At 39.1% G+C, this 72,089-nt stretch overlaps 2 protein-coding genes and 1 long non-coding RNA gene across 8 annotated transcripts; 2 read left to right on the forward strand and 1 right to left on the reverse strand.

Moving 5' to 3' along the window:
* Nucleotides 1-2,939: 2,939 nt before the first annotated feature.
* On the forward strand, nt 2,940-45,271 carry LOC139135101 (leucine-rich repeats and immunoglobulin-like domains protein 2). 6 transcript variants are annotated; one of them, XM_070702338.1, is made up of 19 exons: nt 2,940-3,381; nt 12,638-12,899; nt 14,049-14,120; nt 29,018-29,089; nt 29,823-29,897; nt 34,844-34,981; nt 35,509-35,652; nt 35,908-36,339; nt 36,695-36,847; nt 37,325-37,396; nt 37,678-37,841; nt 38,121-38,257; nt 38,520-38,703; nt 38,992-39,273; nt 39,493-39,936; nt 40,336-40,464; nt 40,819-41,001; nt 41,623-42,069; nt 42,587-45,271. In XM_070702338.1, the coding sequence occupies exons 2-19, from the start codon at nt 12,715-12,717 to the stop codon at nt 42,835-42,837; spliced, it is 3,564 nt and encodes a 1,187-aa protein (XP_070558439.1). In that variant the 5' UTR covers nt 2,940-3,381; nt 12,638-12,714; the 3' UTR covers nt 42,838-45,271. The 6 variants fall into 6 exon arrangements, with proteins under 6 accessions (XP_070558439.1, XP_070558438.1, XP_070558441.1 ...); XM_070702337.1 differs by lacking the exon at nt 2,940-3,381 and adding an exon at nt 8,108-8,559; XM_070702340.1 differs by lacking the exon at nt 2,940-3,381 and adding an exon at nt 8,108-8,239.
* A 5,449-nt stretch (nt 45,272-50,720) lies between these two features.
* Nucleotides 50,721-56,449, forward strand: LOC139135103 (uncharacterized). The gene is made up of 3 exons (XM_070702342.1): nt 50,721-51,571; nt 52,499-52,653; nt 55,938-56,449. Exons 1-3 carry the CDS (start codon nt 51,427-51,429, stop codon nt 56,334-56,336), a joined length of 699 nt encoding a protein of 232 aa, XP_070558443.1. The 5' UTR covers nt 50,721-51,426; the 3' UTR covers nt 56,337-56,449.
* A 10,588-nt stretch (nt 56,450-67,037) lies between these two features.
* LOC139135104 (uncharacterized) lies at nt 67,038-69,474 on the reverse strand. Its single transcript, XR_011552932.1, has 2 exons — nt 69,155-69,474; nt 67,038-67,708 (listed from the first exon to the last, which is right to left on the reverse strand). It is a non-coding gene; the product is annotated as an uncharacterized lncRNA (long non-coding RNA).
* Between the last annotated feature and the right edge of the window lie 2,615 nt (nt 69,475-72,089).

A 72,089-nucleotide genomic window follows, 5' to 3' on the forward strand; every position in this document is an offset into this window, starting at 1 on the left:
TCCGAGTATAATCCTACGCTTATATTAACAAAGGAAATTTTCCTGAAATCAACATTCAAAATGTGCTATCTTGCCATTGTAATGTGTTATACAACCTACAACCGCATGTACCCCAGACCCCTATACGCACACCCAACTTACCAGCGTGTTTGTCACGTGACATAAGTTAACTTTGCGATACCAGGCCGATGGAAGTTTCAGGTTTGTCCTTCCTATTGAATGCAGTTATTTAATTCTGACAAACTTTTCCTTATTTTCTTTATTGGTGAGCTGCACACCTTTTAAATATAATATCTGAATTTACTCTTGAAATTTCGAGGTTTTGGGTCACTTCTACTGTTTTCTCGACAACAGCAGAGTCGGTGTGACCCTGGGCCATCCTGAGGAGTTACAGTGAAGACTTTCAATTCTCAATGGTCAAAACTAACTACAAATGTGAAAGTTTGGTTAGAGTGACGTGATCGCTGTCGTAGACGTCATGTGTTTCTTATATCCACATCATTACAAAACGAGAAAGTGACGTTTCATTTTGATTTCAGCACTGTGAATGCCGTGAAGTGCCTGTTTTGCCTTGTAAATATCTAACAGACAGCTAGATTAAACTTTGTGCCAACAGCTTCATCTAACTTCACTGTCATCTTAATGTTCAGCATTAAAGTCACGGACACCATCATCCGTTCACGGGGAGAAATTAGGCGAGTACTGTTCACGCAAATGACTTTCATCAAATCTAAATGATCCGCGCACGTTCTGTCTAAATGGATGACAGCTGGCAATTTGAAATGCGAACGAGATGCTCGCTCTGTTTCTTGTCGCAACACGCCTAAATATGGACAATCATAAAACGTAACTTCTATTAAGATGCTAACGTAACTTTTGATTATTATCCCTCTTCTAATATGACATCTGAACGGAAAACTCACCTGTTCTAAAGAACTATATTCTGTAAAGAAGCCGTGTTCGCCGTAAAATTGCAATACTTGCCATCATGAACTGATAAACTTTTTGTGTGTACCCTTAAATCATTGATCTAGCGACGCAAACTACGCCATCAAAAGTTGTAGCCTGATATCGATTTGCCTTTGGGCGATGATATAACTTAGTGTGAGAAAGCTCCTGCAAAACATAAAAACGTTCCCTGATTGCATGATAAAAAACTGAATCCCTCATACTCCTCTCAAAAATCTGCTAATAATGGTCTGATTTTACTTTCACAGATCATGAGATAATCATTTTTGACGGATGGGGAGCGAAACCCCCACCTCTAAATCCAGTCAAACTCAAGCCAAGGGGTTTGTTCTGAGCTGATCATCCTCAAAATGGGGTTAACTGCATGACTTTGCGTCCGTGCCAGATGATCATAATCGTGTGTGACATCGGAAGGAAGGAGATTTAAAAAAAGAGAAGAAATCTCACTCTTGTTGAAACACGAAAATCATTTAAAAATGAATAAGAACATTGTGTGCATAACTTCCGTACACTTTTGAGTGCGCATTTTTTGCTATTATCCAGAAACTTTTGTCTGAACACTAAGTTGTAGATGCCATTCATCAGGAATTGCTCCCAGGCATTTCATTGAGCATACATACTAAGATTTTAATTTCCGATGAATTTCAAATGTCGTTATTTTTTTTTATGGAGGGGGTGTGTTCAATGGGTGAAGGGGGGCTCTGAAGAGAGATAGTTGTAAACCCTGAATGGTCCGTTTCTAAGACTATCGAAAACCAAATGTGTACTGTGTGCCCTTTTGAGACTTCAACATGAGATTTTGAAACTCCTGGTATCGGACACGTCGCCCGATGTAAATGAAATACACAGTAAGAATCCGAGGCCGTTCTGAAGTTACCGTCATCAATACTGCAATTTAATTTATCCCTTCATCATCTACTTTGGGGCGAAGGAAAAGTGTAGAAAGGGACATAGCCACAGATTGAAATGGTTTGCAGTGGTTTGATGGCTCGCACGTGTTACTGATTGTCTCACTTTTCCCGTCGGACTGAAACTTTGGCAAAGCGCGTGGTGTTCCTCTCTACATGTTTAACAGATTGTCCGCCTTCTTCGGTTTCTGTTTTCTACTTACATGCGATCGAAATAGCGGACAGCTCCGTGCCTTTTTAGGGAGGAAAACTCAGTGATCCAGACATCTTCGTGCCATTCTTGTGAGTGAACATAAAAAGGGATGGGATTTTTTTACCAGTGTGGGTCAGTTATACTCTCAACTTCTGTATTCAAATTCCAAAATATCACATTGCTTTGCTACATGCAATGGACTATACATCATGATCGCGGTTGAACTTGGTGTACATGATTGGGAGAAGTATTGTATTTCACACTCAAAACTATCTTTTTCTAGGGTCTATGACCAAGTCCACTATCATGTCTGACCAGGCAAGTTGAGACTCTTTATTCTTACGTCTAATCCCTGGTGGTCATTGCTTAAGCGATGCCTGGGGTAGAAAAAGTTTTCACAGCAATCGATACCGAGTATAAGAGAGTTATTTTGGCCATGAGAAACGTGTAGTCATTCCTTGTCAACAAGCGCGACTCTGCGGGGAATTTTTAGCTTCGTCCTTAACCGTCCTGCTTGCCCCGGTCTCTTCCAGATCGCGCGGGGCTTGTTTAAGTGGATTATATTTGTGGGCTGTGCCATCATCGGGATGGGGCTGTTGAAATTATGGCGGAGGGACGGCCAGCGAATTAATATGCCCGGTTTCATGGGTGACTGGACTTGCATAAGACACGACTAGTCCAGCCCACTTAGTTGTTCGCGCACCTCAAAACTTTCTTTTGAAAAGGGTGTTCTAAATAGGCGGTGATAAACACTACCGGACAATCAGAGCAGATCCGCACCGCTGCATCTGATGGAAAGGTCTTTTCTTATTTTCGGCAGCACAGAAACGCGTTGCTTATGAAGTGACGTTGTGCGATTTCACCTGACTTTTTTTTTGCTTGGTGGGAAACAACCACGGCGGCAACAATTAGCGGAGGGGTCCTAATTGCAGCGTCTGCGGCCGATTTCCCCCATCGTTCGGTTGTTTATTGCCCACCTTCTTACATTGGGTAATTGGTATCGGCAGACAAATTATCTCAGCCATCAATCACTGCACACCACGATTGGTGGGATCGAATTCACTCGTGGAATTCGCTACATCGTTCTGGCAGTCAATCAAAACATTTGAACCGACGTTTTGAGATCAGGCCATCAGATAAGGTCTGGCCTCTGAGGGGACTCGTCCTCTTGCCTTGTATAAGGGGGAACCCCAATTCACCTGTCCGCTACCCAAGATCCTTTATTTGTGGAAGACTTTTTTTTACGACTACTATAAAATTGTCTGGAACTTCCAAAGTCGAACTAGTGCGTAACTGACTTCGGTCCTCGAGGTAAGTTGAGCGCCATTGGTGCTCATCCTTGCTTTCTTTCTGTTTCTCTCTGTATGTACACAGATTCATTCACACCAGTGCAGTTCAAATCATCCACCCAGACTGAGGACACTCTACCCGACTGACCACGGCCTGATGGCAGATTGCTGAATTGGAATCACGGATCGAAGGATGTTTTCCCCCGTATAACTTCGCTAAACTTTACAACTCTTTGCCCGCTCTATTTATTCACTCCCCGTTCTTCGTGCATGTTTGGCTTCTCGTACCCATCGGCTCTATACTGTCCAACCAACAACAGCTTGAACCGTCAAAGTTTTGATACTATAGCTCCACGAATTCCGCGTATTAGCACGTTAGCCATTGGCCTTATAGATGTGTCGTCCCGAGCGAGAAGATTGAGTGAATGGCAACTTCATAGTAAACTAACTCTTGATAAGGTTTTAAGTGTAAATGATTGAACATGGAGAATACCAAGCTGTAGGCTATATAAGAAAGTGATAATGTTGATTGTAAGATAGGGATATCTTAAGGCCAGGGGAAAGCAGAAAGGCAAGTCGTACACCATACTTTTATATCGTTGAAGCCATATGAGGACATTTACAGCGTGTCCCTAACCCCACCAACTTATCATGTTCCAATCGAACCCACGTCGTAACGTCCGACCCACTGTGATTAATACCAGCTAACTTTCATGGTGTTTCCGTCACAATCCCTGAAGTCAGACCAAGGACATGTTCCCAACGAGACGAATCTTCAGCGTGCGTTTTTTTATCTGTGTAGATAGTTCACGGACTCTTTTTCGAAAACTGGGACAGCTAGGAGTGTCTGATCCTACAAGATGTAATTATAATATGTGTATGTCATCACGGTAATTTCTGACGAACACTTCCCAAGGGAACGTAAGGTTTGAAATGTGACATCGTATGAATAGTAATGAACAGCGCATTGCTACACTTTCTCGCCCGGGCCCTGCGACCGTTCCGATGTCTTCTTCTATCCATGTTGTGTAGTTTGTAATGACTTTGTAACCAGCATTTCATCGGAACTTTTCGATGCGGAGAAAAATAATTTTCAAAGTTTCGCCACAGTGTGACACGGCACGTTGTTAATGTAAATGGTCGTCGCGCTGCGCGTGCGTGATTTTTTTGTTGATAAACATAAATTTTGTAAATATAAGTCTTCTCAACTTCAATAGGAGTGAGATGGGAGCAGTCCCCCACTTTGTTAAGGCCTTTGTAAGACTCAACATCATGCAATAGTAAAATATTAAGATCGGAAACGAACTTCAGTGGTGTATTTCTATCTATAAACTCATGTAAGGGTACGAACATTGAGACACTACACTCGGCACATAATGTCGCTGAGTTTACTGCACGCAGGCACAGTGAACAAAAAGGTTTGATCGCGCGCGATCACGCTGGTTGTACACAATGCTATGTACAGTACAGTGAAAATACATAACTAAAATGATCGATATGTAGACTAGCAACAAGCACAATGCCTACCACAAAAATTACACTCAAGACCATGATCGGCAAGCCAGAGCAGGACACGGGAGATGTTGTTGGGAGACGGTCACCGCGTTGACGTACACGGATATAGAGAATCCGGTCCCACAACGTACCGGCCCGCGACGACTTGGCCCACAACCAACTGTTGATCACCATGTCTTACTTCTCCTAGTATTACGTGGTAAGAAATAGTAAAATGACAGGAAACAATAGACAAAACGAGCGGGTTTTCGCGGCATTTGGCAGGAAAATTGCACGGCTACACCGTGCATAGACGTATCGAGAGATCCTGTGCCCCGGTCCTGTGCACGGTCATGGCAGTGATCCAATGCTAGCTGGTGTAGGCATACCGGTGCTGGGCAAACTTCGTGTTGTACCTCCTGATTGCCGGGTAGGTCTGAATCCTCTTTCAAGTGAGATAACCCCCACATAACAAGAAGACCTATGAAAGGTCCTTCGCTTGACTTGATACCTGTACTCCGAATTCTCGTTTGCACCCCAAAACGGGGTAAACTTTGTAGTTGAGTTGGATTCTCCACAGCCGAGTGTAGCGCGCCATATACCGGTTTGACACGGACGTTCATACAGACCACGGAACGGAACAGATGCAGAGATGCTTCTTGCTGCAGCGGGTATTGCTCTGCGAGCTGTAGATTTCTGTAGTTTGGGTTGTTGTCTTTGTATAACTTGTTGTATTCCCGTCGGGCCTCTTGATTTGAAAGCTCTCGTCCTTGCTAGCGATGTCGAAAACTAGAGCCCGGTCGTTGATAGTCTGTTGGCGTATACATGCGTACATGCGTACGTCTAGCTCTATGGCTCGAGCGATAACAGCAGCCGAGCCCCATTCAACTGATTCAAGAAAATCATGAGCAAATGTGATCTCAATCCAGCGTGCAATTATTGTTCAATATTCAGCAGATATTTAACTTAGATTAATTGACCTTTTATTGCGTGTTACATTTGGTTTGTTGATATGCTTGTGACAGATCAGCCGCCATTTTAACAAGCGGCAATATAGCAAACATTACAATCAACCCGTAACATGTGCGGCGTTCTTGGATTTGTTTACAACAGAGGGGGACCCCTTAGGAGGGTGCGCAGCGCGACGACCACTGCGCTTTAATGTAAATGGTCTCGAAGCTGATGTCTGTCGATAAAACATGTTGGAAGTGTTTATGTGTTTACGCTGGGATAATTGATACTGTGTAATTTGCACTCGAGTACCCCCCCCCCCCCCTTCCATCGGAGTTGAGTGAGTCGACCAGCCAGCATTTTTTTACTGCATGGAAAGGGGCATTAATTCGAAAGGTATGGAGGTGAGACTGTGTGGATGGCCAATTAAGTCGAAGGTATTATGCTAGCAATCAGCAACAATTACTGGAGTGACCAGTGGTAAAGCGCCGGACATCAACAGCAGAAGGGTTGTACAGCTACAAGTGAAAAAAAAAGTAAATTATAGATTTACGGGTCGATTCTGTTTGGCCTTTCAACACCTAAGTGGAAATTTGCAAACATATGGCCTTGGGTGTGAATGGGGAGTGGCTAGGATTCAATGTGAAACTACGCATTTGCTTTTCTGAAAGAAGCGTCATTACTCAATGGACAGTTTGACAGTACAATAGCCGTGAGTGTGAAGGAAATCGAACGCTATTGAAAAGGGCGATTTTCTCCAAACTAATGCTCACTTTTGTCTTTCGTTGACCGGTATCTCCCAATCTACATTTTGCGCGATCTGTTTGCCCTATAATCCTATCAATCCACCAATTGAGGTGCTTTATACGCGATAAATGGTTGGATAATTAATTAATTATTAGTTTGGTTCGAGTCTTGCTGTTTCGTACATCCCCGGGGTATAGAGCAGAACTGCATCCACTCGTGCAGGCCACGGCCGCAACAAACGGTAGGCCACAGGAGCTCGGATCTTTAACGTCGTTTTGTAAAATTTCGTGTTCGGAGTTTATCGGCGTTAAGTCCGAGCCCGTTGGGTTTATAACCGTACGGAATCAGCGAGCGCGACTCCAGAATAAGCGAACAGATGTGCCGTTAACAGGCCACCAGAGTAGGTTTTTGTGAGTCAAGGCCCCCTGATCATTCATAAGCACCAGAAAGGTATACGGTTAAAAGTCTCTAATACGTAAGTTATAACTATGTACACCATTTGTGACGGCAGCCCAAAACTTAATGAAGGGAGAAGGGTTTCATGCCGTAAATTTCAAAATTGGCTCGTTCACTAGATAGGGTGGGAGACACCAGCGCTATAATACTCAATTAGCGCCGTTTCCTTCGACGTAATGCACGTCAGTAGAGGGAATTAGAACGATACTTTAATGAGCGGGGGCATTTGTCACTTTCGATTAACGCGGCGTTAATTGGCAGACCCGGACTTCTCAAGTGGATTCCCTTCCTCCAGTACTACTCGCAACTTCCACCAACGCGGAGCCCGTTTCTGTGTTGGTATCTCTTCCGGAACATCTTGAGAGATGCTCCCAAGGTTACCTAAAACGTCGAATTACAGGGAGGAATTTCGGGAAGGGGGAAATCTTCGCGAGTGTAGAAGACCGAATTACTCAAACTTGTTTATGTGCGAAGGATACTTGGTAAATGCAGCTAATCAAAAAGCGTTTGAATGGATATTCATCGAGATTCAAAGGCCCATTCATCGACAAATCTTGCTTATTGTCCGCTGTTTATTGTACTTATAGGGTTTTGGCGGGAAGGTGGTTGCAGCCTGCACGCCCAATTGCATAAAAGACTTCACACCGATATATTCATTAAAAGGCATGCATGTGGTCCCCGAACGGTCTCCACAAAGGGGATTAGGCTGGTTTGCTTTTACAATTCACGAATTTTATTGAACATCACGTTTTGGGGCAAATATAAGTGACACCGGCACACGGATAACTGTCAGCTTCAATAAATTCGATCGAACTCTAAATTCTTTTTAAAAAATGCATTTCTCAGAAAAAAAAAACGCGAATAGGAAGATGGTTACAGAAGTGTCTCTGTAATATATAATTATATTGATTTCACAACAACATTTTAATCAGCCTTCGAACGTGGACGTCGCAATAGACAGGAAAGACAATTGATTTTAGCATCGTTTATTGTATTGAGAACGGATTCCAACGATAGTCGGCGTTTTGTTCGGAGGTGTCGGACATCGCGATCCCCAAATGGTATCGTCCTTGTTACAATCCCCCATCCAAACCTTTGCTACATTCGATTCGCAAGGTGCGTAACGTGAAGCAGTGACAATGTTTTAGGGAATTTTTGATTATCGGGCGTGTGGCCGGGCACTCTTAGAGATCGCACTCACCTACCTCCGTGAAACCGACAAAGACAAATGGGTATGTTTGTTTGTGGATGTGAAAATTCAATACCGTAATATTTACTCTCAGCTCGATGGGATCAACAACGTTATTGAGCGAGTGACGCTTTCATTCCACGAGAAGTCGCCTTCCTGTGCGATCAACGTTTGGGGAGTTGTGAAGTTTCAGCTCGGCGTCATCGTCAGTACCTATATAAGATCAACTACACACGACCACTATACCGCGTGGAGAGAGACAGAGTTATACCGAGGTTTCATCGCTGTGATAGACATTCCGAGGTTTTCATTGTCGTGTACCTGCACGCTCTATCTTCACTGAAGATAGCGAGGCACACAGAGGTGAGGGTTTCAATTGTACAGGTGTCAGCTCACATATCAATGGGCAAGGAGAAAACAAACTCGTGAATATTACAAAGTTTGTTCGATAGGAATAGATTTTAATCTGTACAACAACGATCATAGCTGTTGTACACGTTGTCGACAGGACCATTTTAACGGAAGGCCGACTCGCAGTTGTCTGCCGATGTGCCTGAGCTGAAATCGCCGAGGCGAGGTAGTGTACAGTTATAACTGTTATGTCGATTTCATATGTGTCGATCACTTGAAATTTACAACAGATACGGACCGATACATGATGTAACAGAGATTTGCGATCTCCCCTTGGGCAAAGATGGCTTTGAGGGACGAGAGAGCTGGAGCTTAAACGAGTTCGGTGCCCTGGCTTTGCGAAAGGAACCGGTTTCCTCTCCGGGCTTTGCTTCGTTTCAGTCGCATCACCTTTAGTCGGGATTTAGTTCGAGTCAGACTGTCGTATCCCCATGCCGAATACATCTCTTGGGACTGTGTTTAAACATTTGGGCTTGACCCCTGCCGATTAAGGGGAATTTGAGAGGACGTTGGAAGGGCCAAGCCTTCTACCCGCTGTTTATACAGTCTGCCTGCCATCTGCATTTAGTTGGGGCTACATTTTACCTAGTGCTGTTGGCATCCACGGCTTATTCATCTTAATTGGGTCTTAGTCCGGTGCGTGATAGATGTGAACAAGTTTGAACTCTGACCGCAGAGAAGGCACAACAGTCAAAATTTAAACAGCTTCCGTTTACATCGCGCAGCAGTACGTACGGGCCTTGTGAGGTCGAAAAATGGTATTTTTAAGGATTATTATGGTACCTCCTCCCCGCAAAACGCTCCTCTGCTGTTTTCAAACGGCCGGTACCATTCTGATACCCGACAGTTGCAAAAGAGGAGTCGCAGTAATGCTATAATGTCTCGTAGATCGGAGTCAGCTTTTTGCCATCGCGAATATGTAGCCAGTAAATTGAACAAAATCACTGATTATTAAAGCAGTCGGTTATTTCGAATGTAAACGTTGTATACGTGCAGGAGCTGTGTGATGGGTAATACCGTCCACGGACAGTTTATGTCAAGCTGTGCCCCACTATATACGCAACAGGTGAAAAGAACAGCACTATTCGACAGGCCTTCGCTTCGCTCCGAACAGGATATTGATAGTGGGAAACCCGTCTGCAGGGGGAAGCATCTCGATTGATATCATAAATCGCTCCAGTAAACGTGTCAATTATCGGCACATTTTGAACGGAAACGAATCACGTCGAAAAATACGACAAAAAGCCTCGTTTTTTGTCCCCGTTATCTTATTCTTTACTTGGGCCGATTTTTCCAGTCGATTTAACACACTGAAAATAGTGGCCACAAATCGAAACCTCACCCCTCTCATTGTCCGCAGATTTTTTCCCCATTCTCCTCCGATGACCCAGAATGATTTGTTTTTATGTGACATCAACAGTTTAGAAAAATTAAACGGTGCGTGCAAGTCGACTTTGAAGGCTAATATTGAAAACGTTTTACGTCAATGCTCTAAAATTTTGGTCACTTAAATTTTTGTAGGTTGGACTATAACTATCCATAGCAAAGTTGTCAGGCATTAGAAAATATGGGAAACGCAACGGGGAAAGATGTGAGAGTATGAGGACGGAAATACAAGCAAACCAGACAAGGGGAACATAAAAATCTGATATTATTATTTTCCAGGGGAAATTGAATATCTTTCATTCATTATCTTAACTCGCTACAGTTTTAATGGACATACTTCATGTACTTAGAAAACCTAATCGCAAAAGCGAACATTACGCATGGTCCGCATTGACAGAGCCTTGATCAACAGATAAATTAACTGGCAAACGTCGTTATGATGAATGTGTCATAATTGAAAAATCGTATATTTTTATGAAATTTAAATGTAATTAATTTTAAATAGGACGCGCGGTTATTATCTGCCTTCGGCTGTACGTTATAAATGAGCGATATGAATGTGGATAATGTGTCTCATTATTTCGATTATGTAGATTGATACAAGTATGTTTCCATTGAAATATACCAAAGTTTCGTCCGAGTACAGCGCTTTTCATTGCTTTTGTCATTATGTCTCGGGATACTTGGTAGTCACTTCTATAGCTGTGCACATAGTAACTTGATATTTGTTGATTTGATGTAACTGTTTTGTATTTGACAGTGCCGCGGTAGTCGCCTGTCTTTGGTACACAGACAGGTAATGTCGCATTCATTTTATATCCCCCACGCAGTTTATGCTACATCTATTGATGTCATGTTCGCTATCTGACAGATTCAACTGCAACTCTCCTTTTGAAAGTTGGTCGTTTTTAGTCCGACGGCCACGCGCATCCAGCAAAGTTACGAACGCAGAGCAATTGTCGATAGCGCAGACTATCTGAAAAAAAAGTCGAGTAGACTACTTCAAAAATGTTACATGTTAATGTTAGCTTAAAAGGCCTGGCACGAGGTCTTCAAATAACTGATCTTTTTTCAGATTTTCTAATGTGTCCACAACAGTGGAAAGGTGCTCAGCCTTTCAATAAAAATAATCAAAATATTCATCTTTTTGCAGTAAGCAAGGCTGTGACTGATCACCGACGAACATATGGCGTTACGCATTTTTAAAACTCTGCGTATATTTCAATCAATAAGTACACATCCACTTCCCGCGTGATCGATCTCCAAATTCGCGTCCATTTACGATGTGCTTAATGACTACTCTAAAAACAGTTTTAATGAATTCTCATCACCACCCGGTTAAAGAAAAAACGTCATTTAAACCGGTCTGAACTCAAAATCACTCGCTCGATTTAGTAGAAGAACAACAACAACACCCCCTAGCTCAAAATGGTTTTATTGGTTGGTTTACGTGATTTCATTATCTGTAACAGTCAGTCTGGACATAGTCGGTGTGAATAATGGGCATTGGGAATTTTCGCCGTCAACTTTTCGACCTGCAATAAGGAAATAACGTCTTGTTCCCGTTTTCGGGTAACCGTCCGTCGCCGTCTGTCCCATGGTAGGTCTCATCGTTCGGCACACGGTGGAGACATCAAATGACAGGGCGAATGCTCTCTTCTCTGCTACTCCAGCCAGGGAAAATGCGATCCTCTAATCAATCGGTCCGGATTCATTAAAGATAGGAGCCAGACATTAGTATTCATGTCACGTTCGGCTCAGCGCTGAAGATGCCGACAACTTTGGAAGACCCTCACAGAATCTGTTGATCTTTCTGCTCAACAGAGACATTTTCCGCGCGTGAAAGTGTTGTTTTCGCCTTCTTTTCGGTGATTTGATTGTCTAAAATTGTCGGAACAGATCAGCGAAATACAAGTTTATCTCCGAATCACGTGTCAAATTCCCTAATTGCCCATTTTGAACGTCTATTATATTCCAACAAAGTCAATGACGTCACTCACACTCGAAGAAATGAAATCGGACACCTGGAGGTTGTCAATCTCCACTATTTGCATAAGACCGCTGGACGGTTTCAAGTTCCCCAATCTTCACTTCTCCGGTAACGCATCTTCCATCCTTCCTCTTTCGAACGAGTAACAAAATATTTTTCAAGAAAGTCTCGAATTCAGATATTAACAGACGAAAACAAGGGTAATTTATCTACGCGCTTGTGTAATAGGCGTACTTTATGATATAAGTTGAAATTGCAAATATTTTCAATAGCAAGCAAATTTATTTTTCTACTTTCTCAGCAAAATGTTTCATAATCCAATGAAATTGATGTTAATTTGTAAAAATTCTATTGATACTAGGTGTACATTTTCAACACAACTGACAGCGGGCGCGTTCATAGATTTGTGTACTTTTCACAGCTATATGATCATGTGATCGTCTCATTGTCCAATCAGCACGGAGCATTGCCTTTGGAATTTTATGCTGTACGAAAACGTGGGTGGTGGGGTTCACATTTCGTGTGCAAAGAAAGCAAGCGACAGTAGCCAGTGTCCGTGTGCACGTTACATCGACGTGAGAGAGTAAGACCGAGACAGAACGAGAGTCGCAAAGAGCCTTACTGAGCAAAATGATTCTTTATTGGATTTTACAGCCGTGAAGACAACCCGATCAGCGGAGTGTGCGTGAGCTTCAACCCCGCTACAGCCTTCCTGGCTCGTTGAAACAAACATGGCGGCGGTGTTGTTGTATTTCTATGCGGCTTTTGTTATTTCGGGACTGCTTCTGTGTCCAGGATCCAAGGCCCAGAAGAGCCAGTGTCCGAAGATATGTTCCTGCCTTGGTAATCTAGTGGACTGTAGTGACAAACATCTTACAGGAGTACCCAGAGACATCCCGGCGTGGACCCAAATTCTGTAAGTCTTTTGAGAGGTCATCCGTTCGGTTTAGTGTGGTGAGATCTGAGCTCGGTACGTACGTAACCAGTCTCAGTGAAATGGCGAAGTTTACGTAGGCACTCGACCAGATTTCATTCAAACATTACGCCGATTTCTAACTTTGATTTTCCACTTTTAAGGTAAACTATCTACTGACATGATGCGTTTGTAAGTTAACACGCCTTTCTTTTGAGTCACGAGTTCCCCGATTTCGAGATTTCGCGGACAGTTTTTCGGTGTTTTCGTAGAGCTTGCATACTAATCACCGGGCCGTGACTGTCGATGTTTACAACGCGTTGCCTCACAAAGCCCCTTCTTTTACACTTTAGACTACAGTACTACAGGCCCGCGACAGAATCCAACACTTCTGTTGCATCACGTATGCGATTTTACACCACTCGGTCCTCACTAGGTCGAATGTCTTTTGTGATTTTAGTTGAATTTACAACAAATCACGACTTCGCCGAGAGAGTTTTGAGGTCAAGCGTTTTGATTGCCGATATCCCTGTCATTGCCGTTCAGACAGTGTTGGCACTGTTGCCATATTTCATGTTCCGTACACTTACGGTTGTATTGTTGTCAAATGATTTGAAAACGAAGTGTTGCTGCCATGCGTATGGCCGGCATTCGCATCGCCAAAGAATTCCCTGCGTGTACTCTTTCACCCCGTCGAATTTGACGTGGAAGTTTCTCGTCTGATACGCCGGTGAAGCAAAAATCATGTCTTCCGGGGTAGCGGTACGGTAACACCAATGAATAGCCGCCCTTGCCCATTTTAATAACCGTTGAATGAGTATGCTGTAATTAACAATAGATCCATTAGTTGGGCTTTTTAATTAATTTCTTGACACAAAATAACATTATAATGTAATAAGGCCTTCTGCTGAAAGGCGGGACCGATGTCATAAATTCTCGACAATTGCACACAGAAAGATACTACTGCCATAAATTTTAAGATTTGAAATTTCAAAGATATAACCATTAATTAGAGTGTGAATTATTGACTGTGTACACATACGAGTCACCAGTCTTAGGAAAATTTATGAGAGGATCTGAAATGATGTATTCTGGGTGGCTGCATTTTCATCGATTTTTCATTTTTTGTTGTTTGTCATGTTTTAATTTCAGGGATCTGCAGTCCAACCAAATCAGCACAATACCTCACAATGCCTTCAGCGACTTGGTCAACCTTCGAGAGCTGTAAGTACAATTTACTCTAAATCACCAGATTTTGTAGCATTATATACACTTACCTAAGTATTTTTTTTGCCACAAAACTAGAAGAAACACATTTTAGAGAAATGAAAGCTTTTTATTTCCAACTTTTAGAAAGAAGTTGACATCTTTTTGTGTGGTGTACTTTAAAACAAAATGACACAAGTGGATGTCTGAGAACACTTCCAGTGTCCAACAACAAGGTTCTCTCCACGTCCTCTGTCAGTATGTTTTCGGGGCGATGGATGTCTTTTCAAGATTCGCAAATCTTGGAGTGATGGCATGATGGCATTGTCCTTGTCAGATTCAGATTCGTTTTGCTTCGAAATCCCAAGATCTTGTCCCATTGATATGGGTCCATTGATGTGAAATGTACAACAATTCAGAGTTCACAGAGAAGATTGATGCCAAGACACTACTCACAGCCACATTTCCTAAAATTTTCTTCTATTTTTTTGACGCATCCAATCTAGTTCACAGTGACTTTGTAATTTTTTCGGTCATATAAATATGCACAGTACTATAAAACATCAAAAGTAAAATCACTCAAATTGGAATCTAGAGATGTAGAGAATATATTTAGGGGGATATATTTAATGCTATCCCTTGCAAGTATACCCCAAATGTAATTACCAAAGCTTTGCGGTCATGTTTGTGCAGTGAAAGGTCTTTTTTACATTTCTCCCCGATGTTTTTGTAAAAAGTTTCCAGCTGTAGAAACACATCATAGAACCTCTGGTTTTGTTTAAAAAAAACAGCAAGTATGTGCGAGTTAGCCTGTATTGAACACCCCTATGGAGGGCATAGAAACTATTGATGGCGGAATGTATGGCTCCAATAGGCAGCAAAATCAAACAGTGATAGGAGTCAATAAAAAATTCACATCCCCGGCACATCTGCGAAAAAAAGGAGAGAGCGAGTACAATGGGCAAGTGTGAAAAGGGAAGCCATAGATAAAAGCTGGATGGTTTGGCTCTGTAAAGAGTGGTATACATATGCATAGTTGGGCATTCATAATGTTTCTAGTTGTACAAGAATAGTAGCTGGCCTGTCAATACCTTAACAATGAGTGTACAGCGGTCTTTTGTCTCCGGCCAGTCCTCTCTTCAGTAGGACAAAAATAAGGCATTAAAATAGTGTGAAAATTGTTCTATTAATTCATGTCAAGGCATCGGAACGCCAGCTTAGCAAATACCGCACGTGTTCCGAGGGGAACAAAAGTTAGGTTCGAGAGGGGGCCTCCCTGCCAGTTAATTTCAAAATTTGATGCATTTCTAATCTGTACAATATGTCACCACACTGACCAAATTTCATCGCGTAATTTTAGATCTTCTAATGTGTAAGAGTTTTCTACTGATGGCCTCCATCCTCGGACCTTAGCAGTTTTTCAGATTTGTGTCTTGGCCTTAGCAAGTTGTCAGCTGTATTTGCAACCTTACACCATCCAGGACAAACTTCTATAATAGTAGATTGTTTGATAAGATATCAAAATATCTAAAATGACAGTTTTGCCAATATTTCGCAACTTGAGCGATTATGCACACCATAAAAAGATAGACAGTTGATATTGGATACATGTCCACAATGAAATTTTTTTTTACTAGGGTGCCTGTTTATTTCTGTGTGGTTATTATTTTTGACAAGCCTTGTAAGAGATAGGGCACAACTGGTTGTGTGTTCGGTAAACACTGCCGAGTTGTTGAGAGGAATTATTGATAAGAAGCTATTTTTATGAGTGCCAATTGGGTGTGAATAAGTCTTGGCCTGACTCTGATAGCAGGCAGTTAACTCTGAGCGGGCTATTTGTCTGTTTCTTATCTCTGTCTCAACATTCACTTGTGAACCAGAACAGCTGTAGCTACTGTGAAACGGGACAACTCTGAAATCGACAGAAACTGGGTGAAGGAAGGTTGGGTCATTCACAACCGCGCTGCTGCACACTGAAGTAGCCCTGTCTGCCAGCAGCAGAAATTTACAAAACTCGATGTAAATTTCTTGGCTCCTTTTACCCACTTGTAAACCCCACATTATGAAATGTCTCATGGTGGAATGTGTTCAAGTATAATTAGAGAAATTACAGCGGCTTGAGATTAACTGGCGTGGAGATAAATGTACTGGTAAATTTGCAGTTTCTAATTTCTCCGCGGATTTTGTCGACTGATATCTTCCAGTTAGGTGATTTATTGTTATTAAGGTTCGGTGTACTGGAGGTCATCTCATTCCCGTTTGCACATTGTTTTTCCTTGGAGCAGTGTCTGGTATATTACTCATAAAATGAGCTTCCAATATCTGTAATGGAATTGACCCGTTCTTAATTAACAGTGAAATTACCTTCCATGGTGTTTGTGTTCCCTGTTTTGGGCAGAAAGCAAGGTCATCCATGTTCTAGATAATTCTAGGCCAAAAAAAAAATGGTGCCTCACTTTTTCTGACTGTGATCTTGTCCACACAAGGTACAACAACATGCACTTTCCAGTAGCTCATTGTAAAGGGAAGGCAAACAAACTGCCTCTTAGATGTTAATTGAAGACATAGTGGTTGTTATTTGCAGTTCTGCCACCCTGACAGTCATGTTAGCACAGGAGAGCAGTACTGGGTTGTTCGCTCAGCAAACACGCTGATGTAATGGGTTAGTTATTTCATTGTGGCCAGCAATTCATGGTGGAAGTGATTCATGAGAGTTTTTTCGAAAATTTCAGGTTTTTTTTTTACTGTGTCAGGAGTGTGTTGTTGAGAATCTGATCCGTGTTTTGTTGTTTGCATGGCTGTTATGTTTCCTCAAACATTTCTTTGCTGGCAAGGTAGTCCTGTGAAGTTTTGACCTTTTCCAAAGGTAGAAGGACAGGTGGCTGTTTTTCCTGCCTTCTGATTCGATCATTGGAAAATTGGGTTGTGATACAAGGGTGGTCCGGTGGCAGGCTTCTTTTGCCAGTTTAATCTGTCAGTGTGTGATGCATGCGTTTGCTTTATTGTTAGTTCATTGAAAACCCGAACAAAAGCAACAAGCAGACAGGTAGCCAGCAGTTAGGCTGTGATCATTAGGGACCTACAGCTAACAGCTACTCTGACTCTGTGGCAGAGAAATAGAGAAATAGGTGGTAGGCAAGGACATTCAAAAGCTAAGTTTGATATGAAATCACACAGCAAGGATACCGGAAACGCAAAAGGCCAAAAGGAAATGATGGTCCTTTAAAAATACAGAAATTTTCCTGTCGGATGTCAGAGCAGTCAGTTGGTTATACAAACTGAGATGAGTATGCTCTTCTCTGTTTGTGTGTCTTTTGTCTTTGTCCCTCTGTGTACCTCTGCAAGTTTTGGCACCCAGCAGAAATGCAGCAGATTGTGGAATGGGTCTCAAGTGTGTGGGCCGTTACTGAAGCATGGCATGGTATTCTGGTGGTTCTATACTTGGAATTATTCTCCGTTGTCGTATGATACTAGATATTCATGCCTTATATTTGGCACGGTTTGGATCAGTCGTAATGGACACCCTATCCCCGCTCTCATAGCAGCTGACTGCAAAGGTGCTAATTAGCGGCCAGTGTACCACCCCTGAGATACCTAGAATTTCCACTGTCAATCATCCAGGACTGTTTAGCTACGGGATAAGTTCAGTCAACATTCAGCATATTGCAAGCACAGGATGTTTCCATCTCAATAAAAAGAGAAACTGTATTTGCACACTAACTTAGTGTTTTCTTTTTTTTTAAATTTTAAATTTTAGAGCTTAGAACTTCTTATTTTTGGTACACTTTCATACCAACTGTGCTCCGAACTTCTTATTTTTGGTACACTTTCATACCAACTGTGCTCCTGTCCCCAAAAAATGAATTTTTGAGTTGTGTGAACTGAAGTTGTCATACATGCCTGTGTTATGGTGGTGTGTTGTTTGATTGTCAAAGGTTAGCTTAGTCGTCCTGACTTGCGTCAGAAGCACAGTGTCCACTGTGATTGTTAGCAGCCTTCAGCCCAAACTTTAAACTTCCCTTGTATACTTACTGGCCAATAACTAGTTTATTTCTTTGAAAGCGCTTTCTGCTTGAGTAATCCAAGTTAGTCCGATGTTCATTGGTGTGGAAGGATCACTTGCTTGCAAATGTTGTAGTCAGTCGCATTGCTTTTGTCCGGCTCTCCTAATTGTCAATAATCGTAGGTGTAGCGCTGTGAAACGACCATTGTCTGTTCAGCATTCATTTGGGGTTTCCGCAGTAGCTCTTGTTTTGGGAGGGAGGTAGGGTAGGTCACTGTGGCTCCCATCACTTTGTTTGAGGCTGTTGGACTTGCTTGGGGGGAGGGGAAAAAAAAACTTCAAAAAAAAAAAATCTGGGGTTTTATGAAATGCCTACAACGTCTGCCTGGTTTCAAATAGCAACTGTGCATGAGGAATCGACAAATAAGCTGTCCTCGTTGGGAAATAAAAGCAAAGAACCTACATGGAGACGAATCTGACACCCAAAGAATATCAACCATGGGGGGATCAGCGTCTGCTAGGCCTCTGGAAAAGACGTTTTGTGGCTTACATGCACTGAACTGACGGCAATTTTATCACGTTGTGTAGTATTTGGTTGTACTGTAGAGCAGGTCAAATAGGCAATTGTGTTAAATGCTGGCAGTAGCTGTATGCAGCAGCAGTTTTTTTTTTGAAGTTTTCTGAGCCTGGACATGGCACTGCCAACTGTCATGCTTTTGGATTTTTTGAAATGGAAGAATTCATCAGAAGCTGTCTGTTGAGTCGAGGGAAATCCATCTTTTCTAACTGTCACGTCCAAATCACCACCTTACATATTCAAGAGTATGGCCCGCATACATTGTTTGTTAAGTTGACCAAATTTAATTAAAAGTGGGGAAAAGCAGAGCATGACGGTGACAAAAGAGTCCACTTTGGGGTTTCCAAAGGAGGGGAAAATGGAATGAGGGAGAATGCCGGGCAGAAACAAATGGCCAGGCTGGCACTGATGGAATTAACAGGAACTACTCTCAGAAGGTGTGAAATGGATCAAAATGAATAATATTCCAGGTGATGATAGCTCTTGCTCGCAGTATTTCTTTTTTTTTTTCTGAATAGTGTCTGGCAGCAAAGCATGGCTGTTGTGTATCGTCTTCAAGTGGTTCGTACACATTGTTGTATGTCGTTCATTGGTAGCAGTTGAGGCATGTGATATCACATCGGTTGGCAGTTTTTTAACCAGTGTAATTGACACATGTGTCTGCAGTTAGGTGTATTTTTCTGGTCCCATGGAATAAGTTGAACCGTGTGCGGCTACTTTGTAAGTACTGGTTACATCTCTTGTTACAAGGAGTACATCAACATAGTGGGGTCATCCCCTCTGTCTGCTTGTAAACCATGTTTACGCCGATCCGTGTACTGGCATCAACATTCCATCTCCTTGTATTCCCAGACCTCAAATATTGCCTGTGTGCATTTTAATATTCAAGAGAGTTTTGGAAAACTTTGAAAATTCATTCACTTGAAATAATTGTTTTTCAGTCTAGATTTTTTTCTTCAGGGATTTCCTATTATAGATGATCTTGTATGTTGATGTTTAGCCTAGATCCTTTCCGTCCGCTTGCCTCCGTACCTCCGTCCCCACTACCGTCCATAGTGGGGACGGAGGTACTGAGGCAAGCGGACGGAAAGGATCTAGGCTAGTTGATGTTGAACTCCTGTCGATTTGAGAAATTTTCTTATGATATATGATCATCTGTTGATTTCCCTCTTAATTGAATGAGTAATCAATGCATGATAAGTATATATATATATATATATATATATATATATATATATATATATATATATATATATATATATATATGTGTGTGTGTGTGTGTGTGTGTGTGTGTGTGCATGTATATGTGTGTGTATAACTGAATGTCTGTGTGTATGTATAGATGTGTGTGTGTGTGTATGTATATATATATATATATATATATATATATATTAATATATATATATATATATATATATATATATATATAAATACACACACACTCGCACGCACACACACACACACACACACACACACACATTCCATTATTATTTCATACTGATGTTTGTTCAGACAAAAAATGATCATAGTTCAAAACATCTTTCACCAAAGTTTGAACCAACCTGTTGTGCCTTCACAAATCATTACTTGCCATGGAATCACCAAGGCTTCCAATTTCTTTTTATTTAGAGTTGGATTATTGTTTTATTTCTTCCCACCAGGTGATTGGAAGTTTTCAGAAAAGGTGAAAAACAAATTTCTTAAGTTGACATTCTTAGCCAGTGATTATTAAAATACCAATGACTTAAGACGGGCCACTGCTGCTTAACATGTGGTGGGATCCACCAGGAATTTATTCCGCTCGGTCGTCGGAAATTAACAAAATGTAATATTGCCACAGAGCGGCTAGGCTTGTCTGGGTGTTTCGCCAGTTTCGATGTAGAGTGGCGTTCATTTTTCAGTTTCTTGGCGACCGCTTATTGTGAAATTTGAACACCTGTGGCATTTCAAAATCACTAAAAAAAAATTTCAGGCCAAATACAAAATGTACCTAGTTTCAGATATTTTGTAATCTGAAGGGTTCCCCCAGCATGCTCACAGTGTGACCTACATATTTCATTAAAAAATGTTGCACTTGCCCCGGTCAATTGGTTACCAGTAACCAGGGTGAATTTCAAGAGCTGAAAACAACACCTTGGCTGCCCGGTTGGCAGATTAATGGACTCAGGTGTTGTGAGTAAACATTTGATAATTCCGAGGAGATCGATGGTGCGATTGTAGTTTTGATAATTACCATTTTTTTTGGAACATCATCAATTTTTGGCGCTTTGTCAGGTAAACTAGACAAGGTGCAGTTCTCTCAGAGTTCAGGTAGTTTTGTGCCCAGTAATAAATGAGTTTCGGAGTACTGCAGGTGATAGGTTAGCCCGTGTGATGAAGTGACCCCGGCACAGGTGTTGGTCGTTCAGGTGTCACTCCGGCAGCTAATTCTGTATAATCAGTTGCACAGTTACTAGCGTCGGGTGCCAACGGCCAAAATAAATCAAAATGTCTCTGTATTTTTTATGGACACGGCAACGCAGTCCGGGGATAAGACCAGATCATGGAATTGATACCAGCCGAATGATTCTGATGTGTGGAGCCCAGGTCCCGGCCAAAGTTCACACCAAAACGCTGAAACCGGCTGAAGATCAGGTTACATTGTATAGTTTGGCTGGAGCCATGGCGCTTGTGTTTAGGTCCACAGTCATGAGTGTTTTCGCAATCCTCCATGTTCAGTTCAGCACCCCATTATGGGCGTCATTTACACTGCAGCTTCCATCTCGGAGCTGGTACCCGGACAATCAATAAACACTTGCATGTGGCCCAAATGCGATAAATTTCATTGTAAGGGTTTTCTGGGTACAAATTGCCCTGTCAGCCAATGTTAGGCTGCATTCTCAGTGATCCATATCAGATCTCAATATACTCGGTGTAAGGTATCCTGCGTATGTGCTGTTTTTAGTAAACATGTCTGCCGGTTGCACCCACTATCCATGCAAATCCCTGCCGCTATTCGCGTTCTGTTTGTCAGGCCTTTCAATAGGGGCCACATTAGCATGTTTATTGTCTGCAATCGGAGGCAACCACAACTGGCATTTATGTTGTGTTTTGTGATGCGACAGGGGCAATCGGTGTGAATATATGCCTCTATTCACCGCTGAATCACACACTTAAAGCTGTCACGGAAGATTTAAAAAGGCTCTGAGCGCTCGATCACTGCAATCTGTCAGAAGAACAACGCTCAACCAGTGTGCGCTAGAGTGGTGATTTGTCCGGGAGTGGGGGGGGGGGATGAGGCTTGCTCCTCATGCTTGTCCTTGTAATCAAGTTTACCCAATACCAACCAACTTATATATCAACTTGGTTGTTTTCATCGCCAAGTGTCAATAGGACATTTGCCAGCCAATAATTGTATCAGTTTTCCGCTGTGTTTATTTTAAAGCAACCAAAAGGTTGGGATTGGTTTCTATATGACCTACACAGCAGATTATTATGATCAGCCAGACAGCGAACAAGGACAAGTGCTTGACTTGATGGTTGCCAAGGCAATGAAATGACAATGCGTTTAATACAGCCACAGCAAAAGGGCATACTGACCATAAAGAAAATTCAAACTTAATTTTCTGACGACATTTTAAGGAGTTATAGATTAACCGACGCCAAAGACCACAGCGTGTTGTTGGTGATTATAACCATTTTAGATTTTAGTTTCTGTTTTTTACATGATTGTCAACAATTGTAATAAAAATAATCAGTAAAACTGGACAAAACTGCATGCCAAAGAAACACGGCCCATCACAGAATATCTGTATTGTGTGTAATACTCGGTCAACCCTTTGATTGTGTGTTGACCATGCATTTTGTTCGACTCTGCGGTCTTGCGTTCGTGTTTGAAATGAGCTTTGTGCATAATATTTGAGGTTAGGAGGGCAGGAATGTTGTGATTGGTGTCCGTCTTCACCTTTCAGTATTGTTATTAACCAAAACATGCATGTTCTGTTGCCGTTATTCCCAGAGCTATTGAACACTGACAGGACAATTTACAAGTATGCATGATCTTTTCTTATCAGAGCTGTTCTTGGTCAGTTAAGGGGTACCCCCTTCCCAGTCCCCCGATCTGTTGCCCCATTCTGAATGTGAAATATTACATGCATTTACTGGTGTGCCGGCATCCACTGCCATGGCGACCAGTATAGCTCGCTGATGAATTCAAATTTTTCATCATTTCATGCAGAGTGATTTATATATCCCAGGGACGTAGCCTGGTGCTAATGAAAGAAATGAAACTGTGATGGAAAAATGGGCAATAATGCAGAAGCATAGTCTGTAACAGATTTGTATTTGATGACATGTTTTTTGCGGTAGAAAATGTCAGATGTGACCATCTTTTTGTTGGTCGTCATGCAAGGAGTTTCATGGCATTGTATTTCCCGCCCAGTTTGATGTAGAGGCTTGCTGCTTATCAGATGTTGTTATCTTTCTCTTATCTGATGTCTGGCTGTGAGTTCAGCAAGATTGTTCTGAGGACAAATTGTGAGAAATTCTGGGGAAACAATTTAATAGAATTTAATTTTATTGTGGAAAATTTGTCAGTGCGGCTAGCTTATAAAGTAAACTGGATGTTTGAATTTTGTGAGAAAGTGTTAATGCCGTGTTTTGAAAGAATGCTTGTGGCTATTTGCCAAAGATGGGAAGCAGACTGATCTTGTGTACAGTAACAGTTGTGCTGTAGGCTATAGAATGTACCATCCAGATTTGTTATGAATTTTTTGAACATATTGAGAGCTTTCGGCCAGTGCTTTTGATAATGTGAAAGCGGTTTGCAGTGGAACTTTTTGTGGGTTAGAAAATTTCATATGAAAAAAATCAACGACGTTGTGAAGTGTTTCAGTTTCTCATTGATTCCTTCCATGTGGTTGAATCGTATTTGTTTGAAGACGAAAATAGATTAAAATATTCCGTTCTCTTAGACAGTTTACAAGTATTTGCTGTGTTGCTTCTCTTGTTAAAAATTGGGAGTTATCCATTGCAGATAGGTTAAAGGTCACAGGTTTTTTTTATGAAGTTTCAAAATGGGGCACTCTGAGTCAGTTATGTTAACTGTGACTGGCACCATCGCTGAGAAATAGCAGCGTAAGCCTCCCGATGTACATGTAACAAAATTGATCCAAAGGTGTCTCCCGTTGATAGCCGTCGGAGTTGAGGACTGATAACTCAATTCAGACTTGTGAAATAACTCATTTCGGAAAGTGGTTGTTGACGAGGACGTGGAGGAGGAGGTTAGTGTTTTTGCCAGTTAGACAAAAGAGCGGTGAAGTGTGTTCGTCAAGCCAAATGAAGTGAACTCAGGCCTTCAGTAGTAATGTGGTTATCGCCAATTTCATCAGCACTGGTGAAATTGATAGGAAAATAGGTATGATTACGGAGAAATGAGGTCAGCTACTGCCCGAGCAGGAAAAAAAAAAAGGCAGCGGTGATGTTTTGCCTCGGAGTGTCAGTGCATATTGTCTGAGGAAAACCACGAAATCAGTGGAGATCGTTAATCGTCATGACATCTGGCTTCAGTTGAAGAATATCTACATTTTCAGCTTCCTTGTAGCGTCTAAATCAAAGTGTGTTGAATAAGGCTAGTTTTGAGCCACTAGCGGAATTCATTTTGCCGTCAAAATATCATGTGAACAAAAAGTACGGCCTTGGTGATCACTCCCGAGACGCCTCACTCATCACCATCAAACCGATGGATGTAGAAACATAGAAAAGAGGGATGCACGCAATGATAGATGAACCGGTGTATTCCAAAGATGACCTATTCTAACTTGAATAACTTCAATTTAAAAATAGAGTTTTGAATTGAAAGTGATTTTTCCCAGTGACTGGGAGTGTCTCTCAAGTTCATGTACATGTATTATTAATTTTGTAATTGGATTTGTTGCATTTTTGAGAGCTTGATCATGTGTTCATCATATTGTTAAATGAGCTCTGTAACATTCTTGGTGTCAGTAGTGATAAATGGTAACTTTTAGGCCATGGCATCAATTTTTCCCTTGAAATCAATTTCTGTGTTGTTGTTTTTTTATGAATGGTTGCAAAGCATCGAGGTTATGTATTTTTTTACCACTGTCAGATTTTGTTCTTCTTCTTCATTCGATCTTCAAAAAGGATTTTTTTTGCTGTTCTGATTTTTATTGTCTTTGAAAAAAATACACAGATCTTTTATGTAAGATGTCCCAAGGAAGTCTTCAATCTGTACTGGCAAGAAATTCCTCTTTATATTTGTTTGTATATATATGTTTTCATTTTGAATCATTCTCTCCGATTCAGGCAAAATCCCATCACAGTAGGAGATATCCCAGTCCTGTGATAGATAGCCAGCCTTTCAATCAACTCAGATTTTTTCTCAAGTTTTCTTGGTGAATTGTATCACATGTCGTGTGAATCTATCACAAAGATTTGAACTGCTGTGCTCTCTGCATTCACTGTCACTTGAGGCGAAATAATCCATTTCTGTGAAGTGATTCTTCGAGAGATTCTCTGCCCTACTCATTATCGGGGATCTTGAAAAAAAAGACATTATTTCTAAAAAAATTATTTTTCGAAGGGGATAAAAATATTCTTACATCATTCATCCATGAATTTAAAAAAAAAAGTGGAATCACACGAAAAAATCTCAGGGCCTGTTGCAAGAGTATATGGAAGAATTTAACTCTAGGAGGGGTTAAGATAGAGAGAATTAGAGTTTTAAGGTGAATTCATAATTCATTAGTTATGTGTGCACGCCATCTGTTGACTTTCTGTTATTTTAGCATGTTGATAAATTCCAGTGACGAAGTGTTGACAATAGCTAGCGCCTTGGAGATGCAGTAATTTCACAAGTGGCTTTGCAGGATTTCCTCTATCTGTTCCACGATCGGCATTTTTTAATATTTCGTTTTTAGTGGTCCAATAGATTTGAATTCTCTAAAAGCCCCTTTTCACAATATCAACACACGTGTTGTGTTGACACAGCCATTTTCTAACAAATAATGCATGTGGCAACATCTGCTGTGATTTTCTCATGGGTTCGGAGCAAATATACACGGCATTTGGAAGCTGGAAGTTGTGAAACAGTTACATATAGTTGCTCTGCAAGTTAATCAAGTGTTTAGTTTTAATTTGGACGGCATTACGCAGTGTTTGCACCTTGGTTCTTGTTTACCAGTTTTCAACACCTGGCCTCCGTCTGGGTAACATGATCTGGCCTGGGACATAACCTGCAGACTCATAGTGTGTGCACTTGCCTTTTCTGTCTGCTAGCATCAAGCAAAATGGTCAATGTCATTCACACAGCCGCTACAGACGAACCTTAAACCCTTGACAACCTCTTTCGCGCTTCTTTCAATCTTCTTGACTTTGTCGCACAAAATAAATTTGATTCTATCCGTAAGATCACCAAAGAAGTGATAGTTTTTAATTAATCAAGAGACTTGGGTTTTTGTTGAGAAAGTCACGTTGACTTATTCCTGGTTCTCATGAGAGCTTCCATAGAATATAACGTGTCGAAGGGATTGTTCGTTGTACAAGTTTGAGCCTTGCTTTAGGCATTTCGAAAAAGAAATAGTGGAAGATGTATGTCAGTGCAGAAGTTTGTTTTTAGCCCAGATAGCAGTGCTTTGTTTATGTATTCTGTGCTATTTTAAGAAGATGTACACCATGCCTTTGTCTTGCAGAATGGAATTTTGGGTAAATCTTTAGAGGTCAAAGTTCAGTGCTTACCTGAGGAAAAAAACAAAACTTGTTTCAAATGTGAGTTTTTGCAACTTCCAACTCTTTGAGTAGGTTAGAAATGAAGGATGTTCAAGAGTATTTTCAAGCAAATTAACAGAACTATATGTAGTTTCTATCCATGAAAAGATTTGTTAAAATAAGTTTGATGAGTTTGAACTGCGGGTAGATGCAACATAGGGAGAGGGATGGAAGACAGGAGAGAGAATTCCTGATTTTTAAAGGGTTATAACTCATGCGATCAGAGCCAGATGAAAGTTTTATGAGGCCAATGAAAGTTCACACAAGAAAATGGCCCAGAAGACATGCAGCATAGGGCAAAGTTTGGACCTTGGGAATGAGGAAAATGGAGAGTATGGGGAAAACGTGATCATTACGTTCATATTTGAGAGTTGTGCCTGTGTCGATCCGGGGGCATGGGGAGATTGGACTGTAAAATAGTTGCACCAGGCATGAAGAGAACGGTTCCGGATGTGATATTGTGTCATTTTAGATCAATACAGCTGTAAACAAGGCCAAGCTGAGAGCCACAAGAACGTGCTGCTTGTCAAATGCCACTTTGAATTACGTCCGATTGTGTTTGTTCCTGGCTTCTCACTGTTGGCTGTGTGGTCCTGCCAACCGTCCATAAACTCAGCGAACAGCTCATTGGCTCCGCTTCAGTTGTAACCGTGCAAAAAAAAACCCCATGCACTGCGTGGAAATAAAAAAGAGGAAGAGGGCGGTAGTCTATAGCATACTTAAGGTGTGAAGCAGGTGTATATGTATGGTACAGTCATCGTATACAGCCTGTAGCTGTGTTTGAACATACAGACCACACCCTTGCAGGCTGCTCCTTTGCTCTCATTATATCGCCAAACACACTTCGGAGAAAGTTGTCTTCCAATATGGCTTGCAGAGGGATAGGAGAAAAAAAATCTCATCACATCTAGTAACGTCATTTAAAGTGCGTCTATGTATATCATTATTGGGGCTGATTTGGAGTTCTCTTCACTCAATTCATTGAATGCTTTACCTCACTCGACAATTCTATTTAGAAGCCAGAAGCAAGTTTTGCTTGCACTGGCTTCTACCATGCAGCATGCGGTGTCCTCTAACCCCGCCGAAAAAAATTGAATATTAATAAAAATGACTGGGCTCTGCAAATGAGTAATTCTCAATAAAATGTGAATTATATTGAAGTGTTGGGGTAAATTTGAAAGAAAATGCAATTTAGGAGGCCTGAAGGTTTCTGAAGTATGAAATGGTGATTTTTTTTTTAAAGAGACAGTGAGTGGCTTCATTTTGTGGAGTGGCTTTCATCGCCGTGCGATGTTAACAATATTCAGGAGATCTAAGTGATGAAAATGTGATAAAGGGCTGTGATTCATGTTAGGAAGATAATGAGCACACAAACCAACCTGTCTCAGAATTGAAAGATCGCTTTTGTCATTCATTACGAGATCTCTCTGAGTGTGTCAGACTGATGCGCTAGAATTCATCTTTTCATTAACTAATCCATTTTTTTGCACCTTGATGTTATTTAGCGTGAGTTAGTTTGTAACACAGTTGCTGTAATACTGTGAGTGTCACTTGAATTTCTCAGTGAAGGATGCTACAGACAATGACTCATATGTGATAAGACATCGATTTTAGTCCCAGCATGTACAATATATATACATATATACACAAACAGCATACAGATGAGCATGCGTCTATTTAAATGTGATTAAGCAGTCCGGCTGGCAAATGATGACCCTACTCTCTGCAAAGGTTCAGGATAATGTTTAAAGGATCCCTTTACACAGTTGAATTGATGTTGTTTGACCTCCAAATCATCTTGGTGTCTTTCTGCAATAGTAGAACATAGATTTTCAGTTCCAACGAGATTTGAGCGAGTGGACCGAGCGGGTCTTAAAAAATACTGACAGCGTTTAAACACAGTTAACTGCCAAAGCAAAGGTCTTGTCAGTTCTGTTAAAAACGTTTGTGCTAATGTGACAAATGTTTGTTTCTTGTATTGGTGTTGCTGTTTTCTGCTATTTGCATTGTGTGAGAACGCATAGTGAAGACTCAGTATTACCCCCATGGATTTGATTTCTAATATGATAAGGATTATTGATTGTGCCATGTGTCACAGGTGAATTGTTTGACAGAGTCGGGGATTGTAGGCTAATTATTAATCCCAAATTTTTTCGCTGTCTTTCGAATTACCTGCGGCATTTTATATGCAACATCCTCCCCCATTTGTTTGTGTATGTGTTGCCGCTTGACAGAGTGTGAAGCTGACCTCAAATTGGAAATTTCTCTGAGGAGTTTTGTTGCTCGGTTGACAAACAAGTCGCTAGGCAAAAAGATATTTCGTTGATCAGAATGAACTTTTGGGTGAAAAAGTTCATTGAGGCACCATCATGTCAAGGGAGAGATTTGCGGGAAAAAGAATAGATTTAACTGTTGGGTAGAATTATCAGGTTTCTGAAATAAATATTATCGATAGATTTTTCTGTATTTTATGTGATATCATCTCTAGCAGGAACATGTCTTTTGAGTTTTTCAGTATTTGCGACTGTATTATTTCATTCTGACCGTTCGATTGTCTCTCTGTTTTCCTAGGGATATAAGCAACAACCACCTGAGCACGTTGAATGCCAGCCTCTTTGAAAATCTCGGCAGTCTAACAGAAATGTAAGTATCCAGATTGAGCATGTTGTCAGTCGTCAAGAAGTAAAGGACATGAATGTCTTTTTGTGAGTGGTGTGGAGGAGATAGCTGCACAGAGAGGACACCCCTTGTCTTCCAGTGCCAAGAACCCCCCACCCCCACCCCCCTGGATTGACTCCTGGAATGTTGAATGTTTTCAGGATATTGAACCAGAGGAATGTCTGGCCACCAATGAGCCCTGGTGATTGTGATATTTGAGCTGAGTGCCCTTTGTTGTTCAATTTGTCCAAAGTAAAAACGATCCAATAGACAGGCTGAGTATTTGTATGTTAAAGCATGTTTGAAGATATTTTTTGGTGCTTTAGTACAATTGCAGCAAACCCATTCAAGTGGCATGGATGTGTGTGTGTTACACGACCATCGCAGACCTAAGTAAATTTGTCCAGGCAGCACCTTTTCAATGGTCCCCACATGTGGGAATGCTTGTCCCACAAAGACATTCTTCAAACTGTTTACAAACCTCTAAACTTTTTTTTTCCACTCAACCAAAGCATTGATGGGTACCCCCTTTTGAAGCCATCTTCAAATTTGTGTTTACAATCAAAATTCTATCTAGGTGGACAAACATCAGGTGCAACGATACTGGCTGCATTGCTTTTGTAAACTCCAGGTCCTCGGACCCCCCAGCACATGTCGACAAACTGAAATATTAACGCCTTATTGAGACTCATCTGTTCTGTTTCTTGCTCTCTTGCAGAATACTTAACTTCAACAGCCTGACGAAAATACCACACTTTGGTGGGCGACTTGTAAATTTGACATTTCTCAGTCTGTAAGTATTGGGAATTTTTCACAGTTTTCGGTATTTGTGTGTGATTTGAATGTAATTGGTTTCTGAAAGCTCCCCTGTTGATTGTTAGATCATTTTGTCGATTTATATTGTAGAACTTCAAAATGGCTCCTGGAATCTTTCAGATCTCTCAAGGCCTGAACTTCTTTCAGTATTTCTATTAATATTTATTTTGATGTCAAACTTGACAAAGATATAAATTGTCTTTTGTTTAGGTCAAAAATAAGGAAATGATTTGTCAGGTTTCAAAGATTATAAGTGTTTTGTAAAACAATAAACTATGAAATTTTAAAATACTATCATGATCATTCTTGGAGGAAGCGTTGATCTCAGTAAATTCATACAGTGCTACTTTGTCTAGATTTGGATTTTAATATTTGTATACTAGTGACTACGTGGACGAACAATCATGATCCGGCTATGGCCTTGATCCATCTCAATACTATTTACCCTCAGTGACAGTTATCAGGCTGGACAACTATATGTATTTTCAGTCTCGGGGTGTCTCAACTTGAGAAAGTGTTGAAAACTTAACACGCTGAGAAATCTGGCCATCAAAATACTTGATTGATATTGTGTGTTATTCATCTTTTGATGTGTATTGCTCCGTGATGTCGTCGGCTCGGTGTACTCTGACATGTCAATTCCTCATAAAGCAGCCACTGTTTTGTCAACATTGGGGTATTCAGTTGCATTTATGAACTAAAGTGCCCTCTGATTGGGTTCCACCAGAAGTGTCACCCACTTGGCGGACACATTTCCTAAAGCAAGTGTTTATGTGACAGGAAGGTCCCCCCCCCCTCCTTTAGAAAGGACCAACATTTTTACTGTTTTTTTGGCCCTACAAGAAGACAAGCAGGGAATATGGATGCTGGTTCGTCTATGGTGATGAATTTGAAACAAATCCCCCCACTCTATGATGTATGTCGAGGGTCTTTCGGTACAGCAAGATGGAATGTAGTTGACGGGATGGTGTTTTGAAAATTGGCACACATGCATGTCATTAAGTCGTTGCTGCGTGCAACTCCATTTAAATGTAAAAATAAACAACTGTCGGGCGGATGATAATAGTAGAAGTCGTTTCTCAGTGCATTGGGCACGCACTTTTTCCATAGATACCCAGTTTAGGGTTTTTATGTTCTTTGGAGAAGGGCATCAGCAAAATGAGGAAAACAGCCTGAAAATGAGGAAAGCAGCAGATTCAGATATTCCAACCTTATAGATCTGTTTGTTGGGTTTGAATACCGTTTGGAAGCATTTTGAGGTAAAGAGTCAGAAAATTCATCCTTTGAAGAGGGTTGTCCGTATTTGAAATAATTAATTTCACTCTCAAAATTCCAAAAAAGTTTCAGTGTGTTAACATTTAGAAAATTGAATCACTAGTGTGAACTGCTGAACCAATATTTCAAGACTGTTTTTCATTCCACTATATGGAATTGGAAGATGTCTCTTCTGAGTAATTTTCTGTGTCACATCTCTTTGTCAGGCAGAAATCGTCCAAGGGCAATTGCTGGAATGTAAGTTGAGGCATTAATGCACAAGAAAAAAATAAATTAGAAATTTCTAGAAACACGATTAGGGCGGATATTATTGATTGCTAGAGGTTCTGTAACATTTGTTGAACTTTGGGTCTGCTCAAAGGTGCTTTCACAGAATAAATTATTGGAATAACAGTCAAAGCTATAATTTTTATAAAATGAGTAGGTGTTAAAAGCATACGTAATTAGAAGCTGTGTTTGTCAAGTCAACAGTCGGCATTGTGCAGGCTTCCTTACAATTTGCTCCGTGAATAGCCTGCGCTGAGAGGGAATCTCTCCCACTTAATCAATCTTGTTATAAGTCAACCGGCTATTTGTTTGTCAAACTGCAGTATATTGATTATCCGGAGGAAAAGTGGGGAAAATGTGTCTGACAAGAAACTGCAAAAAATCTCGTTGTGGCATATTGTGATACGTTGATATTTCACGTTCCATGTAAAATAATTAGTACTGATGGATGTATGACTAAAATCAATGTCTTTTATTTTTTTCAGTGCTCAAAATTTGTTCAAATTGAGTGAATTATTTGCTTTCAGTGTGAGAATTTGTGCACTTGTGAAATACTAGTAACCTCTCACAGAATCAGTGATTACCAACAGGAGGCGGCCATTTTGTTTTGACAATTTTTTTTTTGTCTTTCGGGTCAGTGCTGAGCCAGTAATGCAAGTGAGGATAGATTGTATATTTATAAGTTGCAACTTCCCATGAAGGCGTAGGCTCTAATGAATCTTAGTAATTTATTGTTCCGTTTTTGGTTGACTGCAGTTTGTGTGTCTTCACCCCGCTTCATTCTGTATCTGCAAACCAGAATTTTAAACACTTGCCAATTCTTGCGTATCGTAGCTAGCCATGTTTTGACCTCAGCTCATTTTCCTGTACCCTCACTTCTCTGTCCTTATTTAGCCTGATCATGTGAAAAATTAAGACTATGACACTACTGGATAGAAGAAACCCATCTTCAACTTATATTACATGTATCACAAACTCTCCGATGGGGAGCATTTTGCGTATACTTTCATGTTTGACGTGCACTCATCCTGTTTTGGCTTGTTAGAACGCTTGCTGCTCGAAGTCTGACACATTGCTATGATGCTTTCAGCATTGGATGGCTATCAGTTACACAGCCATCAACTCCAATCAGTACTCTAGTTTGCTACCAATTTATAAACAGCCAATAAAAAGATAGCAGGAATGTCTATGTGTTTCTATGAATAAACCCAGACCTCTAGCCTCTTTGCCAGTGAGATATCATCATCATCCATCATTTTATATGTATGAATAAGCAATAAAACAATAATTAGTTTTGAAAGGATTGAAGTATATTTTTTTTTCTTGCAGAGAGGTATTTTCAGGTTGCTTTGTAATTTTGGTGTGTAGCCATGAAGTATAACGGCACACTGTTTTGGCTACTTGTTTTGAAGTTTTCAAGTGGGCCTTGGGTGCAACCAGTAATCAGTGTAGGTCCGGGGTGGAGGTGACCTCAAGTAGGGTAAAGAAAAAAAGATGTGAAAGTTGTAGACTAATGTGAGGGATTAGCAGGGAAACATTAGAACACAGCCTTTGCTGAGCAGTGATGGTATAAATCACTGACATCGATGTAATGTGATACCTTTGAACACCCAGGACGATTGGCTGACTTCACGCTGATGACGAAAGGCCACAGACTGTCAGTACATTGCGTTTTGACACATCTGATAATCATTACTCCTACCTATGAGCAAATACCGAAGCCCTGTCCAGAAGTGGGGAATTAGGCACGCATCACATTTTTTTACGGCAGCAGAGAATTAAAAAATCCCTGGCCCTGAGCATTTCTTAAAATCCACTGCAGAGGGCAGCCTTGCCCGCAATGGATCAGATCACCTTTCGTGTTGATGTGTTCGGTCTCTCACAAAGAAAGCACAAGCTGCTGGTATTTTCTCACTCAAGCAATCAGCAATAGATCCATGATTGATTGCGTGAATGCTTTTTAGCAGCTCTTCCCTATAATTACTCTAGCCTAGCCATTTTCGAGATGTAAGAGTGCAAAACGATCAAAGACCGGGCCCGTTATTTAGGTGAAGTGATCAAGGCCAGGTAGAGTCACTGTTGTAATTCATTAAGTGTCGGTGAAATTACCAGCACTGTGTGGCAAAATGCATGTATTGTGTTCGGCCATTTCCTTCAAAGAGGTTTGTCACCATTTGTTTGCATGTTGGAGCATTCCCATTATGTAATGGGCTTTGCCCTCTGGGCAGAAAGTCACCAAAGCGGTGTTTATTTTTACTTCCTTGGGTGTTCGGGTCGTCAATTATTTTCTGCATTCTTCGGGAAGTGATACCACTTTCGAATTTCATATCTAGCACTGTCTGTATCGAAAGAAATGGTTTTCTTTGTAAGTTTGCTGTGCTAGGAATATGAATATGATGGTTTCAATCAAGTAGCTAGCTTTATTTTACTGTGCTTGCCCACAAACTACTCTAGGTTTCAATCACATTTGTGAGAGGTGCCGAGATCTACAATTTTTTGTGTTGGCAATATTGAGATGGGTAGTGTGCTCCTCATCAAAATCAGGGTCATGACATTACCTTCCAGAATTTATTTGGGAGGGGGGGACCTGACAACTGTCGATTTGAAGGAGGGTTATAAGATATAAAATGGATCGTGTGGTACTGATAAGGGAAGGATATCCCCCTGTGGCAGTTAAACAGGCCTTATCTATAGTAATTCAAAGATAATGTGTTTTGCAGATGCAAGTAGATTTGCGGAAAAAAACTAGTCATCCTAAAATATCTACAATGCGATGTTCGACTAAACGTTTCATGTGCCGTTTTGTTTCATGTTTTTATTAGCCTACAGTGAAAATTATAGTTTTGCTAACAAATTTTTAAAAACAGGAATGTTCTTCAGCTGTCAAGGTTCCGTTAATGCATGTGGGAGGAAAACAGAGATCTTGTGAATAGGTGAAAAGAGTATTTCATGTAAAGGCAACATGTTGTGTGAATAGCCATAGCGTGCACTATCATGCTGTGTAAATCAGACGATTTCAACTGTCCTTTGTCTTGCCTGTCAATGGATTTGGAGACTGCCCACTGCACACTTCCATAGCGTGTCCTTCGTCCTGTTTTTTTTTTTTGAAAAAAAGACTTTAAAAATCAATAATGCTCAGGTTATTATATTTGTCATTACATCATAGAAAATTTTTTTTCTAGAGAGTTACAATTGACTAAGACTTTATTTTTGCTTTGATCAAAAAGGAAAATTGAAAAAGAATATTCAGTTTTGTACAGTCCTCCCGATTCAATAGATTTCTATGAATTTTTAAGCTTGTCTTCATGATGTTCTGTCATAATTTTTCTTCAGTCTGACAGAAAAGTATAACATGATGAGAATTTTTGTCTTCCTTTTCAGACGACATAATAAGATTACACATGTGAATAGCTCAGCATTAGAGGGTCTCCCCTCGCTACAACAGTTGGATCTCAACAATAACCAAATCGCAGAACTGAAAGCAAGCTCCTTTCCAGGTGGCAACTCCTTGCGTGTTCTGTAAGTCAACAAAATAGTTTGTTTTTCACCACTTTGCATGGCAACCATTACGCATGGAAAGCTATTGCCCAATCAGCATCAGGCACTCATAAAGTTCCAAAGAATCAGGTCAAATAGAAAAAGAAAGACTCTATTTGATTTGTTTGGCTGTTGTTACATAAGCAGCAATATCAGTTTACTGTATGTAGCAATCTAAAGGAAAGTGTGTGTAAAGGTTTTCACACAAGCACCTTTCACATGTATTTGCCATATCACAGTGTTGCCATTGAAATACTCCTTATGTTCATCAAATGTCATTTTCACAGAAAAAACCCAAGTCTTTGTTAAGGTTTCATTGAAACTATAATTGTCCTGTTTCTTTTCTCCCCAATATAGCTAAGAGACCATGAATATTTTCCATTAAATATTATTTGCATAAAAGTGGCTTCCATTTCAACGAAAGTAGTAAAAATACTGAAGATTATTCAATTCAGCGGATTTTGTTTAAAAAATGACTGGAATTTCTTTTCTTGTCTCCTGTTTTCCAGAAATCTCAGCAACAATCGAATAGCCCGGCTGGAAGTTGGGTGCTTTGCTAACCTCACTCACCTGGAGACTCTGACCCTCAACAAGAATAAAATTTCTTCATTACCAAAAGATATTTTTCTTCCCATGGAAAACCTTAAAGTATTGTAAGTACAGCTCTTTCATTATTTTTTTTATTCGTTGCCCAGAAAGTAGGGGGGGAAATCAGATTTTATGTTGAACTGTCCAGTGAGATAAAACTGCAAATTTGATTGAAAGAGAATGAAAGAATTATCAAGCTTTAAATGACCAATTATTATCATTTAAACCGACAGTGTATTATCATATAATGCTTAGACATGTATCAGTTATTTTTACATGTAATGAATATTTATATTATGTACATGTGCATTTGTTTTCAGAGAACTTAGTCGCAACAAACTTCGAGAGATTGAGGGCCTTGCATTCAAGGGCCTGAAAAATTTGCTTGTTCTGCGGCTGAAACGCAACGGACTGACCATCCTAAACGATGGGGCCTTGTATGGACTTGACAGTATCACAGATCTTGAACTGGACAACAACAACATAACGGTGGTCAGAAAGGGGTGGCTGTACGGACTGAGCACCTTGAGGCAACTCTCCCTCCGCCACAATCACATCAGCAGCATCGAGTTGAATGGCTGGGATTTCTGCAGCGCGTTGTCCATGCTGGACATGACAGACAATGAGCTCAACGGAATCGAGAGCAGTATCTTTGCTCACCTCATGTCCCTGGAAAGCCTCTACCTTGACAACAACAAGATTGCCAACATTGAAGACCAGGCCTTCAAGGAGCTGGAATCACTGAAAACACTGTAAGTTCCCTTCGGGAAAGCTGTACCATTTCTCCAGTACACTGCTCCATTAACCCTTTGCACCCTGATCCCCTGGTACTCTATGACGTCATCGGACATTTCTGTCCGAGCCGGGTTCAAAGGGTTAATCAAATCTAGTAAACCTCACTGTCAGATAATATGGTGAGGTGTTTAAGCGTTTCTATGTTCGACAACATATTGCGCAACCAGATCATTGATTTTATAACATTTGTTTCGTATACAAAATCCATTAGTGGTTATTATCATCAGAGTATTTTATCCTGTATACCTTGTCAAAATCAGTTCCCTGTAACCTTACAATCTTGGTTCATTTTCTGTCATTATTTGCATTCAGGGAGATGAACAACAATGAGTTGTCTTCGACCATTGAAGATACAACAGGGGCCTTCTTCGGTTTGGGTTCCCTCCACAAACTTGGGCTTGGAAGCAATAAGATCAAGTCCATCCACAAGAAGGCGTTCGCTGGACTCACTTCGTTGGAGTCTTTGTGAGTACAACCTCCCTTCTTAAAAGTCTGTGAAGAAGTGTTTTTTTGAAGCAGTTGTCCATCGAGAATGGCCGGTGCTAGATTTTGATGTGTAATGTGGTTAATGTAGAATGGGAAGCTGGGAAGTTTGTTATTGATAGTTGAAATGTGAATTGATGAGAGGTGCTATCGATTGTCAGTGATTTTGTTAAGGTTGCTGAGCAGGTAAAGGTTTCTCATTGCAGCCAAATTTAGAAGATTACATAAATGTTACCAGGGTTCCCAAATTATTTACCAATGTTCTCAAGCCTTAGCAAAAACATTTCTTAGTTATAAAGAAATAGTAAATGAAGCTAAAAAGCTGCGTTTTTCAAATTTGATTAGTACCGACATCAGATCTGTACACACCTGTTAATACAGACATTAGATCTGCAGATATGGTTAGCTGTGTTTTCTTCAAACTCTCTCAATATTTACAACATTTTCATTTTTCGGCAGGGATCTGAAGGGAAATCTACTGACCAGCATCCAGGAGCATTCATTCAGCAACATCCCGAACTTGAAGGAGTTGTAAGTATATTCTTCGTCAAGTTCCTGTTTTCAATTGCTTTTTTTTTTCAGCTATTTTACTTTCCAACAACAATATTTAACCTGAAAATGATTTGTTGAGACAAAATTTATGAACTGCAATTGGTACTTTACTCCTTATTTTTCGTGGAGTATTTTGACAGGGTTTAACCTTGTGAAGCCTGTATGGCAGGAAATCACCGAATGATGTCAAAGGTCATAGGGAAGGGGAGGGGTCAGAGTTCATAGGTTTGAAGCTATAACAAATTTGGTCTTCTTTGCAGAATAATCAATACGAGCAATTGTTTGTGCGACTGCAAGCTCAAATGGTTTCCCAACTGGGCAAAACGTCACGGCTTTGAAGAGTCTGTGGATGTTAGGTGTTCGCATCCACAAACATTGAAGGGACACAGTGTGTTCACCCTGCAAGAGACACAGTTTACCTGTGGTAAGTTGAATTAACTTGAAAATCAAAATATTTATTTTGATATATTGCCTCTGTGTGTGAAGGAGAGGCACTGTGTTGTGAAGTGATAACTCATCGACACAATTCTTATTCCCTAGAAACGAGAAATATCTTGATATCTTGTTTGTGTATCACATTGTATGGTAAATATATCTACAAAATGTTTTTAAATAATTTATTTGATTCCATGCTGAATTTATTGTTAAAAAAGTCCATCGTCTCATAGGAATGGGATTCCATTTGTTTGTATTTCTTCAACAGAGGATTTTCCAAAGCCGCAAATCATCACTAAACCAGAACACACCATGGCGCCAAAGGGAGCCAACGTGACGTTGACTTGCACAGCAGAAAGCAGCAGTGATTCCACAATGGAGATCTCCTGGAAGAAAAATAACAAGGTATGGTATAGCGCCATCTAGTGTTTGTAATTTTGAGAGGTTCACTTTGTTGTCAAAGCCGCCACCATTTGATATGTAGCCTACAAGTACAGCAGGCAAATCCCGCTGTCATCTGTTTAATATCCACTTGTAATGAATTTGATCAACACATGAAGGGACGTGACAGTTTTGGTAGTTCTACCCCGCAATCTTTTTTTTTTGGCCAGCAGTCTGGAAAAAAGACTTTAATAATTCATACTTGTCACTTCATTTTTTCTGGCAGGATGTGACTGTGGAGGATGCAGATATCCTCACGTATGCAAACACGCCCAACGGTGAAGTGATCCAAATAACGTCAACACTGACCCTGAGGGAAGTTGGTGACAGAGCCGAGGGCAGATATCAGTGTATTGTGACAAATTTCTTCGGATCAACGTACTCCCAGAAGGCCAGAGTGACTGTTTATGGTGAGCAGACTTAACACGGTGATAAGACTGTAATCCTTTATGGCTGGAAAGTGAAAAACACAACCCTTCCACCCCCGTACCTCGTATATAGGCCCAACCACACTATTCAAAACAGTTGGGATGTATGAAAGTATGGTTATTGATTGGTTAATGCTCCATGAATTTCATAAATTGTTTCTGCAGACAGAGTTTTTCAATTAAAAGAGAGCCTTTTATACTCAAGTGTCCATTTTCATGATACCAAGAAGACAAAACCTAAAACTCTGTACATCTTTATTTTTTCCACAGTTTTCCCCGTATTTACCAAGAAACCCCAAGATAAAACGGTGAAAGCAGGAAACACAGCCAGGCTGGAGTGCGCAGCCAGCGGTTTTCCGAAACCTGAAATGGCCTGGATCAAGGATGGCGGCATTGACTTCCCAGCTGCCCGAGAGAGACGGATGAAGATGATGCCCTCCGATGACGTGGTCTTCATCACGGAAGTGAATCCAGCAGACATGGGATTGTATACGTGCATGGCCTCTAACATTGCCGGCAACATCACAGCCAATGCCACCCTGACTGTGCTAGGTAAGATCGGGATAAAGCCAACTGGTTTTTACATCTCAGTCCATTCTTGATGTTTACTAGCAATTTGAATGTCTCATTTTAGCATGCAAATACTGGTAGATTCTGCTTCAACCTTAAAAGTTCACACAAACCAGTGTAGAGCTTCCAAGTATCAGAGAGCTTTGATCTTCATTGATTGTGAATTAAAATCGCGTGTTGAATTTAATTTTTCTTTTGCAGAAAAACCATCGTTCCAAGAGGAGATGAAAGACGTCCAAGTTGAAATGGGTGAGACTGGCGTATTGAAATGCCCTGCCAACGGATTTCCTAAACCCAAAATAACATGGACCAAAGACGAACAGGAACTGGACATCACAGAAAGGCACTTCTTCACCTCAGAATATGAACTCCTAGTTATCGTCGACACAGAGTACGGTGATGCCGGCATGTACACGTGCGAGATTTCCAACACTCTGGGTACGGAGAGGCAGTCGGCGTCCTTGGAAGTTGTGCCTGCCACAGGAGGTGGAAAATCAAGGAAAAAGGGCTTGGACAGTGAGAGTACCACCACGGGAATTATCATCATTGCCGTTGTCTGCTGTGTTGTCGGAACGTCCTTGGTATGGGTGATCATCATCTATCAGACCAGAAAGCAAAGAGAAGAATTCAGTGCTGCAAATACAGGTGAATAAACCAAACTTCCTGTCATAATAAACAAAGAACAAATCTTTGGATGCTGCCACACAGCAGCCTCTCTTATTCTTTGAATTCAAAAAAAAAAGAAAAAGGGTTTTGATTCCTCCAAGTGGATCCAAACCAATCTACCGTCTTGTTTCAAAGTGAGGCATTTTTACTTCAGAGCAAAGCAGTGAAGTACATTGTCAATATTCTGCGGTCAAGTTGCATCATGGGAAGATTATCAATATTCTGTGGTCAAGTTGCATCATGGGAAAAGTCACATCTTTGTCTCACAACAAAGTTAAAGTAGTTTTTATTAAGATATGGTGATAAGTGGTCACTTTAAATTAAGGGCATTGCAGTTTTTGTTTCCTGATGGGTGAGTTCTGGTATTCTCTGTTGCAGATGAAACAACTCTGCCACCAGAACTTCCAAGTTCAACGTACAACACATCATCGCAGGGGACTTTACATGCCGAGTCTAGCACTCACTCATCCCCGGCCATGATTCTGCCGCAAAATTCTTCAATATCAGGTATGATATTGTCTGAGTATGTAGAGGGTGGAGAATGGCGTGCTTCCATCACTCTAGCCCTGTGAACAGGATTAACACAGCTGTGATATGAAAATCTGTTGCTTCTAATACTCTGTATTAGGGAACAGAAGAGACTGAAAACAATTATTGTCAATGTACAATGTTGCTAATGCTCAGAGGATGTGAATATTTCAATAATATTGTTGGTCAAGTAAAAGCATAGACAGCCAATAGAAAAAAATCTGCACAAGAAAAAATTTGTCATTCACTTTGTAATAAAGTATGTTAGAGTGTTAATCCTTATCAAATAATGGTAAATATATTACTTGACTTGTAAACGTTTTTTTTTTGCAGGTCGGACTGATAATTTTAGTAGTGACAGTGAGTCAGACTCGCTCCGCTACGGTGGCACCGTTGGAAACGCAAATCGCCTGCCGTCCCGAATCAGAACAGCAGCCATATTCCCCAGTGACACAGAGCATGAAGCACAGATGGTGCCACTGACGTCGGATGCTCAGGCCCCCGCAGAGAATTCAGGTATGTCAAAAAAAAATGAATTTGTAATGTGCAACACTACCATGAAAGAAGGGCACATTTTTTATTAACCACTGTCCCGATGTTTCTGAACCTTTACCAAATCAAGCAGAATGGAATACAGTGATATTTGAGTGGAACGTGAGTTTTAGCATGTAGAAGTTATGGTTTTCTTCTGCGAGAAAGGACACAGTTATGACATTTCAGATGGTATCTTAGAGAAATTTTAGTGCCACAGTAGGATCTGTGATTGCCAGAATGCCAGACTCTAACTAAGGTTTCATGACTTAAAGCCAGCCCAATCAACACTTTGAAAAAAGCAACACTGTGTAGGAAGGAGCGGAAAAGGCTGTATTACTATTAATGATTAAAGGTAGGAGACTGGATCCCAGGCATTGAGTTTTGGTCTGAAAGAAGATTATGAAGGTGTCATAGCCTTTTTGTTTTCCATTGAAATTGTCATCTCGTGGGTAAATTTCCTGGCAAGACAATCTGACGCCTGACCCACGCCTTTAAAGACCTGCATAGCTCCCAGGTGACTCCTGCTTAGAGACAGTAAAGTACGAATCATAGCACATTGCTCACTGAACATCACCTCGTCTCGTTCTCATATTACTCCTTCAGGCAACAGCATGATAACCGTGCCATCACCGCCTCAGCAACGGAGGATACCTGGAGGCCACCATTACACAACAGGCAGGGGCAGCCTGCCGGCATACTGTCATAACATTTCTACGTCGCAACCTCATATTGCGTCGACGACGGCACCGACGTCGCCGTACTCTGGGACTTCTTTGCAGGCCACAGTGCCCGCTTCAAGCAGTTCGGAACATGATCATGAACCTGTTGGATACCCTGGACATGAGTCCTTGGACAATGCTATTGTGACCCATCCGTATGCCAGGGAGGAGGCACTTGCACCAGAAATCCTGGACAAAACAATTCGTGAACTTTTCCATCAGGCCGAGCCTCCAGGTTGTGACAGCGGCTTGGATCTTAGCACAGACATTTCAAAACAGCCCCCTAGTTATGCTTCATTAAGTTTACAGCAAATACCAAGATTTCCAAAAGGTGGGTTTGTATCCAAGTCGAACAGTTTTTAGACTTCTATCGTGAAGATGGGAAGAACAATTTGTAAAATATATATATATTTATATGAAACTCATTTTGCGAACTTGTATAGTAATGACTTCTAGTTCAGTGATATTGATCATCTGTTACCATTCTTTCCTTGCAAGTAATCTGATCATCCCTGTTGATTTCAAGTTTTGAAAAATTGGTATCATAAAACGTTTGTCTGAGCGACAGATAACAAATAGGTAAAGGATCCTTTGTTTTTTATTCACCAATTTTTTGGTCAAATAGTGTCTCCAATACATTTCAAAATGTCGTCTTTGGTCTGATGTATTTTTCTGCAAAAGGATTTTCATTCATTCCAAACAAACTGGTGCTGTATCTAACTTTTGCTGGCTGAGCTTAATGCTACAAATTCTTTTTTTTTGCGTACAACTACTGATATCATGCTCATCATTCAAAAAAAAATACTAAAAAAAAGTCTCTCTCTTTCTTTCTCTCTCATCATTTGCAGACTATCATGCTGAAGAGCCTTCCATCCCCATTGCTACAAGTGCATCACCTCACCTTGTTACCAGTACACCTCCAATCTCCCATCATGCACCGTCGCATACATATCATTTGCCCGTGGACACTTCTGACAGCGTCGACAATGTGCCATCGCATAGAGTGCTGCCGCATAGAACAATTGACATGTACCTAAGGGGTCAGAGGATCCCCTCACAGACGAACAGAATGCACCAAGACTCCCCTAGCAGTGTGTAAATAAATGTGCTCTCAGAACTGATGGTTTTATATATTGTATATTTCATGATGTATGTGTTACGACAGAAAAAAAATTACAGAAAATTATGAAGAAATACCCTACAAGGAGATGAGATTTTAAGAATCAAACAACAGAGGAGTATATTTTTAGGTATCAGAATTAATTTAAGAAGAGGAATTTTCTAGAATGTAAGGTCAAAGACTTATTACTAAGGTTTTTCTCAAGTTTGTCTACATGGTGTATGTGTACAAGAGACCCAACCAAGTATTGAATGCCCTAGCTGTTGTATTTTTTAAGTAAATGGGAATTTTGCATAGAATTGGCAATTTCAAGCAAAGTGGAACCAGGACAGTCTGCTGTCATGGTAACTATGGTATATTCATCAAAGTCTACGTGAAATCATACCATGAATTGCTGAACACAGCAATTCCATTCTGTTGACTCTGATTGGTAACTTCCGCCATTTCATCAAAATCTGTCCCCAAAGTTCTTGAATGTCCAGTGAAATTCACCCGAAAGACTATTCTAAACAGTGTGGCAATGTGATATTTGCAGTTATCAGACACCGGTAGACTGCAGAAAAATTTTGACGCTATTGAGGGCGAGCAATAATAAATTCTCATTTTTAACGAAATTTCTTCTAAGACATATCGCTTACATGTATGGCTGTCGTGGTGACTTGCTTTTTACATCCATATGGTGCCAATTGCTTAATGTGTCTTGTTGTCATGGTGGCAAATTGCACGGCATTGTCATGACAACAAAGCTTACATTTCATTAGAATTCCTTTGCATGGTGCTTGCGTTTCATGTCGTCACCATGATGTGTCGCTTCCAATGGGTCGTCGTCATGGTGACACATCATATTACTAATGCAGCTGTTCAGAATTTACATTGGGGAATTCTCTCTCTCTCTCTCTCTTCTACGTACTTTTTATTTTTATTTCGGTGTGATCGGTTTTGTTTATGTAACCCTGGTTCCTGCCAGTGATGTTATGTTCACCTTATCATCATATACAATCTCTCCGCAAAATGATTAGTAGAATTCAGTGTAGTGTACACATCCCACACGGGGATGTTCATTGTAGAAGAAACGATAACATCCAAACAAAAACTGTAATTGCCAAAATCAAATGAGAATTCAAAGGTACAGTATGTACGCAGTTCTTTAAAAAATTGATCTTTGTGTTTTATCCAAACTGTTTTCCATGTTGCGTACAAAAGAAGAAATCTGAAATTGTGTTTAAAAAAAAGATCAAGTGATATTTCACACAGCTTTTAGGCAGTGGCTGTTCTGGTATCAACTGCTAGGTGAAAATCTATGGCAACAAAATGGCATGAAAGGGGAGCGGTTTTCATTTTATTTCATTTGTAAGTCAAATCAAACGGTGGCAATAAGACAATCGTAGCAAGCTGGCAATGAGAACAAAGAAGAAATGAATATTTGTGCGTTTCTAATTTTTGGTACTTTGCCAAAGAGGAGAAATACTGATCACATTGTTGCCTTGGGTGAAATTTTCCAACAACTGTTGTATTAAGTAAGCTGTTTTGCAACATTTGGTGTTAAAAAGCTCAATATTATCCATCTGAGCCATACCAGAAGCAGTGTTTGATGGGAAAAAAGCATAAATTTACCATCATACTGCTATTGTGCCTCAGTCTCAACACTCACCGGACAAAGAGATTCACTCCCATAGTCCTTTGCTGATTATATACCTCATTTACTTTCTTCCATGGTCCAATCCAAAGGATCATGGGAAATCAGATTTTGTTAAAAAAAAGGCCAATTTTTAGTTCACTTTTAGAACTCCCCCTGACTGTGCTCTCAGCCACGTTCCAAACTTCAGTCGACACCTTAGTCACGTAATGAACTTTGAACTCAGTGGTTTCCTTGAACCAAGACAGCTCTTTTCATAAAAGTAGAAATTATTTATTACGGAAGAAAAGTTGCAATAAATCAGACAATTTGATTATGTGCAGAACATGTATAGAAACGTTTTAGATATGCCATGTCAACTCGCTGGCTGTATTTTTAGAATAACAAAAAAGCCAAAAAAAGAGGAGGGGGAAGAATGGGGGAGGGGTTGCGCATACCAGTCCAAGTTTCTCTAAGTTATTGATTTATACTAATTGGAAACCAGAGGTTTAACTTGGTGAGCCAACTGTTGTGTATTTGAGAAGTGGAATACATTACGGTAGTGTTGACAAGTATCTTGTAATAGCATACTTAAAGAGTGGGAAAAGCCTTACAGTACATGAAATAAAAGTTAGGTTTGGGGGGGAGGGGGGTTAGAACTGTCACTTTATACCTCAATCCTACGAGAGACTATTTATTATACACATTTTATTATTTCTAATATGTGTGACATCTGTAAAAAACATGAAATTTATTTGTACAGCATTTTAAAGAATATTAAAAAAATTTTGCCATAAATATTGATCTGTGATTATTTGAGTGTTGTGCTTTTGTGTGCATTGGTTTATTGCGGTTGATAGAACTTCATAGAAGAATGACTTCAGCTTTGGTCTTCCCTCTTGTCAAATTCAAAAAAGTAGAGTGGTGAATGTTGTGTTGTGATTTTAAGTGTCGTTGTGTTTTGTAAATTAGTTTTTTTGATAGTTTGTGTGTAGGATTGTGCAAGTGTGTGCATACAAGTATATATGTATATACTTATGTTCACTTGAACATTCACATACGCCAAACTAAATAATGTGTGTATTTGCTTTGGGCACCTGTGATGAAATTCTTTGTTTACAGTCCTCGAAAACAGAATTACAAAATAGTGTAAATACATACTCAGTGAAACCTGTCCTTTGGGATACCTCTTTATTAAGGACAGATTTACTGAGCAGAAAGTTACACTTTGAATAGAACTCTACCTGTAAATGAAGGGCACTTGCTGATCCTGAAGATGTGCTCAAAGGGAAACCGTCGTCGGAACCGTGCCTGTGCAAGTTTCGTGTTTACAAACAATGTATTTCGTGCACGGTATCTTGATGCACCTCATCATCATAGTTGCAACATTTAAATGATAGGATATAGATTATGACAGATATGTTTTAACTTTCATCAATCACTATCGTACCTTGGATTCAGTGTTGACTCTGGTCGTATGGGTCCCATATACGACCTTTGAGCGCAGTTACGACAACTCGACTGTATCCCTATAATAGACAGGTTTCACTGTTCTCCAATCGGATGAAGAATGGATGTTTTTGATTTGTAAATCTTCGTTTTGTCATTTTGCCTTAATACCCAACCCGCCTGCGGGGATGGCTAAATGGAATTTTATTAAAGGTGCCCTACCCTACACTGAGTACTTGTGTCAACTCATCAGCCTGACCCACACCTGACAGATGAACTGATCGTCAAAGCAAAATGTTGCTTTTTGATTCTTAATCTTACATGTAAATCCCATGACCTCTACTGGAACCCCAGCACAAATCTTACATCCAGTTGTGTACATGGACCATTGACCGACCCCGCCCTCTGCTGACAGAACAGCGCCCTCGTTAGTCGACTGTGAATAATATATTTGTACATTATACATATGTAAATAACATGTAACCAAAAGCAATCTATGCTGAAAGTCTGCTCAATATGATTTGACGCTTTAATACCTTGTAATTTCTCTGTCACCAAGAAGAGATACATTTCCAACTTCTATTTACTTGGAACAGGAGATTTAAGGGCCAATAGCTGTTTAATGATTTTTTCACTATAATTTTTGTTTCGTATGTCTATCGAAAGTTCTTGTTCTACTCCCAAAAGTATATTAAAAAACACCAGCTAGTAAGCTTGCCAACAGAACGTGTACATAAACATTTAGAATGCACTTTTATTGTTTACATTTGAATTCTAGTCCGGACCAGAATTCATTTGTGAATAATAGCAATGCAGTTTACAAGCCGAGTACGCGTATCTGTGAACTATCATGCTTTGGTGAGAAACTAGTACAATATGATTCCGTACCTACATGACGGTGGATTATCCGAATACCGGTCTGTGGCTACGATTCAGCAATAATCCCTTGAGTTGGGGGAGACAGATTTTGATGACTGATGATGAAAACAACACAGTCATACTCGCGACGAACGTGATGAAGTAAGACATTCCAGTCCCCAGAGTAGAGCGATAAAGATGGCTATGGTGATCACGGTCCGTGGAGGGACCGTGATTTCATCACCAACAGAAGCTGTGAAAACTTCTTGATACATACAATAAACAGAAAAATCGGTGACAGATGGAAGAAGCACGTTGACATTAAACGTGACAGGTCCTTCACGAGTTGTTTTGCATCATTCTTGTGTCTGGGAGAGAACTGGCAAGGCTTTTTATCATTTTGTCATTTTCTGCGGGTTTTCCGTGTCCAGAGCCAACACTACAGAAAGACCACACACGCAGTACAGTCGGCAATCGTCGCTGGTCGAACGTCCGTGACTCTTCCTCCTGATAACAAAAACATGTTTCTTGGGATGGAAAGAGGACTATTTCAACAGAACTTGGGCCCACTACTCTCTACAAGAATCGAACAATAATAGGTATTTAATGTCTACATATCGGCATCGTTAGGCAGTTTGTGTAAAGAAACCCTTCGAGGAGATGGTCCAAAGGGGTCTCACTCCAAATGACTGATTATTTGAAGCTGGGGTGCTTTTTTCAAAATATTAAGAGTATCGGAACTAAAATAGAGCGTCTTCTGGGGACAATGTCTGGAATGCAATCAGCAATAAATTGTTAGTTGTGTTCTTTTCTGCCATTTTCGCTGCAGCATTTTCGTAAGTTTAGTGCGTCTGGTTTGTTAGTGGGTTGATTCAATTTGGTTTTTAGAAGCTCCCAATTGTATATACTTTCGGAACGGCGAAGCTCATCAAAAATGGTTGACATCATTCACTGTATCCTATATGACACGATACGTAGTCTGAAATGGAAACCCCCTTTAATAGCTCTTAGTATTCAGCCATGCTTTTAGTTTTGAAGATTTTCTCATCTGACCACTTCCGGAGCATCTTGTACTGCAACCTTGGAAATAAAAGACGAGATCGCACATTTTCCATATGAAAATTGAGAAGGAAACATCAGCAAACGAGGCGATGATAAAGGAACACGGGTCTACAGCTTTTGGTAGTTTTATATTTTGAACTTTGTTGTTCCGTGCACGTGATGGCTAGTTACTGGTTTTTGTCTTGTCGATTTCAGTTTATTTGCACGGCACGTGAATGACATGGAGTATGCAGCGTATAAACCATTACAATTTTGAACCATTTTGCTAAAAATGAGATTAAGCAAAATTTTTCACACGACAGAAGAAATTTAAAATACACTTGTTTTTATAGGTAATTTGTAATATTGTAACATTCAGCTATAGGGCACCTTACTCTTTTGGGAAATTTGAAAAATATGAAGATCCAATTATCCCAAATTAGTTCCAATCGTGTTCTATCTATCTATCTATCTATCTATCTATCTATCTATCTATCTATCTATCTATCTATCTATCTATCTATCTGGCTAGCTAGCTATCTATCTATCCGTTTGTCTCTGTCTGTCTGATAAATACTGTTCCCCTGGCCCGTGTCTCTTGACATAATTTTTGCGAAGTTTACAAACCTATACTACCTGTTTCTTTTGTAGGACTTTTGTAGAGTAAGAAATTTACTGCAGAAGCATAAAACAAATCTAAATTGTTTTGAGAAAAATTATATCAAAATTTCATACAGCTATGCGCAATTACATAAATAATTCTATAAACGTTTGCATTGCACAACGTCGAGCAGTTAGGGATCAAAAACAATCCGTGACAAATTGCGGCCAGTCTAAGTGAGACAATTATACTCCATATATAAAGTACTTCAACATCCTTTATATCTTCTTGCTTTATAGTCTTTCCAATAATTCATATGCAAAACGGACCCATTCTCTAGAGTGTGATATGAAAAAGAAGGGAAATGACATGTAAAATGTCTTACTTTTTACATCTTCCATAAGTAAATTGTCCAATCTAACTATCATATGTCTATAGACCCTTTCAGAATGACGAATGCGTCCAACCCTCTTAAAAACTAGCATACTCCATATTCCAAAAGCTACCAGAGACCTACCGAGTTTATGCCTTCTTCGAAGTTCATAATGCATAAGCAATAAGTTAGTCTGCCCTCTAGAGTCTGAAGGTGCAAACTGAAGGCGGTGCTCACTGTACGCGTTAAATTAACATTATTGGCGGGATATTAATTATAACTTGCGTCACCGTCCCATGATTTTATGCAAAGATTCTATTTAGATCATTTTTGGAGGGATATTTTTTTTTCTGGTGGGATCTCATAACGATCGCAAATAAATAAATTGCACGAATCTGCACGTTTTTCCGCCCATCAGTCTGATTCATTTGGTTTGCTGGACAGTTAGGGACTGGTCAGTTTCTTCGGCCTGGGGGGGCGGTGGATTCATGGGGGGGGTCACCCTGTTTTTGACTTTGGTGATAGGGGGGGTCACCATGTTTTGAAATGCCCAATAGGGGGGGTCAGTGTTTTTGAATTTCGACACAGGCTCATCATTGCCTAAATTGAATCGTGTCAGCCACAAATTTCATCTAGTTGCATTTTCGGCGCGCCCTTCGGGCGCGTAACTTTAATAATCAGACATATTTTTCAGCACGCCCAACTTTAACATATCAGGCATACATATATCAGAGATATATGTATGTTCAATATTTTTCAGCGTGCTCTTCAAGCGCATTACTTTAATATATCAGACATTTTTCAGCACACCCTTCCTGTGCATTACTTTAATATACAAGACATATATATCAGAGATATCAGGATGTTTCATATTTTTTCTCCGCGCCCTTCGGGCGCCATACTGTAATAAATCAGAGATATATGCCAGAGAAATCTTGATGTTTGCTAAGTGAAAATGTACTATAATGAAATCTGCATTTCATATGAAAAGCATGACAAATTCCTGATACTTTTCTGTTCTCTCTATAAGAATTCAGTATGAGAAAGCAACATGCACAAATATCAATGTTACAAGAAAAGTACATCTCAGACTCTGCACACATCAGATTAGGCTAAAATGCCTCTCTATTGTTCCTCAGGAGATTTAATTGGATGGCTGGCAAGTCTTAACACCCATCAAAGTTTTTGATTTACTGCTTTTTCCTGTTTGATATTAATGATTGACATCCATTTCTGTACAACAGTTCAGGACATCTGGTTAAGCATAGAAAGTGTGAAATACATTCACAGCTCATTCAAAATGTATTGTATTCAAACTTTAAGATTGACACTTTGACATTCCTGTCTTACAACTGACATGCCAACAATTTCATTAAAACACAGAATGACTTAAAATATAAATGTATGTAAAATATAACATATATATTTACACATATATATATATATATATATATATATATATATATATATTACAGTATTATATATTACATATTACAGTTGTCGCGTGCGGGGGGGGGGTCATCCTGTTTTCAAAATTTGGAATAGGGGGGGTCACCCTGTTTTCAAAATTTGGAATAGGGGGGTCAGCCACTTTTTGACGTCGGCAAAAATAATCCACCGGCCCCCCCAGGCCGAAGAAACTGACCAGTCCCTTATATCAGAGCAACTGATGTCGTTTCTTTTGCAACACCAGATTTCATTGCAGACAACATCAAAGCTTGTCTAAAAAGTCTTCATTTGCAACACTGTTCGAAATTCTGTATTTGCCGCGCCGTCGGGTAGCCTCAAAGCCTTACCGCTTTCAAATCCATTATGTGTCGGCATAACTTTGTGACTGTGTTTTAAATTTACGAATCTTTCCTTTGGTTCATCATTGGTCATGAGATAGGCGCTTACAAGAAGCATTGCCACGACAAATTTTTAAAACTCTAATCTGATTGGACAAAAGTCATTTTTAAGGCGGGGCTAAGAAGTAGTCGAACCTGAACCAAGTCTGTTGTTCGTGGACAACATTATTTTCCCACGAGTTAAGCTTATGGACGGTTGAGGCTACCCGACGGCGCAGAAATTACTGTAGTGCACAGTGACTTCGGGTATAGGGTTCATCGAAATTGTGAACACTCTGACTATGAGGCTCCTGATCAACGGCGAAGTTTTGTCCGTGGCAGGGACGATCTCTGCCTACCGCATAAATACGTTGACTAATAATATGTTTGACACGAGTACCATGTACCTCGTCACGTTGGATACAGCAGAGAGCTCTGACAATGAAAGTGATGGCAACGTTCGACGCCCAATACAACGAGTCGTTTGGCAGGACGACGAGGGAAATTTTACAGTAGATGGTCGTGACTCCTCTACTTATGAAGTTCGTGGGGTCGAGAGATCCCCAGTTACACTCACAAGCAGCCCACGTCGAAGTTCCACCGGCGGTTCTGCATTGTTCGAAAGTACCGCAAATTCCTCTACCAACCGTGCCGATTGGGACTTGGTACGAGCTACCAAGTCCCAAGGCCAATTGGCGTTCGTCCACCGGGAGTTAGCCAGCAGCAGCCAGAACAGAGACGGAAAGTAATCAACAAAGCCGTAACAGTTATATCGTACACCAGCGCTGGATATCGAGACGAAAACATGGTTATTTTAACCCTAGACGAAAATGAATGCAGTTTGGAAAATTTCTGCATGAAAGTTAAATCAATCAACAACTGGGAGGAAGACACGATCCTTATATTGGATCGTTCACAGACCCCGATCAGCGAAAGTCCGGCGACTTCAGGTAAGCTTAAAAAACAATCGTTTGCCTGTAGGCCGTTAAAGATCAGGGGTGTTTAGTAATTTAACATAATCTAAATGATGAGAAATGTTGACGTCACATACAAACTACTGAAATCCTGTTTATATCTACATTTTTGAAAATGTAAGAATAATTCTTCATTAGGGTCTAAAAATAGCTAAAATTTCAATTTAAAATGTCACTTTTTAGATTGAACTGTGCAGAAATTCACGAGTGTCTCAGGCGATTATTATATCAACCTCTTCAGTATTAAAAACTTTTCCGCGTAAAATTAGTAAGAAAAATTCTTGTTCATTTATAACTTTTGAACTTATATCAACTTCAATTTAGAACCAAACCTACTGGCCAACCTCGTGACTGAATGCACGTTGTGTACATCGTCGTAAAACTACGCGCCCTTTTACGGCGTCGAAATAGACTGGCACGCGGAATGAATGGTTGTGTAATGACCTGTTGTAAGGATGACGTAATTTGCATATTGATAACCCGGGCACATTTTATGAACATCCCTTAGTCTGGGACATCCTCCAAACAAAATTCAGCACAATTGCCCATGTAGTTTTTGATTAAAAAAATTATCACAAATTCTATTTTTAGACCAAATTTGCATATTCACAACCAGGTCAAATTGTCTTGAACAAAATAAGATCTGGGCATCTCCAGGCACCTCCTTAGTCCTTAAAAAAATTCAGCCATGTAGTTTTGGAGAAAGTACACAAAGTTGATCGATCGACGGACAGATGACAGGCAGACATCCACTGGTCAGCCATAATCCCTATATCTCCAATGTCTGCATGTCTACAGACAGCGGAGCTAATTACAGGTACAGGGAAAAGGATAAAGCACATTTTCCCAGCACAATTTACCATTTGTATTATCATTGATTTTGTAATAAATTGTACTTTATAGGACCTGATTTTTGGAGAACACCAAGGAAGCTTTTTGCAGTGAGAGATGAAGACTATAAAAAATTCATCTATAAAGAGAAAGCTCCAAAACGGAAATCAGAACTGCAGAATGTAGAAAGTGATTTAAAGATAATCAAGCAGCATATTGGAGAGATGGTAAGTAAACAATTCTGTTACATAAATGAGAGGTACAACAACTCTTGGTTATATGTGTCGGGGGGGGGGGGGGGGGGGAGGCACTCCGATCGGAGTGTTCAAAGTACAAAAGTGTCAAAATTAGGGGGTCAAAAGTTTTCATTTTTAGCTAAACTGGGGGGGTCAAAAAATTACATTTTTAGGTAAAATGTGGGGTAAGAAATGGCTGATATTGATTTTGGGAGAAATTTTTTTTTTAAACTTTTTTAGCTCCGCTGTCAGCGACGCAGAGCTTATCAGATAGGTGGACTGTCCGTCGGCGTCCGGCGTCTGTCCGTCCGTCGTCTGTCAACATTTTTTCAAAAATCATCTTCTCTGAAACCACTGGTCCACTTGCTTTAAAATTTTGTGTGCAGGTTCCTTTGGGTGACCTCTACCAATTTTGTCCATTTTGTGATGAAATTTGTATTTTTGGGGCAATTTTTCGCATTTTTGGTCAAAAATCATTTTCACTGAAACCACTTGTCAGATTCTATTCAAATTTGGTGTGCAGGTTCCTAGGGATGATATAAGTAATATATAGTCAAATTGTGCTGATATATGCAGGAATGGATTTTTGAGGCAAATTTTGCCATTTTTGGTCAAAATTATTTCAAAAATCTTCTTCTCTGTAACCACTGGTCCAATTGCTTTGAAATTTTGTATGCAGGTTCCTAGGGGTGACCTCTATCAAGTTTGTCCATATTGTGGTGAAATTTGCATATTTGTATTTTTGGGGCAATTTTTCGCGTTTTTGGTAAAAAATCATTTTCACTGAAACCACTTGTCAGATTTCTTTCAAATTTATTGTGCAGGTTCCTTGGGATGATATAAGTAACATATAGTCAAATTGTGCTTATATATGCAAGATTGGATTTTTGGGGCAAATTTTGCCATTTTGGGTCAAAATTATTTCCAAAAATCTTCTTCTTTGAAACCACTGGTCCAATTTCTTTGAAATTTTATGTGTAGGTTCCTAGGGATGACCTTAGCAAAGTTTTGTTCAAATTTTGGTGAAATTTGCATATTTGTATTTTTGGGGCAATTTTTCCAGTTTTTGGTCAAAAATCTTTTCTGAACTGCTTGTCAGATTTCATTGAAATTTAGTGTGGTTCCTTAAAGGATGATATAAGTAACATGTAGTCAAACTGTGCTGATATATGGAGGATTCACCGATTGGATATTTTGGGGAAAAATTTTGCCATTTTGGTCAATTTTTTTAAAAAAACATCTTCTCTGGACCACTGGTCATCCTACAGATGACCTTAGCCAAGTTTGTTCAAATTGTGGTGAAATTTGCTTATTTGTATTTGATTTGGGGGCAATTTTTCCTGTTTTGGTCAAAAATCATTTTTTCTAAAACTGCTTGTCAGATTTCTTTCAAATCCTGTGTGCAGGTTTGTACAGATTTTATTAGTAATAAGTAATGAAATTGTTCCAATATAAAACATGTCAAGATCTCTAGACTTCTAAAAGTTGCTTGAAATACATATCAGTCAGGTGGCAAAAATTTAGATTTTCAACTCAACCTGCATATATATTTCCTGCTAGCCAGTTCATTTCTGCAGCAGATTACAGCAGAGCTCTTCCGGCCGCTAGGTCGCTTGTTAAGTCTTGGAGTCAGAAAATGTATAACCATATGACTAAATAAGTTGCCACACTTCAAGGGGGGGGGGGGGTGTCAAAACTGTGGTACACATATACCTTTTCTTTGTGAGTGCCCCCCCCCCCCCCACCCTTCTCCCTCTGCCCCCCCCCCCCCCCCCCCCCCCCGATCAGTGTTTACATTTATTGCAAGATTTATACAGGTGTCACCAGTGTATTCTTGTTGTCTACATCAGTAAACACTCAGACTGGCAGACACATCTGTTTGAATGAGCTTTTGTCAGAGTTTAGATAGCACTTCAGGGGATGATCATGGTTAGGTAAATATTCACACCAGGACAATTTACGTGTAACTATATCTGGAGCAAACCATTTTAATGTCAGGATCATTGGTTTGAAAATTAAAGGCAGAAATTAAATATATGATATATAAATCACATTCTACAGTGTCAATTTCATGACCCTTGTATTTCACATCTAAGAAATTTAATGTTTTACCACAATTGTACTATACTATATAGTACAGCTGTGGTTATGGGACCACTAAGAGTCTGTGTGTGTGTGGATTTGTGTGGGTAAACAACTTAAAATCCGAAACTGCTCGACGGATAAATGCATTGATATTCAGAGAGGCGCTTATAGCACATGGTGCCCAGGCTTCATTTGTTGATGTCCATGTGTAAACAAACAAACAAAACAAAAAAAAACACACACATGTAAACACGGAAGCAATGTATGCTCCCAGTTTATATGTGGGTTGATGTTTTCAGTGTCAAACATGTTGTCATATATTGCTTCCTTGTTTACATGTGTTCGTTTGTTTATTTACATATTTTTCTTTACACATGGACGTCAAAAAACAAAGCCTGCAGAACACCCTGTGCTTATAGTGTCTAGTTGGTAGATTGTTCAAGTGAAAATGATTGAATGAGAGGTACAGAATTTGGGTCCAAAAATAAAAATATGGCCTTTGGTCAAAAGTCCATAACACACACTGTGCTGGGCTTATTTCTGTTGAATCAGAACGGATTGAAGGTTTAATGTTCACATTTTGTCAAAATTAAGGTTTTGTCTCATTTTCATTTTATTTCGTCTATTTTATAACCATCTTTTGGTCTGTTGATCTTGATTTACTTCTGAGTATTTTCAATAAATCACAATAAATTCACTTCCTTTCTTCAGGTCATATTGTACTGTTTATGGCCATATTCCAGTATATATTTCTCATTTGTGTGTGTGTGTGTATCCATGTACCTTGGATACTTGAAACTTGGTTACTTTTTAAACAAATATTATTTTGTACTTTGCTCTTTTCCTATACATGTATAGAATCACTTCCTTGAATGTCTTGTTTTTTAGTTTGATACCTCATACATACATAACAGTTTATGAGCAGTGATAACAGTGCTATATTTTAGTACAAGTAGACTTAAGAGTCTGTGTTGATGTATGTGTGGGTTGGTGTAAACAACACCTCAAATACTGGTGGGAAATTGCATTCATATTGGGTTACATCAATTACTAGTATACTGTCATTTTATTGGTCAGAGTATTAAATTATTGTCTCAGTCAATGTGTGTATTAATTCTGTTTTGTTGGTATTGATATGGTTATTTTACAGGCATTATTGTCAACTTAATTTTCATTGACTTTTTTTGCAGAGAGGACTCCAGGGAGTCTTTAGTAGACCACGAGACCCATTAACATGCATGGTATGCCTTGAAAGAGCCTCATTTCCGTTGTATGCATGTTTCAAGTGTAATAAAATAATAGGGTGCTATGTATGTAGCATTCGCTTACATGCTTGTCCAAATTGCCGTGGTGCAATACCTGAGAACGCACCACATCTGAGAGGGTTGGAGCAAGCAATGCTTGGAAGTGAATACAACACTAGTAGTGACAGAGAGATTGCAGTTGCTGTTCAGCAAAGGCCAACCAGTGCTGGTGTGGATCAGTTTAGCAGTGATGAGCAACCTGAGATCCCCGACGACGACGATGATGATGACTTCTTACCAGAAGTAACTTATCATACTGGACCGAGAAGAAGCCAGCAGAACTGATTTTTTTTGCATGGGTGACTGCCCTGTAATTCAGTTCAGTTCAGAGTTCGGTTCAAAATGACTCTTGGAACTACAGTGTATCTTTGTTTCATCATTGTTCAGTGAAGTGACTGTTGGATTTATATTATTATATTCTATTTGTATAGTTAAAGATGTTTTTTGTTGATCCATGAAAAAAGATTGTAAAGACTGAAGGTAATTGCCATCATCAGGGTTTTCATAAAGAATTGAAGTAGAAGGAAAAGTAAGAGAAGTAGGCGGACAAGCTTTTCGTTAGATAACGATCGAGATCGCACGCAACTCTTCCAAAAGCTGGAACACAAGTTAAGCTGTACAATTTACGTTTCGTTTCTCCTTAAATTCAATAATATTTTGGTAAAAGTAGCCGGAAAAATTACAAGAGTAGGCGGGTAATTTAGCCGGCTACCGGCTTCTAATGAAAACCCTGATCATGTAACCACAGGGTGCTCAGGCTTTCTTTGTTGATGTCCACGTGTAAACAAAACTGTAAACAAGGAAGCAATGTATGACATGTTTGACACTGAAAACATCAACGCAAATTTTACTGAGAACTTACATATCAACTGGGAGAAGTCATGCCCACCCCTCCCCCCCCCCCCACGAAGGAGGGGGACAATGACTACTCCCAGTTGAGTATGTGGGTTCTCAGTAATATTTTGGTTGATGTTTCAGTGTCAAACATGTCATATATTGCTTCCTTGTTTACGTGTGTGTGTGTTTGTTTATTCACGTGTTTATTTGTTTACATTTTTGTTTACACATGGACATCAACAAACAAAGCCTGGGCACCTTGTGATCTGAATAAGATACAACATTTAATAAGGTTATTCAATGTTTAATTGACACAACACATGGCAATTGATTGCCTCACTGTATCATCATTGTTCGATGAAGTGTGTTGCATTTATATTTGTATTTAGTATAGTTAAAAAAAATTTTTTGTCGATCCATCAAAAAATTTTCTTAAGACTGAAATTGCCATCATGTAACAGAGTAAGATGCATGAAGTTAATCAATGTTTAATTGACATAACACGTTGGGTTTATATTTGTATTCTATTACTAGAGTGAAAACATGTTTTTTTGTTGATCCATGAAAAAATGATTGTAAAGACTGAAGTCAATTGCCATCATGTATCCACAGGAGGCTTTGTTTGTTTATATCCACATGTAAACAAAAATATGTAAACAAACAAACACATGTAAACAAGGAAGCAATATATGACATGTTTGACGCTGAAAACTTTGACACAAATATTACTGAGAACCCACATACATGTATATAGTCATGCCCCCCTCCCTCCTACAATTAATTGAGGGGGACCATGACTACTCCCAGCTGAGTATGTGGGTTCTCAGTAATATTTTGGTTGTTTCAGTGTCAAACATGTTGTCATATATTGCTTCCTTGTGAACGTCTGTGTGTTTGTGTTTGTTTGTTTGTTCACTTGTTTATTTGTTTACATTTTTGTTTACACATGGACATCAACTAACAAAGCCTGGGCACCTTGTGATCTAACTGAGTAAGATACAACGTTTAATAAGGTTATTCAATGTTTAATTGACACAACACCTGGCAATTGATTGCCTCACTGTATCATCATTGTTCGATGAAGTGTGTTGGATTCATGTTTGTATTCTATTAGTATAGTTAAAAATGTTTTTGTTGATCCATGAAAAAAGATTGTAAAGACTGAAGTTAATTGCCACAAATGATGTAACTGAGTAAGATACATGAAGTTATTCAACATTTAATTGACAACACATCACAATGAATTGTCTCAGTCATGCAAGAGGTATACGTGAAGGAAGATATAGAATTCAAGAGAGTCTGAAGCGTGTCAACCCAACCTACCACAACCAACGACAAAATGATACAGTGAGACAGTTAAACCCAGTACCCTATTTTTCCCCGTATCATGGACACAAACTTCACGTCGACCAAAATGAAAAGTTGGTGTATTTTGGAGTTACCCACGTTCTGTTTTCCGATGGTTATAGCCGGAAAATTGTTGCACATTTAATTATGCCAGTGAAAAACCCTATCATAATATACAACGCCTATAGAGACCTAATATTAAAGGGGAACACAGGTCCAGAAAATACATATATTTTCTTAAGGGGGAGATGTAGGTTCACTGGCAATTTTTAGTAACCTAGATTCAAATCACTACTTCTCAAAACTAATAAAGATAGCTAGCCCAAACTACTATGATATATTTTCTGATTGCTCTTTATCACAGCTTCATGTCTGTTGTGTTTATTTTACTGTATGACTGGAAATGTGCGTATGATATTTGTGAAAGTGTGAATTATTTTATAATCCGTATTGTTCTTTCTAGAAAAATTATGTTTTCGGCAAATCAAGACAGAATGACTCTCTTGATGTTATATGAAAGTTCATGACCCAGTTCATAATCCAACAAAGTTTCAAAGTGTTTAGATCATTAGAATTTTTGTTACAAGACTTGGAAATTATGACTCCGAAAAGTTACATTGATTCATAACTTCTAGTTCTTGTAACAAAAATTCCAATGATCCAAGCGCTTTAAAACTTTGTCGGATTACGAACAGGGTCATGAACTTTCATATGACATCAAGAGTTTTATTCTGTCTTGATTTGCCGAAAACGTAATTTTTGTTAGAAAGAACAATACGGATTATAAAATAACATACACTTTCACACCAATCATACACCCATTTCTGGTCATACAGTAAAATACACGGCACAGACATAAAGCTAAGATAAAGAGCAATCATAAAATATGTAGTTTGGGCTAGCTATCTGTATTAGTTTTTGAGAAGTAGTAATTTGAATCTAGGTCACTAAAAATTGTCAGTGAACCTACATCTCCCCCTTAAAGTACACTCTCAGAGTCTCTGTAGTACCCTTTCTTTGTTTTATACCAGTTCTATTGTGTGCGATAAGCAAGAAATCAAACATCAAAAGTTGTACAGATTTGTTTGTTTTATAAGTCATGGGCCCTCACTGGCTCATGGGTAATGAGTCAGCTATATGCAGAAGTGATCAGTCTGGCTTTGTTTACTGTTCACTTCTGCATATTCACTGGCTTATTACCCATGAGCCAGTGGGGGCCCACGGCTAAAACAAACGAATCTATTCAACTTTTGATGTTGAATTTCTCGCATATCGCATGCAATGTAAGTGATACAAAACTAAGAAAAGACACTGCACTACAAGGAGTAAGGTTTAAGAAAATATACGTATTTTCTGGCCTTTGTTCCCTTTAAAAGTGGACTATGGGATATGGTTCGAGTGGATATGGGGCGAGAGTTTTGCTTAGTTTGTTCATCCAATCGTATTTAAAACAGTACAGGACGAACAAAATTTGCCCACCATATATACAAAGCCGATCAGCGAACAACCTACCCGCTGAAAGAAAGTGGCCTGAAGTAAATCAACGCTTCAACTACGTAATCAAAGGAGCTCTTATTGAGATGCAACGACGAATGCTGGTTAATATGATGGATGATACTCATAAATTCTGTGTGTCATTTATATCATGCCTGGGCACCCTGTGATGTAACTGAGTAAGATACAATGTACAAAGTTTAATAAAGTTATTCAATGTTTATTTTCCTTGTAATTGACAAAACACTTGAATTCTAAATAAGCCTTGACGTATACCTCTTGAACGAAAGAAGGCCGGACATGGTTTTCCTTCAGTACGATGAACCTACTTCACCTACCGCCCTAGCAACTTCATTGTCCAATTCTTCATGTGTACGACGATGGATATCATGTCTTTTGCAAAATCGGCTCACAGTGCTTTCCGAAACCCAAACAGATACAGAGATATGAGACACTTGATCATGAGACTAAATAATTATCAAGTGATGTTAAGATTTGATTGTAGATGTGTGGACGTGCAAGCACTTTTAAGAATTCAATAAAATCTTTAATTTGGTAAAGATTGAGTAATTTTTATTATGATAATGTGTAGCTCATGCTGAAAGAGTGGAATGCATGGTCATGTTGGAGAATGGGTTATGACTTCCAAAAAAAATATTCATTCGATTCAGTAGTTTTTAAAAGACTCTAGTCTATTGTCCTTATTACAGAATGTGAAGCCATATTTTCAATTAATTCTTGGCTGTGAAATCACACGACTATTCAACTTTGTATATATGGGGTAATTATGCAGGTGGGCCCCAAGTAGTGTTAATTGACAATTATCTGTTATGATAGTCTAATATTTGACATTCATTCACTTGACCGGGCTCCATGCAATTGAAATTGTCTATTTTTGTTCAAATAAATCATTCACAGTATATTTTCTTACTCTATCTATAATGAATATAATGATGAGTACAAAGTGGTCTTGATCCAGTCTCACGTGTGGTTCTGAAATGGTCCAAATGGTTATCTCAATCTAGACATTCACACATGCCATGACGACCACCATAAGCGAAAGGCCAAACCAAAAAACAGCACTTTACTTGCCACATTCTTACAAACTAAGTACATCATGCACATTTGCTAGTATTTATGATGACAACAAATATTTCAGAGGTGTACCAAAAAAATTTTGCGAACACCTCGAAATCCAAGATGGCGTCCAAAATAGCCGCCAATTTGACTAAAATAATTTTTTTTAAATATACATTTCCATGAAATCTTCAAATAGGACTTGATTGGTGTCATATTAAGAACAATAAAATTATCTACGTGAAGACACCAAAGTTAATTAATTTTAGGATGATTTACATAAGAATTTTGAGCAAAAACTTTTGGCATTCTTTGCTAAAAATTAGATTACTTCATCTACATATTTCTACATATATCAAATTTTATACTCATTAGTGGATAATCATTATAATTTTCTAGGACTTTGGCCATATATAATATTTTTTGTTCATAATTGTCAGGTGTATAGCATTTTAAATAAAACACAGCGTTTAAAAGTCAACGATGTGTAATCACAAAAAGTGCTTCCAAAAGAGCCGCCATTTCAGTCGACTATCATTAGGTATTTTGCAGATAACGGATTAGATGCGGATTAGAATAGCATATGTTTGGTTTCATATTCAAGACAATTAAAGTATCTACACGATACTAAAGTTGATTTGTTTTCAGATGATTTACATAAGAATTTTAAAAATGGCAGGGGGTGCATTTTTTTACATAAAAATACATCTCAATGCCTGTTTGACTTCATTGTTCATACATTTTCACATATAATGTATGAACAGTATATACTAGACCGACTAGCTATCTTGACATTGATATTATAGTTAATACTATCGTGGAGATGTTTCTTTATTAACCAACTCGGTATTGAGAATTTTGTTGAAAACTTTCTCTATAATTTGTAGAAATAATATACTAGAAATAAACAACTATTTACTTTGAAATGAAGTAAAGTTTACCATCTGTTGTTCTGGGGATCGCCTGCACCGATTGCACTTCCAACAAATGTGGGTAAAGGAAAATGAACTAAAATGCAGAGGACTTTCCACTTGCAAAGAAATGTAAGAGTACAGTTGGCCTATCAACACATACTCTGGTAACCGGTGGGGGTGGGTTAACTCCCATAGACGGCTTTACGGTGAGGGTCCGGTTATGATGCTGATTGGTATCTGAAAGGGTATAGACCTTGGTTTGATAAAGGGTCGGGAATTGAAATGGACGAATCAAACAGAAGACCAATTGCATATTACACACTTTATAAAGGGGTTTCGAAAAACAGAACCCTCAATCGTACAGAAATTGTCTTTGCATGACACCCAAGTAGAGTTTTGACGATATTTTACTACGATTGGCCCATTAATAGCCAAAAACAACACGCTCCTGCGAATGGCAATATTTAAGAAGCATGCATGGAGAGATTGGCACCGGTGATAACTTTGCGTGTCACATGAAAGAAAAGAGATGATTTGATTGGTCCAAAGTTAGGTCACCGGTGGTAAAAAATCGCAAGGCGTAGCACTGTAGGTGATTGACCGGCGATCGAAAACGTGCGCCCGAGAAATATCAAAACGTTTTCATCCTGCGATTCGACCGACGGTCGAGTGCGCCGGCAAAAAATCACTTTCAAACCATGTAGCACACTAGCCGACAGTCACCTGAAATGTGCGCCCATCGGTCAAATCGTCTGAAGTGTGCGCCATGCATAATTATATTACAAATAACATGCATGACTAAGTATAAAATTCTAATTTTCTAATTACATCGGAGGGTAAGAGAAAGGGTATCCCCGTATGAATACCAGTCGAATTACCCCCTCCACTCACAGGGTTGATGAATATCCTCCCGAGGATGAGGCTGAGTACTCAGAGGCTCAATAAGATTCAGATTCAACCCCAAACACAAATGATTATGCGGCAATGTAAACCCCCACCCCACCCCGGGGCATAGTGGGGGTTTTGGAAATTGGTCTTGTCAAATTGTCAAATGCTCCACCCCCTGGGGCAAGACATTCTGGAAAATCCCCACCTAAAACAAATAAATCCCCCACATTTTCCCGACCTCAAGGTGTGGGGCATTTCACGTCCGTGAAAATGACTAGTTGGGTCGAAAAGAAGCCATTGCCCCACCCTTCGGGCATAGTTTCATGGCAAAGACAGTCTAACCCCCCACATTTTTCCCGTATCGGGGTGGGGGTGGGGCTTTACATTGACTGCCGCATTACATCTAAGTATTGCTTAAGTCTGTATCTCGATCGTATCAAGTACTTTAAAATTAAATGTTCGGCTGCATTCACAAATTACGGGTAGGGGAGGGGGAATCATGGGGGGTGGGGGAATTTGAAAGTTTATGGGGTTGTAGAGAGGGGATTTGTAGGGATTGCACTGGGTAGGTGGTGGGTTTTAAAAGTATTTTGTTCATTATTAAGTCAAGTGGAAGTATAACTAATGTTGATCATCATCTGCACAGAAACATTGGACTGAATGACATAGTTTTGGTAGGTGATAGCGTCAAAGAATGCACAGAATGGCATAAAAATTAGGTCAATTTTGAAAAAATTTCCCACCCCAGGGAGGGGACCCACTCCCTTACCTTCGCAATAACACCCTGGCCGGCAATTACTTGAACCCAGCCGCCTATGCTGAAAAATTGTAAACACCCTGGTTTTATACTGATCTTTAAAGAACAGGCAAAAGTTACTAAAAACAAGCTGTAAATGATGTAATCACCCTTACAAGAAATAGCAGAGAAAACAAAACCATGACTGAGACAATATAAACTGAATATCTTTAAAAAGAGGAATGACTGTCGTACTTTCTAATATGAAGATGTCTAATAAACAATATAGAAACCGATGGAGGACTGTAAAATGAAAATACGTTTAAAAGTGTCTGATAAACATTGCACCATGTTAGGGACTTTTGAAAATTTCCATTAAAAATGAGTAAAGCCTTATAGCATGCAAAGATGTAAAATCTGACAGATGTCTTGGACTGCACACGGTTACTTTCTAGTAACCGTGGACTTCAGTTGTTTTTTTCACAAGTTAAAAATAGAAAACTCTCTGATTGATTTAGAAGTGTCATATAACAAACAATAAATCATAAACTGTATAAATAAACTCTGTAGAAAACAACAATAAAATATGTAATATAATACTAGTGGTATACACAAGATCAGGCTAGAGAGCAGTAACATGGGAGACTGAAAGGGGGGGGGGTAGGATTTGAAAATTTCTTCTAGTATAGAAGGTGGGATTTGAAAGTATTTGAGGGTACTGATGGGGGATTTCAAAGAAATTATGTTTTTTATCGCAATTCCTCCACCCCCGCCCATTATTTGTGAATAGCCTTATGTATCCAAATACACCATGTGTCACTGATTATAATGCACTTCCTGACCCCAAAATGTACATAAAACCACTTTTACCTTTTTGTGGTGTATAATTTGTTCATCAGGAAAAAAAATTAACGTGCTTAATGACATCAAACATATGTTGATTAGAGGTAGCAATCCCGGGTAGCAATCAAGATTAAGGTAAGTATTAAAAGTGTGGTTTCACAGTAGAAAATGGTAGCCATTTTTGGTGTATCTTGCCTTACAAGATCTCTACAACTATTTTAATTAGATAAACATTTCAACAACGTTATTATAGGATTGCATTTATACAGAAATGTAAAAAACAACACTTTTTGTTATGTAGACTAGACACCCATGACTTTTATCCGCTGTGACTTTTTACCAAAAACATGCTATGCTCCTGGCATTTATGCGGAAAATGCATATTAGGTCTGGGCAATTCCTAGACCTAATTATGACTAAGAATTTTGATATATGCACAAATATATAAATGGTGTAAGCATATTAATCAGCAAAAATGTAACAAACAACACATTTTTGACTCATAATTGTTATTATGGTGAAGTCATATTTAGACCCGTCAATTAATATTGGTGTCAACATTAATTTAATTATCTTTAATATGACACTAAACTAACGCTATTTTTATCTTTAAATGCAAACATAATCCACAAAATATCTAATGATCACAAAATACTAGTGCATAGTTTCTGCAGTAAGGTGCGGAATTGTGTTTATCGTTTTAGAAAGTTTAGCTACAAGTTTAGAAAGCTAAATTAGCTGTAGCTAAATAGTTCTAAACTATCTAAGTTTTAAGGATAATTATCACTACGATAATTATCGCTTTCTAAATATCGTTCTAAACTTTCTAAATTAGCTGGAGTTTAGAAAGTTACTCCCGACTAGAAATTTCCTGTCTACGATATATCGAATATTTATCGCTTTCTAAATATCGTTCTAAATTTATAAATTAGCCGAAGTTTAGAAAGCCGCCCCCCTCCGACTAAAATTTTCTGCCGACAATGTATCTGATATTTACGATAATTATCGTCTTGAAATTGATATTAATTTCCTGGTCTTACCATAGTAGTCCTACGACCATTTAAAGTGCGGTAATTATCAAAAGTACCCGATATATCGTTGGTAGAAAAATGTACTTAGGACACTTCTAAACTCCCGCTAATTTAGAAAGTTTAGAACGATATTTAGAAAGCGATAATTACCGTGAATATCCTATATATCGTCGGCAGAAAACTTTAGTCTGGAGCGACTTTCTAAACTGCGGCTAGTTCAGAAAGTTTAGAACGATATTTAGAAAGCGATAATTATCGTAAATATCCGATATATCGTCGGCATAAAACTTTAGTCTGGAGCGACTTTCTAAACTGCGCTAATTTAGAAAGTTTACAACGATATTTAGAAAACGATAATTATCGTAAATATCTGATATATCGTCGGCAGAAAATTTAAGTTAGGGGTTGGCTTTCTAAACTTCGGTTAATTTAGAAAGTTTAGAACGATATTTAGAAAGTGATAATTATCGTAAATATCCCATATATCGTCGGCAGAACATTTTAGTTTGGGGTGACTTTCTAAACTGTGGCTAATTTAGAAAGTTTAGAACTATATTTAGAAAGTGATAATTATCGTAAATATCCGATATATCGTCGGTAGAAAATTTTAGTTTGGGGTGGCTTTCTAAACTGTGGGTAATTTAGAAAGTTTAGAACGATATTTAGAAAGTGATAATTATCGTAAATATCCGATATATCGTCGGCAGAAAATTTTATTTTGGGCGACTTTCTAAACTGTGGCTAATTTAGAAAGTTTAGAACGATATTTAGAAAGTGATAATTATCGTGAATACAGCCGTGTTTATCATTATTAGCTAATTTAGCTGCCATAGACAAAACATGTACTTTAGAAATGCCCTTTCAATAAGACACAATTCCGCACCTAACTCCCCGTCTGTACAAATTTGTTACGCAATGGTAAAACTAGTAACTTGGACTATCCTTTTTTGTGTATGTACTCTGATCTTATCAGGTGGAAGTCGCCCCTAGAGGGCGCAGTCTAAGGCCAGGACCCTAGGCCATCCAGAAATACTGCAAACAAATCATATACAGGACGTTGTGATGCTAAAACAGCAACAAGGAATAACTAGTTTTCCGTACATCAATGCTGATTAAACCAAGGCAGAGATGTCACCATGTTTTGAAAATATTTGCATAAATCCAATGTCAAACCTAAAAGAAAGCATGCAAAGTACTGGATAAAATTAATGCATTTTGATAAACCAAATATCACAGCCATGAGTTATAGCTAGGCTCACCAGACAAATCTTTTATATTGGCAATGGATGATCTAGTTAAATTCTCTCAAATCTAGCATTTTGGCATAGGCCGAAGGAGTCATGAATTTCAATCCTAATAAGTAAATTTGGAAAAGGGTACTATGTTATGTGTTATTTCTTTAAATACTACCTGTTGTTTTACCCCATCAGTGCTTGACCTAGCAAGCTTATTGCCACTACCAATCAGGTCTGCTTTGTTTCCACTAGTCCAGCTAACAGTACACACAGAAGTTACATGTGTAATACATTCGTAAACAATCACATCAAGCTCATTAGTACAGTGCATACTAATGAGCTTGGTGTGATTGTGAGTGATGTGATGTGATGTGATGTATGTATGTTTGGTCCATTAACATAATCACCACGTGACAAACCAACCCGATATTAGACCTTATTGCACTAGGTTTTAATCACAACAGAAGAAATGGTTTTCTTTGTCATTTTTTAGCTTAAATTGTAATACATGTATGGTTTATCAACCACAACTTTATTCTATAAAAATGATATTTCAAAGTTATGACACGATTATGAAGCGATCATTATTGACATGTTAAGTAACCATACTCTTTATTGTAAGTATCATTTCAATGAAGAGTTTACAAGAGAAAAAATGAAAGCTACAGTGAATATAAAGTTCATGACCCCAAATGTAACCAGGAAAACTTAATATTCTTGACATGCTCTGGTGTATTAAATTACTGTTCTTGTCCATGTAAAATGTCAACTTTGCCAACTTGTACCAGTCATGAATGGTTTGAGCTCATTTCATGCTTTCTTTGTTCAATAGTCAAATATATATACATATATACTGATTAGAAATATAATGAGGCAAGGAGAACCTTCTCAAATGTTCATCTCGTTCATTATTTTGTGTACAGCCATAATCCATCATTTTTTCAGGCTAAGTCCCTGGTAATATCTATAAATGTTAAAACTGCATGCTCAAAAGGTGCATTATCTCCATTTGCCAGTCTGCTAAATATGTCTTCAAATGTCATATTGACTTGACGAAATCGCTGTTCTCGTTCTTTCACTTTATCTTCACTTGTAGACAGTGGATCGACACCAAAATAACTGTAACGGGTGAGATTCCCACCTGATTGCTCATATAATTGAATGGCTTCATCAACAGTGGGAACAACATTGGCTGGTACGTTTGATACACGATTACCTGTACCTGCAAGATTTTCAGGAATTCTTGACTGCCATCCTAAAATAAAAATAAACACAATAATGTAAGTATATCTATTACATGTAAATAAATTTTGTAATATTTGAAATTCAATATAAATGAATGAAACGAAATTTAATTTTGTATGAATGAATGAATGAATATTTGCATGAAATTGAACTTTGAAATTTGTAATAAATTTTGTATTTAACATATTTTGAAATTTATAAATAAATTTTGTAATATTTGAAATTGAATATGAATGAACTTTTGAACTTTTGTATGAATTGAATTTTGCAATGAATGAAATGAAATTTTCAATATTCTTATAATAGTCACTCTGAGTCCTATTAATAGAGAAACAGAACAATGAGATCATAATTAAACCAGCACATCTTGACACTGATAAAAATGTAATACATAGGGGTATACATAGGCAAACATATCCACTCACAAAAGTAGCAATTGTCCAACCATGTTTTTTTTCCATACATACATACCCATACATACATACATACATACATACAGACAGACATACATACATATATACACACACACATACATACATACATACGTGAATACATAAATACACACACACATACATACATTCATTAATACACACACATCCATACATACATTAATATACACACATCCATACATACATTAATACACACACATACATACATACATGCATGTATGCATACATACATACACACACATACATACATACATACATACATACATACATACATACATACACATACATACATACATACATATACACACACACATACACACACATACACACATACATACATACATACATACATACATACATACATACATACATACATACATACATACATACATACAACAAACTCAATATCAATCCAGATACTGTTGCAGTTAATGACAAAGAAAAATTGATTACTATTCTCAGGTCAAGAAATAAAGAAACCGTAATAGAAACAAGCAAATTCATAATGCATTTAAAATAAGGGAACACATTGTAACCACAAAATAACTAGTCCTGCTGTACTACTGCTGCCTCGTGATAAATGTTTATATATGAACCCTCATTTTGTCTTATGCTGTGTATGTATTTTTCCATATCGTATATGTCTGTATTAATGTAGTTTGTTTTGTTTTGCATACACTTTATTGTACTCCAAGCCGATGATCTTACTTTCGAATAAGGCTACAATAAAGTTATTAAAATGTAAAAAAATGTACATACATATACATACATAAATACACACACATACATACATACATACATTATCATACATACATACATACATACATACATACATACACATACATACATGCATACATACATACATATATATATACACACATACATATACATAGACAGACAGACATACACACATACATACATACATACATACATACATATATACATTAATTAATTAATTAATTAATTAATTAATTAATTAATTAATTAATTAATAAAAAAGTGCATACCTTCAAGAGGGTGATGGTTCCAAGCAGCGACCATGCGCTTCATTCCAACGTCAGCAACAGCACATGATATAAATGACACACAGAATTTATGAGTATCATCCATCATATTAACCAGCATTCGTCGTTGCATCTCAATAAGAGCTCCTTTGATTACGTAGTTGAAGCGTTGATTTACTTCAGGCCACTTTCTTTCAGCGGGTAGGTTGTTCGCTGATCGGCTTTGTATATATGGTGGGCAAATTTTGTTCGTCCTGTACTGTTTTAAATACGATTGGATGAACAAAACTAAGCAAAACTCTCGCCCCATATCCACTCGAACCATATCCATAGTCCTTCTTTTAACATTAGATCTCTATAGGCGTTGTATATTATAATAGGGTTTTTCACTGGCATTGTTACATGTGCGACAATTTTCCGGCTATAACCATCGGAAAACAGAACGTGGGTAACTCCAAAATACACCAACTTTTCGTTTTGGTCGACATGAAGTTTGTGTCCATGATACGGGGAAAAATAGGGTACTGGGTTTAACTGTCTCACTGTATCATTTCGTCGTCGGTTGTGGTAGGTTGGGTTGACACGCTTCAGACTCTCTTGAATTCTGTATCTTCCTTCACGTATACCTCTTGCACGAAGGAGGCCGGACATAGTTTTCCTTCCATACGATGGCCCAACTTCAGATACAGCCTTGGAAACTTCCGCATCCAATTCGTCGCGCGTACGACGATGTATGTTGTACTTGTCGCAAAATCGTCGCACACTCCTTTCGAAACGCCATAATTGCTTCCATATCTTGATTGTAATAAAACACTTATATCGCGGTGACTCTTTCCAGACTTGAGTAGAGACCTGGTCTCATCCACTGAAATTAGTTTTTCCATCTCCATGATTTTGAACCTTCACTATGCAGTACTAGTTTCCGCGCCGTCGGGTAGCCTCACCGAACCGTCCACAAGCTTAACTTGGTGGAAAATAGTGCTGTCGACGATCAACAGACTTGGTTCAGTACTTAGCCCCGCCTTAAAAATGACTTTTGTCCAATCAGATTAGAGTTTTAAAATTTGTCGTGGCAATGCTTCTTGTAAGCGCCTATCTCATGACCAATGATGAACCAAAGGAAAGATTCGTAAATTTAAAACACAGTCACAAAGTTATGCCGACACATAATGGATTGAAAGCGGTAAGGCTTTGAGGCTACCCGACGGCGCGGCAAATACAGAATTTCGAACAGTGTTGCAAAATGAAGACTTTTTAGACAAGCTTTGATGTTGTCTGCAATGAAATCTGGTGTTGCAAAAGAAACGACATCAGTTGCTCTGATATAACTGTCCAGCAAACCAAATGAATCAGACTGATGGGCGGAAAAAACGTGCAGATTCGTGCAATTTATTTATTTGCGATCGTTATGAGATCCCACCAGAAAAAAAATATCCCTCCAAAAATGATCTAAATAGAATCTTTGCATAAATCATGGGACGGTGACGCAAGTTATAATTAATATCCCGCCAATAATGTTAATTTAACGCGTACAGTGAGCACCGCCTTCAGTTTGCACCTTCAGACTCTAGAGGGCAGACTAACTTATTGCTTATGCATTATGAACTTCGAAGAAGGCATAAACTCGGTAGGTCTCTGGTAGCTTTTGGAATATGGAGTATGCTAGTTTTTAAGAGGGTTGGACGCATTTCGTCATTCTGAAAGGGTCTATAGACATATGATAGTTAGATTGGACAATTTACTTATGGAAGATGTAAAAAGTAAGACATTTTACATGTCATTTCCCTTCTTTTTCATATCACACTCTAGAGAATGGGTCCGTTTGCATATGAATTATTGGAAAGACTATAAAGCAAGAAGATATAAAGGATGTTGAAGTACTTTATATATGGAGTATAATTGTCTCACTTAGACTGGCCGCAATTTGTCACGGATTAAAAACAACTGCGTGCGATCGACTTTTTTCGCTAATTTGTGACTTCTCTGAAGATATATCGGGACTAGACACTGAAATTAAATCTACCGCAAAAATCTTGATTCATGGGTTTCTCTCAAGGGTCTGTGTTCCAAAATATCCAGAGGCTCTAGAGATTTGAAAGATCACAGGTATTATTTTTAACGCAGGGGTGATAAACCTTTGTGTACCCAAGAAGGTACGTATACTAACACGATTAGAACTAATTTGGGATAATTGAATGGTAAAGTAAGGCCGTTTTAACATGCAAATGTAAGCTCATCTGCTTCTCTTTTTAAGTCACACACTTGTTTTTATGAGTTATTTGTAATATTGTAACAGTCAGGTATATGGCATCTAGCACATTTGAGAAATTTAAAAAATATGAATATCCAATTATCCCAAATTAGTTCCAATCGTGTTTGTAACTGTAAATGAAATATGATATATGCTCGTGATAATAGAAATATCATTTAAAACCAGTTAAATATCACCTGCTGGCAATATGGAAAGCTGCCTTGACCTTTTATTTCTGAAGCATTATCGTCATCAAAGGTCATGTGTGTAGTTCGAGCGAGGTGTGTGTGGTTCCAACGCTCCCAGGCAAAATGTTTCACTTACTTTCATGCAGACATTTGTTTTAAAGGGAAACAGTCGTTGGAACTGCGCCTGTGTGAGTTCCTTGCTTCCAATGTATTTCGTGCACGATATTTAGATGTGCTTCATCATCATAGCTGCAACATTTAAATTATACTATGTAGATTATGACAGACAAGTTTGAACTTTCATCAATCACCGTCGTGCCTTGGATACAGTGTTTATAGTGGTCGCATGGGTCCCATACGACCTTTGAGTGCAGTTCGACGACTGTACTGAAAGAGTATATTAATCTAGCCTCGTCTATTTGGCGATTCAAAACTCCTAACTTGCAGAACTGAGTCAAGCAAGGCCCATTTTCCATCAAATTTTGATGATTTTGTCCGT

The sequence above is a fragment of the Ptychodera flava genome, chromosome 6, assembly GCF_041260155.1.
Source record: "Ptychodera flava strain L36383 chromosome 6, AS_Pfla_20210202, whole genome shotgun sequence".
Taxonomy (NCBI): domain Eukaryota; kingdom Metazoa; phylum Hemichordata; class Enteropneusta; family Ptychoderidae; genus Ptychodera; species Ptychodera flava.

Bases quoted from the DNA above. Each gene is read 5' to 3' on its own strand.
- LOC139135103 (XM_070702342.1), top strand. From the start codon at position 51,427: ATGGTTATTTTAACCCTAGACGAAAATGAATGCAGTTTGGAAAATTTC. The intron at 51,572-52,498 runs GTAAGCTTAAAA...TGTACTTTATAG, and splicing joins CGAAAGTCCGGCGACTTCAG to GACCTGATTTTTGGAGAACA. The intron at 52,654-55,937 runs GTAAGTAAACAA...CTTTTTTTGCAG, and splicing joins AGCAGCATATTGGAGAGATG to AGAGGACTCCAGGGAGTCTT.
- LOC139135101 (XM_070702338.1), top strand. From the start codon at position 12,715: ATGGCGGCGGTGTTGTTGTATTTCTATGCGGCTTTTGTTATTTCGGGA. The intron at 37,842-38,120 runs GTAAGTTGAATT...TTTCTTCAACAG, and splicing joins AGAGACACAGTTTACCTGTG to AGGATTTTCCAAAGCCGCAA. The intron at 38,704-38,991 runs GTGAGCAGACTT...TTTTTTCCACAG, and splicing joins GGCCAGAGTGACTGTTTATG to TTTTCCCCGTATTTACCAAG.